Source organism: Glycine max, chromosome 16, assembly GCF_000004515.6.
Source record: "Glycine max cultivar Williams 82 chromosome 16, Glycine_max_v4.0, whole genome shotgun sequence".
Classification (NCBI taxonomy): Eukaryota; Viridiplantae; Streptophyta; class Magnoliopsida; order Fabales; family Fabaceae; genus Glycine; species Glycine max.
The window spans coordinates 11,050,492-11,122,580 of NC_038252.2; the positions used below are offsets into that span (position 1 = coordinate 11,050,492).

Genomic DNA, 72,089 nt, shown 5'->3' on the forward strand with positions numbered 1-72,089 from the left:
GATGATGCTCTTTGGGCGCATAGAACTGCCTACAAAGCACCCATAGGAATGTCTCCTTATCGGGTTGTCTTTGGCAAGGCATGTCATCTTCCTGTAGAGATAGAGCACAAAGCCTACTGGGCTGTAAAGATCTGCAACTTCTCTATGGATCAGGCTGGAGAGGAAAGGAAGTTGCAACTAAGTGAGCTAGATGAAATCTGTTTAGAAGCCTATGAGAATTCCAAATTCTACAAGGAGAAGACCAAGAAGTTCCATGACAGCTTGATAGCTAAGAAGGACTTCGTGGTTGGACAGAAAGTTTTATTGTATAACTCTAGGCTCAGACTCATGAGTGGTAAGTTGAGGTCAAAGTGGATTGGTCCTTTTGTGGTGACTAATGTTTTTCATTATGGTATAGTTGAGATCAAAAGTGAATCCACAGATAAAGGCTTCAAGGTCAATGGACACCGGCTGAAGCCATTCCTCACAAATCCCTCCTTAGTGGATGTAGTGGTGGAGGAGACCTCCTTACTTCACCCTACTTCTCTTCCGCCATGACTTAGGGAGTTTTCTTTTTCTGTCTCCTTCTTTACTTTTATTGCACTTGTCCAAATTTATTGATTACTTTGATTGTTCTTGATCTTATGATTGTGCTACATTGAGGACAATGTGTTGTTTCAGTGTAGGGGGGGGAGAAGATTGTTCTTTAATTTTGTTGGGTATTCTAGTTTAATTTTATTGGGTATTCTAGTTTAATTTTATTAGGTTTTCTAGTTTAATTTTATTAGGTTTTTCTAGGTTAATTTTGTTATTTTGGTTTTATGTTTTGTGTACAACATTGCATGTTTTTCTTTGAATTTTGGGTTATGTACAGGTAATGGGTAATTGTTTTTGAAATAGGAGTTTCTTGGCATTTTGTGAATTGAAACCCTTGTTTTTCTCTACATGTCAAGTTTGTTTTGAAAGTTCAAATTGAAAGTGATAGATTTACCCTTGGTGAGAATTTGAGCCATCATCATCTATTTTATTCGGTGTGTTTTGCCCCATTGATTGCTTGCACAATAGCCTTGGCTTTACTCTTGTTGATACTTCTTGCTTCACATGCATGTTGGGAGATGATTTAGGCATTTTGTTCTTATAAGCCTCTAGCCAAATGAGCCTACCTTGAATTAATTCCTTTGATAGCCCCTTTGAGCCTATGGTCCCCTTCTTTGATTTGAAGCTCAATACAAGCCTTAAGTGAAAAACCATGATTTCACCCTAACCTTAAGGAATTTTGGAGCTTTGGAATTGTTTTGGGAATAAGTGTGAAGGGGGGGGGTATGTTTTATTGGATGATATGTTTTTGTTGGCCATGCTTGATGATGTATTTTGGCCATGCTTGATGTATATACATATATTGCCTAATTGTTGCTTTATTTTTCAAGTGCTTTCAATTGCTATTGTTCACGTTCAAAAAAAATTTAAAAAAATGATGAAATTGAATAGATGAGGTCTTGGTTTGAAGACTTGGATTGGTTGAAGACTTAGTTGATTTTGTTTTGGGCTTACTTTTTAATTTTGGTTTTGGGGTTTACTACTTTTTCTTACTTCCCACTTATTCCCCATTGCTCCTCTATTCCTTTGGGTTTTAGCTACCATCCCATACTTTCATCTACCTTGTCCTTGGCCCCATTACAACCTTAAAAGACCTTTTGATCCTCATGTGCATGTGCTTGTGATGTGGTTGTCAATTTTAGATTCTTGCCAAGTCTATGTGGTGTTTGTTTTTGTAGAAGCAAGCTTCATGATGAATCAAGATTGATTCAAAGAGTTTTGATGATAACAAAGATGATGACAAAAAGCTCAGAAGTCAAGAACACTTCATGATAACAAAGATGATGATCTCAAGAATCAAAGAATGAGTTCAAGATTGAATCAAGTACACTTTAAGGATCAAGAGGAAAGTTGAATTCAAGAATCAAGAATCAAGTTTCAAGATTCAAGTTCCAAGAATCAAGACTCAAGATTCAAGAATCAAGAGAAGACTCAATCAAGAAAAGTATCAAAAAGCTTTTTCAAAAACTCTTTGGTAATCGATTACCAGATTATTGTAATCGATTACCAGTAGCAAAATGGTTTTTAAAAAACTTTCAAATTGAATTTACAGCGTCCCAATTAATTTCAAAATGCTGTAATCGATTACAAGTATTTGGTAATCGATTACCAGTGTGTTTGAACGTTGAAATTCAAATTTAATTGTGAAGAGTCACATCTTTTCACAAAAAAGCTTTGTGTAATCGATTACACTGATTTGGTAATCGATTACCAGTGATAGTTTCCGAACAAAATCAAAAGATGTAACTCTTCCAATAGTTTTCAAGTTTTTCTAAAAGTTATAACTTTTCCAAATGGTTTTAAAGTTTTTTCTAAAGGTTATAACTATTCTAATGGTCTCTTGACTATACTTGAAGAGTCTATAAAAGCAAGACTTTGATTTGCATTCAAAACATTCATTTTTAGACAACAAACTTTTGCCAAACGATTTCTGAATCTCTTTGAACTTCTTCTTCTTCTTCCTTTGCCAAAAGCTTTCTAAAGTTTTCTGGTTTTCCAAACCTTGAAAACAAAACTTGTGCTATTCATCTTTTTCATTCCCTTCTCCCTTTTCCAAAAAGAATTCGTCAAGGACTAACCACCTGAATTCTTTTTGTGTCTCTCTTCTCCCTTTTCCAAAAGAACAAAGGACTAACCGCCTGAATTCTTTTGTGTCTCCCTTCTCCCTTGTCAAAGAATTCAATAAGACACAGTCTGAGAATTCTTTTGATTCTTCCCTTTCCCATATACAAAAGATTTCAAAGGACTAACCGCCTGAGAATTCTTTTGTATCCCCATTCACAAAGTTTCAAAGGTTTAACCGCCTGAGAACTTTGTCTTCACACATTGGAGGGTACATCCTTTGTGGTACAAGTAGAGGGTACATCTACTTGGGTTGTTGACTGAGAACAAGAAATGGTACATCACTTGTGGATCAGTTCTAGTGGAGGGTACATCCACTATGTTGTTCAAAGAGAACAAGGGAGGGTACATCCCTTGTGGATCTTTGCTTGTAAAAGGATTTTTACAAGGTTGAAAAGAAATCTCAAGGACCGCAGGTCGCTTGGGGACTGGATGTACGCACGGGTTGTTGCTGAACCAGTATAAAAACTCTTGTGTGTTTGTCTCCTTCCTTCCTACTCTTTTTATTTTCGCTGTGCATTTTAATTCCGCTTTTACTTTTGGTTAAGTTTCTTTTCTATTCTTCATTTACTTAACAACATAGTAAAAGCCTTAGAAGAGTAAATTTTTAATTAGTAAAGTTTTAGGAATAATTGATTCAACCCCCCCCCCCTCTTAATTATTCTGAGGCCACTTGATCCAACAGTTTTCATGGGTGCCCTGAGAGTAAACAGTAGCCTAGACACTTGAGAAGATAGAGTGCATATCTTGTGAGGCTTTATCACTTTTCATTCTTGAGCTGATTTACTATCTTGCCATGTTTGAGATGCTTGGATGATTTTCATGACGACCTTGACTCTTTAACTCTTTACGTGTTTCATGTTACCCATTCTTTTCATTCCTTGAGATTCATTGAGAAATATGTAATTGTTGTTGTGTCTGTTTGTTTCTCTTTAATGTCTCTGGATTTGTCCCTTGCTTTGTTTCTTTTTATTTTGCCCAGAAGTCAAAATAAACTCACATAAGTTTTTCAAAAAATTCAAAACAATAAATAAGGCAATAAAGTACTAAAATTTAATACAAGGCGATAAATAAACATGATGTGTCATCATTTTCTCATATTTCTTAACCCTTTTTGTCACCATTTTAATTACTGATTAGCCTTAATTGTCAAATTAATTATGCAGTTTTATCATTTGGGCCTATTGAATTAATTTTGTGTTTTTAATTTAATTTCAGGAGAATTATAAGCAATTGGGCTTGAATCCGGAATTGGGCTTGGACTTGAAGAAAGCAGACAATTTTATTCTACCAAATCTTATCTTATCTAGATTTTATCTCATCTAGATATTATTTCATCTAGATTTTATCTTATCATATCTAGATTTTATCTCATCTATATATTATTTTATCTAGATTTTATCTTATCTAGATTTTATTTCATCTAGATTTTGTTTTATCTTATCTTATCTAGATTTTATTTTATTTATGGGTTTGGACTTAAAACAGATTTGTAAGCTTTGGGGCTGAGAACTATATAACAGCACCAAGATTCTAGTTTTAGGCTCTCTCTCCTTTTGGTTGTAGTCACTTTTCGTTTTAGGGAGAAAGAATAATTTTAGGTTTTGCAATTCCAGTTTTTACTATTCACGTAGCAATAAAATTTCATTTTCTGCTTCAATCTACAATTTCGTTTCTACTGATTAATGGAAGGCTAAGTCTCCAGCGTTGTTTTCTCTTGAGGATCAAGCACAGCTCTCAGGTTTTATTATTACTATTGAATTCTGATCAGTTTTTCCTCTTCACCAATTACTCTGTATTTGTTGCTATTAATCCATGCATGCTTAGTGCTTGATTAATTGTCTCTGCGCTTAATTTACATTCATGCTTAATGATCAGTTCATTCATGATTAATTGGTGTATGTGTTGCTTAATCACATAATGAATGCCTTATGTTGAATTTCGCTTAGTAATTTAATTTTGGGTTGGATTAAGTGGTTGAACTAATAAAGGATAAATTCTCATAACCTAGGATAAGAGACTTGCTTGTGAATCAAGGGGAAACGTGTTTTAATTATGATATTTTGTAATTAAATTTTGTTCGTTGTTAGTTTACAAAAACAAACAACCCACCCCCAATTCGTTATTGTTTTATTACTATCTATTATGAACGTTTGGTTAACCATTGCTCATTGGGAGACAACCTAGGATCACTTCCTAGATACTGGATTTTTAATGTTTATTTGATTTGGGTACGGTCTCGATCAAAACATAAAGACAAGTTCACGAATTTGTGAAGATCATGGTTGAGGAGCTCAGTCTCCTTCAATGAATTAATCAATAGGATTTGCCATATCTTCATCCTCTTCCTGAAAAATAGGCTTGTCCCCAGGCCATGCAATGATAGCTCTAACAAAACAAATTAGACATTCAAAAAAATAATTCGTAAATAAAGACTCAAAAGTAAGTTTAAGACATAAGATTAAAGTAACACAAATTAAGACAAAGTTTAAAAACACTGGATTGCCTCCCAAGAAAGCTTATTTAACGTCTTTTAAGCTGGACGTTATTGTTGTGGCAGAGGCTTCACTATTTCATCATCCATAATTCTTTTCTTCTTCATAAGCAAATCCTTCATGAATTTAGCATATGTTGGCATTTGCTCTAACACCTCAGAAAAAGGAATGTTAATATACAATTGTTTAAAAATATCTATAAAATGTTTGTATTGCCTTTCCTTATCTTTCTTTGATGGAGCATGCAGATAAAGAAGATGCTCAATTGGTGGATGGTATACTATAGCTTTACCTTTATTAGTGGTTTGTTCATTTGATTTCTTCTTCTCTTCTTCACTTACCACTTTTTCACTAGTCACCACTTCATCATTTTTCTCGTTTTCTTTTTCAACTCCTTCTTTATTCTTTTTCTCATCATTATCCTTCAAACCAACCACAGCCCCCACCTTGCTCTAATTAAATTACAATGTTCCTTTGGGTTGACCTATATGATTGCTAAGAAAGATCCACTTCCATGTTTAGATAGATGTTTTGCCAATTGTCCAACTTGAACTTCTAGACTTTTAATAGAATCATCAATGTTCTTTCGGTTTGTGATGGATACCTGCATAAACTGTGTTAAAGTATCTTTTGATGTAGCTCCATGTGGAGCTTGTAGGCCTTGGATCTTCTTCATCAATGGAGTCCTTTGCTTCTTGAAGTTCAATGGCAGCAAAAGGTTGAAGGAGGAAAGGTGATTAGAGAAGCCACTTCAAGGAGAAGATGAGTCAAGAATAAGCTCACCACCATAGGAAGCCATGGATAAGAGCTTGAAGGTAGCAAAAAATGAGTGGAGGGAGCAAAGGAGAAGGAGCACGGAATTTTATGCCTCAAATAAGGTCTGAACTTTGAAGTGTAATTCTCAAATGATCAAAGTTGAAAAAATGTACACACAAGGCCTCAATTTATAGCCTAAGTGTCACACAAAATTGGAGGGAAATTTGAATTTCTATTCAAATTTCACTTGAATTTGAAATTGAATTGGTGGAGCCAAATTTGGAGCCAAAATTTCACTAATTATGATTAGTAAAATTTAGCTATGGTTTAGCCCACTAATCCAATATCAAGTCCAAGATTCTCCACTAAGTGTGCTTAGGAGTCATGAGGCATGTAAAGCATGAAAGACATGCACAAAGTGTGACTATATGATGAGACAATGGGATGTAGCAAGCAAATGCTCACCTCTCCCTTAATATGGTCCAAAATTTGATTGGATTGGGCTTCTCTCAATTCAATTAAATTTATCTCCCAACACACACACATCAAATAGTGCACTTAATGCATGTGAAATTACAAAACTATCCCTAATACAAAAACTAGTCTAGGTGCCCTAAAATATAAGAGCTGAAAAATCCTACATTACTAGGGTACTCTCCCTACACTATGGAGCCCTAAATACAAGGCCCAAAAATAATGAAACCTTAATCTAATATGTACAAAGATAAGTGGGCTCATACTTAGCCCATGGGCCCAAATTCTACCCTAAGGCTCATGAGAACCGTAGGGCCTTGTCTTGCATCTCTGGCCCAATCTTCTTGGAGTCTAATATCCAATGCCCTTAGGGAGTAGGATTACATCATTCCCCTCTCCCCCTGAAAAGGATTTGACCTCAAATCCAAAGGTTCTTGAAACTCTGAGCTTCTTCCCTCAACACCTGTAAAAAGAATAAAAACATATATATTAGTGGTGTTTGGTATGTTGGAGTAGGGTAAGGTCTGAAAACCCCTTTCCTGGATATTTTCCCATGAGGGAACATGGTTCCTCAGCAACTCAATGAATGGTGCTATAAGTATAGAAAAATATGGGACAAACCTTTTGTAAAAGTTTGTTAACTCATGGAAGCCCCAAATTTTCCTTATACTTAGTGGAGTGGGCCACTCAGGAATGACCTTTATTCTCTAAGGATCCGTCAAAACCCCTTGATCACTATTTAAAAAAATTAAGGAAAGTAATGCAATAAAACATACCTTTTTCTGTATTTTCATGTTGATTATTCCTACCAAAAAGTACGACAAACCTAAGGTGTCCCATATGAGCACCTAAGTTTGTATTCAAACTAAAAATAAGAACAAACCTACCTAATGAGTCCCTGTATGTGAATCATGAAGATGTTGGATGCATGGGTGATTTTACAAAAGAGGGTTGCACCACTCAACACATTCATCATACCACCTATCATAGGGATGTGGTGTCTCATATTACCTATTTTGGGCACCAACAAAGCACAAGGATTTAAGCTCTTACGAACCAAACTCTCATCCAACAACTCCTTTACTTGAGGAATAACCTCAAGCTCTAGAGGTATGCCAGTGCTAAGGGATGTTTCCCTTGATAGGAGAAGGTAAAAGGATTGTTTAAGAAGGAGTGCTCTTTTGATATCACCTTTTGTTGCAAAATGGTTTTCCTTCGTAACAATCTTCTTGGAGGAATCCTTTTCCTCTTTTTCCTTCCCCTTGGCCTTTGAAGACAAGGCCTTATTATCCTTCTTTTTCTTTTGTTTTTCTAGTTTTTCTTCCTCATCCCTCTTATCTTTCATAGTTAGTTGATCTTTGGCCACCTGTGAAGGTGTTTGAGGATGCAACACAAACTTTATTCCAAGGTGGGTGAGGGTTATCTTATTAGTTAGGCCATTATAGATGATTTTCCTATCATATTGCCATGGCCTACCTAAGAGAAGATGTCCTGCCTCCATAGAAACTACATCATAAATCACTTAATCCTTATATGTTCCAATGGAGACGGGCATTTTCACTTGTTGATTGACTATCATCTCCCCTTGCTCATTGAGCCATTCAAGTTTGTAAGGCTTTAGATGGGGAGTGATAGCAAGGCTCAACTTAGAGAGTAATCTTGTGTTGTAACAATTGAAACATGAACCACTATCTACAATGAGAGAGCATGTGTTGTAAAATTTTTTACACCTTGTGTGAAAAATATTCTTTCTTTGAGATTGGGTCAAGTCACAAGATTGGCCTCCTAGAAGCCTTCTGACCATTAAAAGGTCCCCTTCTTCTTGGGGGTACATTTCTTCACTAGATTCTTTCCCTTTTGCTTCTTTACTTTACTAGAGGAAGGTGAAGTAGTAACCTCATCTTGGCTACTATAAATGTCTTGGCCCTTCAGAATCATGGTTTTCTTAGTGGGGGCATTGAGAAGCAATGTGTCCAATTCCAAGACATTTAAAGCACTTTATAGAGCTAGTCTTTTCTTGCATACTAGCCTTAGGGGGTTGCTTTTCTATTATCTTCCCCGTATCATCTTTGGGCTTAAAAGGTGTAGCCCCTAAGATGCCTTGACCTTGGTCTTTCTTTGAATAAGAGTGAGAGCCATAAGATTTTGAAGTAGGCTTCCTTTTAAGTGGTTGCTCTATCCTTATGCAAAGTTGGACTAGGTCATCTAGGTACCTATATGGAAGGAGCTCAACCTTGACTCTCACTTCCATATTAAGCCCATTAAGGAACCTAGCAATACTTGTTCTTTCCTCCTCCCTAAGCCCAGCTCTCAAAAGGAGTAGTTCCATTTGTTGCCTATACTCTTCAACACTCATACTCCCTTGTCTAAGCTTTTGGAGCTTGTCCATAAGCTCCCTTTCATAGTAGGAGGGGATGTGCCTCTTCCTAAGGGCACTTTTCAAGTCATTCCAATACTCTACTAGAGGATCCCCATGAATCCTTCTTTCCCTAACAAGGGAAGTCCACCAATAGAGTGCATACCCTTGGAAGCTAAGGGTAGCCAAAGGAACCTTTCGTTCCTCACTTGTATGATGGCAAGTAAAGAGTTGCTTAACCTTCATTTCCTAATCTAAATAAGCCTCTACATTGTCCTTCCCATGGAAGTATGGGAGGTTAATGTTAGCCTCTTGAGGTTTTCTTTCCTTTTCTCTCCTATGGGAGTGAGGTCTAGGATGTGACCTATGCCTTCCTCTATAATAGTCACTAAGTTCTTCACTTAGGCTCTTACAAGAGTCATGACTACTATAGGAGACATGTTTTTCTTTTTCCATTTCTTTCATTATTTTTCTTCTTTCTTCCTCTCTTATTTGTTCTCTCTCATCTTGATTTATTTCTACCCCCTCTTTTCCTTTTTATTTTCTTTCTAGCTTTTCTTTCCATAACTTGATGGAACTCAACTCATCTAAGATTCTAGATAGAGGGTCCTTATGACTAGTACCCTCACCATTAACACTAGATGAATGATGAGTCATGTTGGTTCCTAAGTTGTGGTTCTTTCTTGTTGGGGTTTCCAAAAGGTAAAAGCTAGGGTTCAAAAGAACTCAAGATAAGCGTGATAAGCAAGAAGAAAATATTATGTAATTACAAAGTAAAGTAGGCGTGACTAGTAAAGAAAATAAGCTATGAAAGTAAGCAAGAAATTAAAGTGCAAGAAATGTAAACTAGGTGAATCCTAAGAGTGTTTGGATGACCATATTTAAGGTTTCCAACAAAACACTCACTATCCTAAGTGAAAATTTCCTAAAATTATTACACACAAATGGAAGTTTGGTAACCTATTGGAGGCTCCCAACACACTTCCAATGAAAGACCTTTTGTTACAAAATTTAAAAGCAATGAAGGTAAGTAAATTGGAAATTACAAAATTATAAAACAGTCCTCAATTTTGGTGGTTGTGCTTTCTTTGGTGATTAACTCAATTTGGAGTGATTCTTAATCCAATAGCTCTTAAGGTGGTTGACCCCTTGCTTCTTGACTAAATTCTTCAAGGGATGGCACCAATCTTCCTTTCCAATTTTCTATATGCCAACTCACAAACAAGGAAACAAAGAGACAAGCAATAACCAAAGACCAAAAAATGAAATGAAAGCTAAACCAATAGAGTTTGAACAAGACAAATTTTCAAGTATTATTCAACAATTAAAGCAATGAAAAACATAAAAGCAAGCTAGGACTCAAAGAGAAACCTAGAATGGCTCTAGAGTAAAGTAAAAAAAACTTAAAAAAACCCTCAAGAAACCTCTAGTTTTGGCACTTGTTTTCACACTACTTTTCAATTCAAATTTCAGAACTAAGATTGGTATAAAATAGGCACCAATTATAGAACAAGTTTTGAGCCAAACAACAAGCACATTTCTCTTTCACTTTTTTTTTCTGGATATTGATTTTTCCTGCCAACGTGTATGATTTTTCTTATTTTTCCATTTACCCAAATCACTTGGTTCTTTTTTTTCTAATTTTGTTCCAGATGTACATAAAATTCAGTAAAACTTTCAACTCAAAATTCGTAGTGACCAATTCCTAGTATTTTTTACAAGTTCATATGTTCAAGCTACTAGCACCAGCGATTTCAACCTAGAAATCAAGAGTAGTGTTTATGTTGCTTAAGGCTTGGATAGTTACAATTTGTGTTTGATTATGCTCAATTGTCTTGAATAAAACAATTCAAGAGAGCTTAAGACTTATTTTTATTCACAAATTCAGCCACAACTCAGCACCTTAACTCAACTTCTTCATAGGCATCATGTAGGAAACTTAGAAAAAAAAAAGTTCAACAACAAGACTACTTCTAGGAATTGATTTAGAACATGTTATGAACTAAATAACATGCACGAATTAGACTCAAGATTCAAAAGATAGGCTAAGAATGACAAGAATACATGAACAAATGTATCTAGAATTCAATTAACAAAATTAAAATTCAACACAAACTTAGAACATAATGTGACAATTATTATGACTAAACATGACTCTAAGACAACATGGATTAAGTGATTTACACTTAGATTTTTGTTTTTTTTTCTAATCAATATTTTGGAAGAAAATTCAGATCTAAAGGTTCAGCACAAGAAGATTATGACTGAAAAATGATAGAACCTAAAATCAACACAAAAACATGATTCAAGAGTAGATCTATAAAATTTGAACCATAGAAATGCAAGAACAAGTGTAGATCTAAGATTTAATCGGTTTATTTTTTTGAATCTACTCTAAAAACCACCAAACCACAAGACAATGGATGATATACATGGAGAATAAGATGAAGAACAAGGAATTGAAGTGAATTGACCGAACAAAAAGATAAAGGAAGCAAAAGAACATCACCTAGACAAAGATGCTCTTGATACCACATGATGTAGCTCCATGTGGAGCTTATAGGCCTTGGATCTTCTTCATCAATGGAGTCCTTTGATTCTTAAAGTTCAATGGCAGCAGAATGGAGAAGGAGGAAAGGTGATTGGAGAAGCCACTTCAAGGAGAAGATGAGTCAAGAACAAACTCACCACCATAGGAAGCCATGGATAAGAACTTGAAGGTAGGAGAAGATGAGTGGAGGGAGAAGGAGAGAAGGAACACGAAATTTTATGTCTCAAATGAGGTCTGAACTTGAAATGTAATTCTCAAATGATAAAAGTTGAAAAAATGAACACACAAGACCTCTATTTATAGCCTAAGTATCACACAAAATTGGAGGGAAATTTGAATTTCTATTCAAATTTCACTTGAATTTGAATTTGAATTTGAATTGGTGGAGCCAAATTTGGAGCCAAAATTTTACTAATTATGATTAGTGAATTTTAGCTTTGGTTCAGCCCACTAATCCAATATCAAGTCCAAGATTCTCCACTAAATGTGCTTAGGAGTCATAAGGCATGCAAAGCATGAAAGACATGTGCAAAGTGTGACTATATGATGTGGCAATAGGGTGTAGCAAGCAAATACTCATCATCCCCTTAATATGGTGCAAAATTTAATTGGATTGGGCTTCTCTCAATTCAATTAAATTTATCTCCCAACACACACACATCAAATAGTGCACTTAATGCATGTGAAATTACAAAACTACCCCTAATACAAAAACTAGTCTAGGTGCCCTAAAATATAAGGGCTGGAAAATCCTACATTACTAGGGTACCCTCCCTACACTATGGAGCCCTAAATACAAGGCCCAAAAATAATGAAACCTTAATATAATATGTACAAAGATAAGTGGGCTCATACTTAGCCCATGGGCCCAAAATCTACGCTAAGGCTTATGAGAACTCTAGGGCCTTCTCTTGCATCTCTGGCCCAATCTTCTTAGAGTCTTCTATCCAATGCCCTTGGGGGGTAGGATTGCATCATCTTCCATCTTTGGCATTCTACCTGGCTAAACTTATTGTTGTTGTGGACCCCTATTTGAAAAACCTCAATAAGAGTTGTTAGAAGGACCTACAAAAGAAGTGTTAGTGGGACCAGAATTTTATGGTCTCCAGTCATAAGGCTGATTTGAACCTGAGCCACCTCTATAGCCTTGGTAGCTTCCTTGAAAGTTTTGTTGAGGTCTAGCTTGGTTCTGTAGATAATGGGCCTCCTCTTCTTATTGTCCATCACCAAGAGCTGAACATTGGCCATTCTGATGGTTACCACCACAGAAATCACATATCAAAATTTGTTGAACTTGGTGAGCTTGATGTGTTTTTTGTGGTCCACCTTGGTAATATTGTTGAGGAAGTTGGCTATCTGCTTTGTTAAGGCCTCAATTTGTTGCGTCAAGAGTTTGTTTTGAGCTAGAATTGCACTATGAGTGTCTAACTCCATTATACCTTTTCTTTGAGTTGGAGCTCTATCATGATGACTTTGATAATCACTAGCTGTTATGGAGTCAATGATTGCAATAGCTTCCTCCAAACTCTTGGACATCATAGTGCCTCTAGTTGAGGCATCAAGTATCATCTTGGTTTGAGATTTCAAACCACTATAGAAGATATGCAGTTGTGCAACATGATCAAAGTTATGGTTTGGGCACCTCTGCAACAAAGCTTTGAATCTCTCCCACATCTCACATAGAGGTTTGTCAGATCCTTGGGAAAATGTCGTGATGGTGGATTTTGCATTGATAAATCTTGATGGAGGAAAAAACCTCGCTATGAATTTTTCCTCCACCTCTTCCCAAGTGTTAAGGCTTTTATTTGGATGTGATTGGAGCCATGTGATGGAAGCTTGCTTGTGGGGCTTCTATGGAGGCTGGATCTTTGAGCTTCAATGAGGTCCTTTAATGGTGATTTTCCACCATGGAAATGCAACGGAAGACAAAGGAGAAGAGGTGAGAGGAGGCGTCATCCACTAAGGAATAAGCCATGGAAGAAGGAGCTTCACCACCAAGATGAGCCTTGGATAAGAAGCTTGGAGAGGATGTTTCAATGGAGGAAAAGAAAGACGGAGAGAAAGAGAGAGGGGGGAGCACGAAATTGAAGGAAGAAAAAGGGAGAGAAGTTGAACTTTGAGTTGTGTCTCACAAGACTCTCATTCATCAAAGTTACAACAAGTGTTACACATGCTTCTATTTATAGACTAGGTAACTTCCTTGAGAAGCTTTCTTGAGAAAACTTCCTTGAGAAGCTTCTTTGAGAAAACTTCCTTGAGAAGCTAGAGCTTAGCTACACACACCCTTCTCATAACTAAGCTCACCTCCTTGAGAAGCTTCCTTAAGAAGATTCCTAAAGAAGCTTGAGCTTAGCTACACATACCTCTCTAATAGCTAAGCTCACCTCCTTGAGATGAAAAGCTAGAGCTTAGCTACACACCCCCTATAATAGCTAAGCTCACCCCCATGACAAAAAACATGAAAATAAAAAAAAAAAGTCATTACTACAAAGACTACTCAAAATGCCCCGAAATACAAGGCTAAAACCCTATACTACTAGAATGGCCAAAATACAAGGCCCAAACGAAGGAAATACCTATTCTAATATTTACAAAGATAAGCGGGCTCATACTTAGCCCATGGGCTCGAAATCTACCCTAAGGCTCATGAGAACCCTAGGGCCTTCCCTTGGATCTCTGGCCCAATCTACTTGGAGTCTTCTATCCAATGCCCTTGCGGGTAGGATTGCATCACCATGTTTTTGCCTTACCTACTAATGAAAATGGAAAAGCTCTGAGGTAGACAGCTTCAACATCTTCATCAGAAGCTCCCATAGTACTGCATAGTTCCATGAAGGTAGACAAATGTGTGTATGGATCCTCATGATCCATTCCGGCAAAGGGATGCGAGCCAATTAGACTAATCAATGTTGGCTTTAATTCCATGACCTTATTGCTGAAAGGAGGAATGGCTATGTTGTTGTAATGTTTTGGGCCTTGTTGATAAGCATAGTAACCTAGAGTCCTCCTCGGTGGTCTATTTCCTTCTCCTCCTCTTTCAACCATGTTATTTTCTACAAGTGGCTTATCAATTGAAAGATAATCAAAAGAAAAAGACTTACCCGATGTTATAGTGGTTGCTTATTTCTTTTTCTTCCTATTCTTCCTTTTAGTGTTGGTAATTTCCAGATCAAATGGCGATTTATCTGCAAGAAATTTACCTTGCATACAGGAAAAAAGAACACACTACAACAACCCGTAAGCACCAAGGTTAGAGAAAATAAAAGTAAGAGAAAATTTATACAAGATCAAAATGAAAAAAATAAATACAAAAGTAAGAAAAAATAAAAGAGGGAATTTATACAAAATAAAAGAAATAATTACAAAGGAAAATAGCCTATCGAACTGAAAGTTTAAATCCGAAAGAAGTAAGTGGATGACTCAAGTCCCCAGCAATTGTGCTAGAAACTTGTTAAGACTTTTGGCAAGCATACCAATTGTCGTTGTAGGTTTCACATTTATAAAAGAGCTCATCTCCACCGGGACTTGAGTTTACTTACTTCATTCGGATAAAGGTTATCAGTTTAATAGTTATATGCAAATTTAATCGAATGTCATTGGTTTTGGTTTAACTAACTAAAGATAAATGAAAGTAAAAGAATAGTGAAAATAATGGATTTATGGAAATTACAGAATTACAGGAATAACGGAAATAACAGAATTCAGTGCATCGAAAATACGTAAATTACGAAAATAATAATCACAACTTAAATTAATTCAAGAAAACATAGGATTGGATTTCATCGTTCTTACCCTTAGTATTATAATAAGATTAAAATATATAAATCATTTTCTAACATTACTGATGCACACATAGTTATCCCAAGTCGATTCCTCGCACTCGAGACCTAAGAATATTTGCCGAATATCGATCTCTTGCATATGAAGTAAATACCCCAGCATTACAATTATATTCTCGTGCTTTTTGCAATCAAAACGTTATGCTCTATTCCTAGCAACGTAACGTAATGAGTAAAATCATTCAGTTCAAATTCTAAGATTACTTTCGAGTCTCACTTAAAATCCAATTTCATGACACTAGTGATAAAATAGAATCAAGCATTACGAGTAGAGTGAAATTACCAATAATGAGTAGAAAAGATTCATATATATATATATATATAATATCAAAGGGGATACATAAGGATAAAAAAATTAAATCCAATCCTTAAGAAAAACTAACCGATCATTGTGCAGACCACAAGACTAACAAGAGAAATGACGAAGGAAGTGATCCACAGTTACAACTCTACAACGCCTCGGCTCCACTATTCCTTTTCTCCTTCTTCTTCCTCTTTCTCTATGTTTTTCTATGCTTCTGGTTTAGATGGGATTCTTTTTTAACTTCCTAAACATGTCTATTTATAGAAAAGAGCCAAGAGGTGCTAAGATATTCGCCCAGGCGAGTTGTAGCTCACCCAGGCGAATTTGTGACTTAGTGCTGAAGGCCCCAATTCGCCCAGGCGAGTTGGTTGCTTATGGCTGAAGAAATATTATTAGCCCAGGCGAGCTGGATGCTAGCCTGGGCGAGTGGATGTCTGAAATCTTTGAAAAATGACCATTATGCCCTTCCTTTTGACTTTGTTTCTGGATCTAACAAACAACCATCAAAACCTACAAAATAATGGATGGATCTTTCATATTTAAACAAAAACATTAATAAATGTACAATATATATAAGACGACTAGATTTAAGGGTAGCTTATAAGAAAACTATTACAATCGAAAGATAAATGCTAACATTTTAATCCCAAAAATAACTGAAATATGGCACTTATCACGTGACATCACTTATTCACATAGTCACAGTTAACACTAATGCTGCCATCTTAAAATTATGTGTTTTTCCCTTTCGTATTACATATTCAAGATACATTTGAGGAAAAATTGAGCAAAGAACTTTGAGTGTAAGTTGCCAATACCATATCCTCCATCACTTCTATAACAACAGTGGAGCATAAACAAATCCAAAGCCAAAAACCAATCCCAATTCAACACTAGTAAAATTCCAATCAATTCTACCAAGTAGCCTTTCATATTCATTTTAATATTTATGTTTGGTTTGTGGCCGCAACTTTGGCTTTGTATCATCCAGGTATTCAGTCAACGGAGAACTATATATCCCATTATTTCATTCTAAGGAAGAATTAAGAAATGAATGAATTTGGGTGCCTATTAGGATCTTCCCCACCAAACGGTTGGAGGATAGATTTAAATGTGAAATGAATGACAAACTTGCAAGTTGCGTAGGAATTTTCCACTTCAAGAGTTTTGTGAGAGGTCCAAGCTCTCTTGTTCTCTTATGTTACCTATCGATGGTGGAATTTCACTAGACAAAGCATTGTTTGACAAGTTGACTATATAGGGTGCTTTGAAATCTATTAAGTCCCCTAGTATAGGTCCTTTAAAATGGTTAGAGGAGAAATCAATGGATGTAAAGATTGTCAAAATTTCAAACAACTCCATTTATATGCCTTTGCTAATAATTGTCCCACAATCTTGATAATATGCTTGACCTTCAAATTGAAGAAACTGAAATTGAATGTGTTTTACCTTGGATTCAACTTGGTTTTCACTAGACATCATTGCTTCCCACCTTGTGAAGTTCTTGTCGTGTATCTTGCCACTGAAGTTGTAATGGCTAGATCAACTATTTGAAGCATGTGTCAAGTTTCATTGGTATTTGGACATCCAATGTGACCATATAATTTATTTTTTCACAACACTAAGACCCAGAGTGTAGATATTCTCTTTAATAAGCACAAAAAGACAATAGTAATCTCATTTTCTCCAAGGTTTAACACTTGTAACATTGTACAATTAGCAAGAGATTTCAGAATCTGTCCATGTAATTTATTGAGATGGAGATCTAGAGTCCTTAGAGCACAAGAAGCTGAAAACATATTTGGAATTAGGCCTTTGATTTTATTATTTCTCAAATTCAATATGCGAAAGGTCTCACTCATATTTATTAAACATGAGGGAATTGTTCTAGAAATTTTTTTAATGGAAAGATCTAGAACTTCAAGGTATGAAGCAATGCAAAGGGAATCAGGTATACTACTATGCAAAGTATTGTTTGAAAGAGAGAGGAAAATTGTGAATGACAAGTAATTACCAGTATCTCCTGGGATCAATGAGTTAAATTTGTTGCTTAAGTAATCCAAATAGATAGCATTTTCAAAAAAAACAGGTATTGGACCTTGAAATTTATTGTGATGAAGGTCAATGACATACAAGTTTAAAGTAAGATTTTGTAGAGGTGTTTCCAAATGAGTCAACAAATTGTGAGAAATATTAGGGCTTTGAAGATTTTGCAGTTTCCAAATCCATTTGGGCACTATTCATTGAATTTGGTTATCTGAAAGATCAAGAAAGGCTAATTAATTTGAATTGATTTCTCAACAAATTAGGGAAAGTTTTCATAGAAGACATACTTTTGAATCCATCTAGTTGACTAAACTGATTGTTGGGAAGTTGAATGCTTTGCAACAGTAGGATTGCAAAAAGTGATGAAGGAATTGCACCACTTAAAGTATTATGAGAAAGGTCTAGGTGGATAAGTTTTTTGTCCATATCAAAAGATGACATTTGACCTATGAAGTTGTTAAATTACAAGTCCAAGTAGTGAGTTCTGTGAGGTTTGACAATGAATTGGGAAGTGGTTCATTAAATCTACAATATGAAAAATCCAATTCAGATAAGTAACTCGTGTTTTTTTAAAGGCAAATTATTATTGGTTAAAGGAAAAATTTACAAAAATTACACAAGTTGTACAATATAAGGATTGGTTGAAGAAACCAATCCATAACTATCTACAGCCTATCCAAAAGACTAACCCAAATCTCCAAAAAAACATGTTGAAATATTGTAAGAATAGAGTAACTATAAGATGTACTCCCAGATTCATGCACCAATTAGAGTAGAATAGACCAAGCTTGTTCAGACCCTATTTTGCATTAACCAAATGCACCAACATGTTGCATGCCAAAACATGTATCTCATTCTCTTCAATTTTATCCTTCTAAAACAAAGCCCCGTCTATTCATATAATTGTGTAATAAATTGTAAAAGGACCAAGGTGAATCCTATACATGCTAGCATTGCTTGCCACAATTGGAACGACATAAGGCATAGAAGAAACAAGTGATTAGAATCTTCTTGAGATTGCCCACAAAAAAACATAGATTTGTTGTACTTAAACTCCTCTTCACTGAAGTTGAACACAAGTAGGAAGACTATTTTGCAATAGCTTTTATGAAAAAATTAAAAAATTTGATGGGGCAATGTCATGCCAGAAATTTTTAAGGTCTAGTATGACAACTTTCACACTTTGACCAACTTGAAAAAAGGATGAGAGAACTTTATAAACTTTAGCTATTGAAAACTTCCCCAAGTTATGATTTCCCCACCTCCAACTATCAGTCTAATTTTCTTTAATAGTAACACCCTGCAAAAGAAATTCCAAATTATTCAACAAATCCATCTCCCAGGAGAAAATTCGTCTCTTCCATGACCAAATGCCATTCCTCTAGCTTCCAGCCTTAGTAATTCGACCATCCTTTTTCACAACTACTTGAAACAACCTGGGGATAGCCTCCTATAAGGGACAAGAACCCACTCAATGCTAATTCCAAAACTGTGTTTCTACCATCTCCAACCTTTCTAGAGATAAGACTAGGAAACAAAAATTCCAGATATCCAACAATTGAATCCAAATTAACAATATCTCACCACCACAAGGAAGATAAGTGAGAAGAAGCTAAGCTAAGATTCGCTGAATTAATGTCACCATACCTAGATACCAAAATATGTTGCCAAATTTATTCTTTACCGACAAGGAATCTCCATCTCCAAATTGAAAGAAGACTGATATTGAAGAGTTCCAGATTTTTTACCCTAATACCTCCTTTTGATTTTGGAAGGTAGACTTTGTTCCAGTTTACCCAATTGATCTTCTAAGTATCTTCAGCACCACTCCATAGAAACTTGTGTTGAATTCCAGCCAGCAAGTTTAAAACCTTCCTGGGAGCCTTATAGAAGGAAAAAAATATCTAGGTAAGTTATTCAGCACAACATTAATTAAAACCAACCTTCCACCAATAGATAGATTACACCCTTTCCAAGCTATTAAACAATTTTTGAACAATTGGATTACCAGGTCCTAAGTAGAAGCTCTCTTCAAGTTAGCACTGATGGTAGACCAAGTAATTTAAACGGTAAAAAGAAATCTTACAGTACAAGGATGATGTTATTTGCAAAAAATTATGCTCCACACCGAGGCCATAGATACAACTTTTTAGGTCATAAACTAATTCGAAGCCCCTCAATATTGCCTTAAGTGTCCAGATATTTTCCATAGAGGCCTAGTCTGATATGATCTAATCATCAGCATATTGTGAGATTGAGATTACTTTTTCTCCCCTATTTAGACCCCTTTAAACAAAGTGTGCTTATCAGCCTTCTTGAACAACCCTGACAAGCCTTATGCTACTGCCCCGAAAAGCCTTCTACAACCACTAGGAAGAGGAACAGAGCTAAGGGATCCCTCTATTTTAAGCCTCTCTATGTATGAAATTCTTGTGACGGACACCCGAGATTGATGATGAGCAAGTGTAAGCTTTAACCCAAGAAATGCATCTCTTCGAGAACCCCAACCTTATCAATATATACTCCAAGAAGGACCAACTGACTGAGTCGTAGGTCTTCTTGAAGTCAGCCTTAAAAATTAATCATGTGTATTGGCTCCTTTTTGTCCAATCCACCAGTTGATTCAATAACACTCCATGATACAGGTGCAACCAGCCCGTCTAATGATCCTTTACATGGGATTGGAGGTCCTATGACGAGGTCTAAGACTAAGAGGATGAAGCAAGCTTTGGTAAACAAGTTTTGAGAAAAATCCATGTGCTACTCAGTTTTTGAAAAAACTTTTTCATACTTATCTTGATTAATTCTTCTCTTGATTCTTGAATCTTGTGTCTTGAATCTTGATCTTGATTCTTGGAAGCTTGAACCTTGAATCTTGATTCTTGATTCTTGAAATCAAATTTCCTCTTGAACCTTGAAGTGTTCTTGATTCAATCTTGAACATCTTGAACTCATTCCTTGATTCTTGAGATCATCATCTTTGTTATCATGAAGTGTTCTTAACCTTTGAGCTTTTTGTCATCACCTTTGTTATCATCAAAACTTCTTTGAATCAATCTTGATTCATTATGAAGCTTGTTTCTATAATCTCCCTCTTTTTGATGATGACAACTTCTGAAATCAAGAAACACACACACACACTTTTTCCTAGTCGATCACTCACATAAATTTCCATTCTCCCCCTTTGTTTTTGAATTTATGCTTCTCTTAAAATTAAGTTGATTACTCATGTGAGTTCTTGATTTAATCCCTATTTCTCTCCCCCTTTGGCATCAACAAAAAGCCAAAGTGCGTAACAAGTTTGAAGCATGCCAATACAACTAAGCATCCATACAACATTCATGGAAAAATATAAACCAAATTATGAAGCACGAACCATGAAGCAAGAACCATGAATAGATCAAATATAAAATCCACATAGTCAAATAACATAACTAATATTTGTTCAAGCATACCATGCAAATAAAGAAATAGTAAATTGTTCAAATATCATAATAATATAGCCAAATACAAGGCTGGAAATCAAAGTACTAGTAATATAAAACAATATAAAACTAAGATGATGGTGGCGGCGGTGGTGGTAGATCAAAGCTTGAACGAATGTAAGACACATCTTATTCAACCTTGGTGATTCTTGACTCCATCTCATTGAAGCGCATATCCACTTGTAATTTCAAAGTGTCAAACCTTTCACCAACAAAGGTTTGAAGACCATTAAACCTATCCAAAATCTTTGAAAGAAGAGATGAATCTTCTCCATCATGTCCTTCTTCACCAACATGTCGAGCACCCTTCTTCACCCAAGAGCCATCATGCTTTTTTTGATAACCAAAGGATGCTATGACTGAAGCGCCTGTAAGGAAGGATCTCTTGATTGGAACATAGGGTTCATAATCAAGAGGGATGTTGAAGTGTTGAAGGAAAAGGGTAACAAGATGAGGATAAGGCAATGGAGCATTCAATCGCAATGCCTTGTGCATGCGATATCTAACAAGATGTGCCCAATCAATTTGTAGACCTTTATGAAAGGCCCACATAACAATGAGATCTTCTTCAGAAACCTGTGCAAGGTTTGAAGATCTCGGAAGCAAGATGCGAACAATTAGGTAATGAAGGATGCGGCTTTCAAAAGCCAATGAACTGGCAAGAAGCCTTCCGGTCATATCCACTTGGTTGGTGCAAACCAACCGGTGGGCATCATGCACAGAAAAATCAAATTTCCAATCGTCAATCAATGCACCTTCAAATGGTACACCTTCACTAGGCAATTGGGTTAAATCATAGAATAGGGACTGGTCAATGACTATCTTAATCCCATAAACCTCATGCATTAGGGTGCCTTCTTGGATTTCTAAGTTTGAGTAGAAGGCTTTGACAAGATCAGAATAAACAGGCAATTTTAGAGACATGAATGGAATAAGATTGGAGTTTTCAAATGCTTGAAAACATTCAAAACTCTCATTTGAAAAGAAATCCATATCTATGAATTTTGGGTCAATAATGGAACGATAAGAAAAAAGGTTTGTGTACCGTATCCATTGCTCCTCTGATGAAAATAATGATCCAAAGGAAATGGAGGAAGGAATTGGCGTTTCCTGTGACCCGGAATGCCGTTGACTCCGACTCGAAGTGCCTTTTCGCTTCTTTGATGGTTCCATCATTTGAAGAGATTTTTCGAAATTTCAATCGGTTCAAATGAAAGTGGATGAAAAAAGATGAATTTTGGACTTTGTGGGGAGTGATTTGGACAAGAAATGAGTGAGATATTGCTGGAGAAAAATTTGGGGGCGAGCGTTTTCAAGAGAGAGAAGAGTTGCAGGTTTCAGAATTTGAAATTTGAATATATAGGTGCAGGGACGTGTTGTAATCGATTACACAAATATGGTAATCGATTACCAGAGAGCAACATAGCAAGAAATAACTGCTTGTAATCGATTATACTATTTTGGTAATCGATTACCAGAGGTTATTTTAGCCAGAAAACAAAAGCTAATAGACTTTTTAGGAGAGAAGGAATTTTGAGTGTTTATCAAAATACTTTTTAAAGAAAAATATATTAAAAAATACTTTATGAGTAATTCTCAATCATGTAATTCACATATCATAACATGAAAAAACATTAAAACATGTAGATAAACAATTATATCAAAGCAATCAAACACAAGTATTGGAGAATAATGATTATAGGTATTATAAAAATATTTTAATGAAAGTTTCATGCAAAGAAGATGAACTCAATCAAGAACACATATTCATAATTTCAAACATTCAAAACAAACAAAAAAAATTGTTAGTCATCATAATCAAACTGATTGAAGAAAAAATTTCAACTTAAGAAAAATTTTAATAAGAGAATGGTTTTGATATTACCTTTTTCATGATTAAAGTGTCTAGATCTTCAAAGATGAGGATCATACTTTTTCTCCTTGTTTTTCATTCTTGAGAGATGTTTTCATCACTTTCATAATCCATGGTTAGAAGATTTATCTCCTTTTCTGAACCATCGGATGAATCATTGTCATCCCATGCAATGTAGGCTTTCTTAGTTCTTCTTTCATCAAACCTTTTCTTTTCGCTTTTCTCAGGCCACTCTTCATTTGAAGGACAATTGGCCTTGATGTGACCAATTTGGTTGCATTTGTAACACCTAAGGACTTGAGAATCTTCTTGTGATTTTCTTCCATTGTTGATGTTCTGACGCCTGTCAATTCTTCTTTTCTTGATAAATTTCTGAAATTTCTTCACAAAGAATGAAAAATCTTCTTCATCATCTGAATCTTCTTCTTCGTTTTCTTCTTGCATTGATGATGAGGCTTTAAGGGCTATACTTCTCTTCTTTTTGTCATTTTCTTCATTTTGATTAAGGCGTTGTAGTTCCATCTCATGTTCCTGCAATTTTCCAAATAGAGTAGCAAGAGACATGGAAGATAGATCTTTACTTTCAGAAATAGCAGTTACCTTGGGCTGCCATTCCCTACTTAAACATCTTAAAACTTTGTAAATTAAATCTTCATTAGGAAAGATTTTTCCTAGAGAGGCAAGGTGATTTACTATATGTGTAAATCTTTTCTGCAAACTATGGATATTTTCATTAGGGTTCATCCTAAATAATTCATATTCATGGGTAAGGGTATTGATTCTAGACCTTTTCACATCAGTGGTTCCTTCATCGGTTAATTGGAGAGTATCCCACATCTCTTTGGCGTTTGTACAATTTGACACCCTAAAATACTCATTTATTCCTAGGGCTGATGTAATAATGTTTTTGGCTTTGAGATCATACTGGATTCTTCTCCTATCTTCTTTTGTCCACTTATCTCTAGGTTTTTGGGTTGTAGTGCTTGTGCTTACATCTACTACAGTGGGTATGCGTGGTCCTATTTCTATTTCTTCCCAAATATTTAGATCTATGGCTTCAATAAAAATCTGCATACGGGTTTTCCAATAATGGTAACCCTCACCATTGAAAATGGGTGGTCTATGTATGGAATTTCCTTCAGGAAACAAAGGGTTTGAAGAGGCCATGAATCTTGAAGTGGTTAGACTTTCTACAAGATACCTGTTATGATACCACTTGTTGGATCGAGTGGCCTCAGAATAATTAAGAAGGGGGGTTGAATTAATTATTACTAGACCATTACTAATTAAAAAATTACCCTTCTTAGGCTTTTACTATGTTGTTAAGAAAATAAAGAATAGAAAAGAAACTTTAACTAAAAGTAAAAGCAGGAATTAATGTGCACAACGGAAATTAAAAGAGTAGGGAAGAAGGAGACAAACACACAAGAGTTTTATACTAGTTCGGCAACAACCCGTGCCTACATCCAGTCCCCAAGCGACCTGCGGTCCTTGAGATTTCTTTTCAACCTTGTAAAAATCCTTTTACAAGCAAAGATCCACAAGGGATGTACCCTCCCTTGTTCTCTTTGAACAACCTAGTGGATGTACCCTCCACTAGAACTGATCCACAAGAGATGTACCCTCTCTTGTTCTCAGTCAAACCCAAGTAGATGTACCCTCTACTTGTACCACAAAGGATGTACCCTCCAATGTGTTAAGACAAAGATCTTAGGCGGTTAAACCTTTGAAACTTTATGAATGGGGATACAAAAGAATTCTCAGGCGGTTAATCCCTTGAAATCTTGTGTATATGGGAAAGGGAAGAATCAAAAGAATTCTCAGACTGTGTCGTTTTGAATTCATTGACAAGGGAGAAGGGAGACACAAAAGAATTCAGGCGGTTAGTCCTTTGTTCTTTTGGAAAAGGGAGAAGAGAGACACAAAAAGAATTCAGGCGGTTAGTCCATGGCGAATTCTTTTTGGCAAAGGGAGAAGAGATGAAAAGAATGAAGAGCACAAGTTTTCAAGGTTTAGAAAACCAAAAAACTTTGGAAAGCTTTTGGCACAAGGAAGAAGAAGAAGAAGAATAAGTTCAAAGAGACTCAGAAATCAATGTGTAAAAATTGCTTGTATAAAAAATGAATTAGAAAAGATAGATGTATATAATGATTGATAGATTGAATGAAATGCAAAACAAAGCCTTGCTTTTATAGACTCTTCATGTCTGGTCAAGAGAACCATTAGAAGAGTTATGACTTTTAGAAAAACTTAAAACCAATTTGAAAAAGTCAAAAACCATTTGAAGAGTTACATCTTTTGATTTGTTCAGAAACTATTACTAGTAATCAATTACCAAATCAGTGTAATCGATTACACAAAGCTTTTTTGTGAAAGAATGTGACTCTTCACATTTGAATTTGAATTTCAACTTTCAAGTACACTGGTAATCGATTACCACAACATTGTAATCGATTACAGCTTTTTGAAATCAATTGGAACGTTGTAAATTCAGTTAAAAACTTTTTCAAAAACATTTTGCTACTGGTAATCGATTACAACAATCTGGTAATCGATTACCAGAGAGTAAAAACTCTTTGGTAAACAAGTTTTGAGAAAAATCCATGTGCTACTCAGTTTTTGAAAAAACTTTTTCATACTTATCTTGATTAATTCTTCTCTTGATTCTTGAATCTTGAGTCTTGAATCTTGATCTTGATTCTTGGAAGCTTGAACCTTGAATCTTGATTCTTGATTCTTGAAATCAAATTTCCTCTTGAACCTTGAAGTGTTCTTGATTCAATCTTGAACATCTTGAACTCATTCCTTGATTCTTGAGATCATCATCTTTGTTATCATGAAGTGTTCTTAACCTTTGAGCTTTTTTTCATCACCTTTGTTATCATAAAAAATTCTTTGAATCAATCTTGATTCATTATGAAGCTTGCTTCTATAGAAACCTCCAAAAATCTGCCAATAAGACACTTTTGTCATTATTATCGACCTCTTTCCCTGCTATCAATTTGGCATCCAAATCATTCAAATCCCTCTCTATTGTCTCAATTTGAGAATCCACCTTTTGAAACTCTTGTTTACACCATGCCTTCAAGGAAAGCTTAAGAGCTTTTAGCTTTTCCTTGAAAGCATAGAGTTTCCATTGCACCCCACATGGTTGAGACCAACTTTCCAAATCTACTTTCTTTAAGCTCGGATGTTGAGACCAGAAGTTGAAGAACTTAAACGGTTTGGCCCCCCATTTATACTCTCCATATCACAAAATAACCAGACAGTGGTCTGAGATGTCCTGATCACCCACCCATTGAACAGAAATATTCTAAAGAGAAATGAATTATTGAGATAGCAAAAATCTATATAATCTTCTCATGGAGAGACTGTCTGCAGTAAACCATGTATACCTTTTACAAAACACAAGTACCTCTAACAGGTCCATATATTAGACAAAGCTTTAGAAATTTTCCATATCCCCTTTGTTAAAACCAACAGGTTTACCCCTTTTTTTTTGCCCTTTCCAACACTATTTTGAAGCCTCCTCCAATCCACCAACAATTTCTTCCAAAGTACCTCTTTGGCATAAAAAGGTCATTCCCCAAGTTTTCTTTACCTACTACAAACAAGGGGAGTATATGTTCACAAACACGCACTCTCTTCATAAGGTTCTGCTCTCCCCACAAATACCAATGAAACTAGTACTTTAAGACAATAAGATCCTCTCTTCAAATGATCAACATACCTCCTGACATACCAATTGATGGAGCTGCTACCCAGTGGTAACCCTTTTTGCCCCAGATTTCCCTCACCACCATTTCCTTCATAACTCCGACCTTGGTTTCCTGGATCATGCACATGTCGACTTTATTGGACACAAGAAAGGATCTCAGCCTCGATCTCTTAAGCCATCCTGCAACCCTCTGACATTGAAAATAATAATCTTTACATTCCATTGATATCACCCCCAATATTCTCCTGAGCCTCCTTATCCCTAACTTCCATTGTGAGAAGCTAATTGGTATGTGCAACCACCCCAGCCTGCACCAAGTCCAAATTTTCTTTGTAATATTGCTCTCTATACACACTCGTAAACAATTGTTGCATCTCCTGATATCTGAGCCCGAGATATGCAATCTCAGCTGACTGCTTCTAGAATGATGCATAGGGGCCAAAGTCTTCCTCCTACACCATCCAAAAACCATGGAGGAAGAGGACCTAAGGATATCCCCAACCCCCATCTTGGACAAAACCATGCGTTTCGGGTTGCTCATAATGTCATTGGGTCCTCTAGGCATAAAAGCACTGAAAGCCTTTAACCCAATCCACCAAACCTTGCGAAAATAAGCTCCTAACGTGAAGAAGGCCCAACAGAAGCCTTCATTCTATGAAGCAAGAAGGGATCCCTTGAGATTTCTATCTTATCGGTCTCTAAGTGGTCTAAATGGGCTTGGCCCAAATCTCCACTTCCTTGGGTCATAATTAGTGCAATAGCCACTACCCCCACCCGTCAATAGCAACTCCCTCCATACTCGTATACGCTAAGTGGGCCTAACCCAAATCCCTACAGTCATCAACCAAAACTAAGTCCTTGACCATAGGTCCCAACCCCGACCCTTCAATAACTTCCCTTTCCTTTTTCAAGCTTACCAGATGGTTTGGACTTGAATTTAGACAATTTGAATTCAAATTCAAACCCTTGGAGCTCACCAAAATTTCTTCAGCATCTTCCGTCTTCAACTCATGATTGCCACCAAGATCTTCCCGATCCTCATTCGATGATTCTTTTGAACTTCCCTGCAAACCACTTCTTTTATTCTTGCAATTATGACAGTTCGCGCAATCTTTATTAGCTTTTTCCACCAATCTAATAGCAAATACACCCCCATTAGTGTTCTCCATAATTATAGTATTTATTACATCTAGAGAGGTCGTGCATATCACAAAATGTGACACATCCAACTGCTCCTTATTGGATGTAGGCTTGTCTGTGTACATATACTCTCCAAACAGGGAATGTAAGACTTTAAAGAAATTCTTTGTCCAAGCATGCATAGGAATCCCATAGCACTTTATCCACACCAATCTCTTTGAATCCATGAGTTTAGGCATTCATGGAATGATCTCCTTAAACCATTCCTTAACCCATTCCTCACCAATTCTCACGTAATCACTAACTCCTTGACATTTGCATTCTCTAGCAGAACCAAGGAAGAGCCCAAGGGAGTAGCTCTCATGCCAAACAAACCTTCAAGATGGAATTTTTGTCGTGTCAAATAGGAGTCACCCTTGTTCTTCACCTTACCTACATATGCTCTTAGACATTTTTCTTCTATATCTTTAGTGATTGTAAACTCAACCATGGCAGAGTTATCATGCTTATCCCCTCCTCCCCTAGTGTTTGCCTTCTTACCCTGTTAAAAGTGTCATTGCACCACACTAGCATAGGATTTATCTAGACTAACCTAAACTTTCTTCCCTTTGCGCCCATTCTCCCCCTTACACTCATGCCCACATCCTCCATAGCCAAGGACTTCCTTTTCCACTGGTTTACTCTTCTCCCATCTTGCCCTCGAAAACCTAGGAATGTTAACCATGAGTTTGCGATTCCCAAAGAATATTTTGTCCAACTTTAGAGCTAACATTTGATCACCATGAATGTCTTTAAAGCACGCAAATCCGAATCTAGCAGCTCTCTTATATCACTTGCTTGAAATGAAAACCTTTGTTATCTTGACATATTTCCTAAAGACTTCAAACATATCCTTGGAGCCATAATCATCAGGCAAATTGATAAAAAGCAGGGACACTTGCCCATCCCCATCCTTTGGACCCACTTTTCTTTGACCCCATACATTTGTGTTGTGATGGAAAGAAGGATGATGACCAACCTCTATGACTCTTCTCCCTCTCCTCCAAACCTCTCTCCACTATCCTTTCTCTTGCTCAATCTCTCCCTCTTTTATGAAGGAGAACTAAAACCTCATGTTGACAATATAGTGTAGAAATGGTCTAGAAAAGCTTGTGCTACTTGCTCTCAAGGTCTAAAGATGTTGAAGACTTTGTGTTACTTGAATCATCAAATCCACCAGTGATGAATTCTCCACTCAGGTCAAGGCCAATGACATGTCCCTCATGGTCACAGGTCACGCCACTCCAATTACAACAATAAATACTTTGATTCCTCATCTTTAATTTGTTGGAATATTTTTCAGGCTTGAATGTGAGGTTGTTCTTTAGTTGAAGCAACAATGATTGTTGATCCTGGAGACATTTGCCAGAGGTACAAAGTAGATACTAAGATCCAACAATAGCTTAGAAAGAAAAAAAAAATGAAAATAATGTAATTCTTGTCGGTATCTACTCTGAGTGACAACACAACACTGAAAAAGTGAAGGAACAAATGGTGTCTTATATAAAGTTTTAATATAGAATGCGAAAACTAGATTGGTCATACGTACCACCTTAGACCTATTGCGCTGTTCAAAGTAAACCATGTCATAAGTCATAAATGGACTTTGTAGCATTTTGTTTTGCCAGAAAGGAAGAAATACAAGGCTATGTTAGTTGAAGACCATCGTTATTTTTATTGCATCCTACACGTTTCGATGTCTGCCCTTCTAATTATGTACTAATGACATTGACTTTTACAGAATCAGACTGCTAGGAGTACAATATTTTCTATAAAAATGTCTTTTAAACAACTAATAGTATTATTAATTCGTTCACCAGTCAAATGGTTTGGGAAGAAAGTGGGTGCATTTTTTTACTATGAATTATATGTATTCACTCCTCAGTCCTTGCATTAATTTCCATTTATTTGTCGTTTGATGACCGTGGGAGATTCAAATCTTCATATGACTATCCACTTGTATAATTTTCTATTAAGATGGCACGTAACAAGGTTTCCCGAGTTTGAATAATTGTATTGTTAACTCCTTCCCTAAGTAGTGCATTATTTGACTATCAAATAACCTGTTATATAACAAACACAAGTGATAATACTTATATATACTTATATTCCTTAGTCAAGTGATTAAGGCATACGTATAAAAAGAATACCCACGTTGTATGCCAATAATCAGCAGAAAAAAAAAAATAAAGCCGTCAATGGTACTACATCAGTTAACTATCTAATATATTCAAGTGCGATTATTGGAATTCTTGTTCGTTACTAATTCATAAGGGCAATTCCAACGGCCTGGTTCAATGGATCGTATACTCGAAATTCTAACATCTTTTTCCTACTAGAATAAAAACCAGTCGCAGGTGTGAAAATAAATAAGTCTTGAAATGTACAAACCATTTTAAGACATGCAAGAGAAGCGCTAAAGATCTGTCGAACATCATTTAGAAAATCTTAACGTGTAAGTTAGAATTCTCTTTTTGTTGCTCAACAATGCACATTCTGAACTGGTTGCCAAGTCACTTTAAAGTTCAGTAGATTTTAAACGAAATTTTGTTGTCGCGATCATGCCGAAACAATAAACTCCACACAAAAATATAGGAAAAAGAACAACGTCACAAATGTTTAATTTTGCCGGGATTTCCACGTTCTTGGAACTAGCGAAACAAAATTTGTCTCCATCCACATGCATAATCCATCAAAATTTCTAAATGTCCACGAATAATAAAAAGAAAGCAGACTCTCGAAATTAGATGAATTTCCATGGTGTTTATGATTTGCTGTCTATATTTATGGGCTGAGCATCCTTCGACGCTGGTTTCTGCATGTTGAACAAAACACAGCACATTAAAAACACAGCCCAAACAAAAGTCAAAAGTAAAATTAATGGTAATGTTAAAAACACAGCGTTACAACTATTAGATATATAGTAATGTTTTATAATTCCGATAGTTAATTTTATTAGCTTTGTCAACAAGTGACTAAGTAAAGAAAGCATATTTGGTTTTGATAAAATTAATGGTGTTCTACTTCTTCTTTCGTTCCATAGAACTAGGAACCACCAATCCTTGAGATACAAAATTGAATTTTCCTAACATACCCTGAAGTGTTAATTTATAGAATGAAATTTATTAATTAAAATATTATTTTCACCCTACCTAGTACCTACTCTTCCTTATAAATAATTTTAAATACCATGTAAATTATAAATTTTTAAAATTACTGATGTAACTTGAAATATGTAAAGATTATATATAATACAGAGTTGTGAATATAACCATTCCAAAAATTGTGAACAACAAAAAAACAAGAAATATATGGAGTATTTCATTCAAAATATTGTACCCATGTTAATTTTCTGTCACAGATAGAACATTTTTAGCACTTAATAACAATATTTCGTCAATTAAAATATTGTACACATGAGAAAATTTTAAACTTCTTCATTTCGAATGGGGAATATTCATGCTTGAGATCAAAATTTGACTATTTCGCATTGACTTCTGGTATGAGCAATTATAGAGACGGAATACTCACACTATTGTCAAGAGAATCTAGCTTGTGCAGTTTGTTGAACATATTTCCATAAAATTTTGCCTCTTTCTTGTTGTACTCCTTCATCTTTTCCTTCAGAGTCACGTACTCAAGCTTGACATCCCTGGTTTATATATTGAAAGCAAATGTATCGGTAATAAATATCACGAGACACAAATAATAAATCATCTAAAATTCAAATAAATAATACTTGAAGTTTTAAACCAGATTAAGAAACTACCCTTCTATGAAAGCCGTCAAGGAGTAATTCTTAAAATAGGTTTAAGTTTAATACGCTATAATTATAAAGATTTTTACACTATTATCTATTATAAATCAAATTAGAATAATTTTTAGAGTATTCTATGGTAATTAGGTAATTATAACAAAAGTTGCAATTTGTAATTATATGACAAATTGACAATCAGTGTATATCAATTGAACTTGTCAAACTATTTACCTGTTGTTAGGTTCAAGCTCAAGAGCTTTCTTAATATCAAATTCAGCCAAATCTAAATCAGCCAACTGGATATATGCCTGGGTCCGTCTATAAAGAGCCTTCACGTTAGTACTCTCAAGGTCCAGTACCTGCTTGTCCACATTAAGAATCAGTTTTCGCTTGTAAACACATGAAGTGCTTTTTTCTATAACCATAAGATGGGATACATCAGCCATACCTTTGTGCACAATTTCTCTGCTTGTTTGTAATCTTTTAATTTTAACTTGCATGCTGCATTGTTTAAATTACAGGCAACCTTCAAGGATTTGGAGCTCTTCTTCTCCTCTTCACTAAAGGCAGTATCGTACTCTATGAACTTTACAGCCTATGATAAGATTTTGGTAACAAAAATGCCTCAGGAATGCATTGAAATGGAAGAGAATGAATAAATATTCAATTTATTTTTTATTACCTTCTCATATCTTTTAGAAGCTCTTGCATATTTACCAGCTTTAAATAATGCATTTCCTTCTTCTTTCTTCTTACCAGCAGCTTCAATCTTCTCTGGTGTGTCCATGTCCCAGGACTCCTTCTCCTAAAAGAGGCAAAAATTATTAATTATTTATAGGTAGAGGAATTCAATGAACTTTTGGAACTCAAAAATTGATTCGGCAGGGTGATGATTCAGTTAAATACAAGAAACAGGATGCAATTAAAGTATAGGAATAAAAACAGGCACAACAATAAAGAAGACATAAAATTGAAACTTGCAAGCATAAAGAAAGAGAGCACATTCATAATGCTTTTGTTTCTACATCAAGCCCTTAACCTAGTGAGTTGTGTTTAATTACAACTGCATGGTGATTAGCATTCCTTTCCAATAACAATTTCTTTCATCAAAATTAAAACATACGAAATCAATGCAGAATTGCAAATATTTGCTCAGTTATTAACTTACCTTCTCAAATGAGTTTTGTTTAATTAAAACTGCATGGTGATTAGCATTCCTTTCCAATAACAATTTCTTTCACCAAAATTGAAACATACAAAATCAATGCAGAATTGCAAATATTAGCTCAGTTATTAACTTACCTTCTCAAATGATACTAGCTCAATCTCGTAATATAATGTGGAGTTAGGTGGAACTACTGCAAGTTCCTGTTGAGACTCTGATGAACCAAAAGCATATTCAGGTGCTATAGTCAACAATGCTACCTCACCCTTCTTCATAGTCAACACAGCTCTGTCAAGCCCATCAATTACTTGCTCTGCTCAAGCCATCAAGCACTCACCTTAGTTAGCATAAACATAAATTAATGGGGACTGGGAAGAAACATAGAGACAGTTCAAGTTACCCTCATCAGTTTTGAATTCAAACAGCCCTCCTTCATCATCATGACCCTTTTTCAAAAATAAAGTACCATCTTGCAGTTTACCAATTACTTTCACTACAAGAATGAAAAAAAAAGGAAGAAGACATCAGAAACCATGTCCTAAATCCATAAAAAAGAAAAGGCCATCATTCACATTAATAAGTATTAGCTAGCATTTACATTTCACAATGGCTCCCTCATTTGGATGCTCATATCCTTCCCCTTCCTTGAGGATCTTCTTAATGACCTTCTTGTCATCAGTTACTTCAGACACAGTCTTCCAAGAAACTAGCTCAAGAGTAATCTGCAAAGTTGCATTTGGTGGAACTGCACCTTCATCACCATGCGCTGGCTTACCCTTCTCACCAAATCCATCTATAAAAATATATAAAAAAATGCATAAAAAATTGAACAAAAGAAGTATATTTAAGATTACTAGTCATATCCTTCTCAGTAAAAAAAGGAACAAAAAAACAAAGTTATACCATCAGGATCCAAATTCTGTAGAATACTTACATTGTGGCTTCACTGTCAAAAGCACTTTCTCTCCCTTCTTCATGGTTTTAACAGCCTTGGAAAAAGCAGGACAAAAATGACCTGTAATACAGTAAACATTAATGTTAGATCACACAATAAAAAAAAAACTAATATAAAGAGAGCAACAAAATCAGTAGGCACTGACCATCGTTGACTGTGAACTCCACTCCATCAGATTTAGCCACAAGAGTTCCATCCTCAAGATGTGCTTCATACTTCACTGCAACACCATGAGTGCATTTAATAGTCAAGACTAAGTTTAATAATACAATAATCAAACAGAAAATGAAATATTTAACAAATATGTATACCTAAAACTTCATCAGGATCCTTGGGGTTTTCCCATTTCTCTCCCTCGGTAAGTATCTTCTTAAATAAGCCTCCATCCTTACATATGTCCTTCACACTAGTCCAAGACAACAGCTCCACATCAAATTGAAGAGTTGCATTGGGGGGGATTGTTGGAGGAGAACCAGATTCACCATAAGCTAGCTCAGCTGGGATGGTGAAAAGGGCATTTTCACCTTTCTTCATTGTTATAATACCTTGATCCCATCCTTTAATAACTTGCCCTGCATTTCCAGGGCACCACTTACGTCAAAACATAGTATGTTCCAAAATTTCAATCAAAACGTAATACCTTGTTCCACAAACAAAGGAGTAAACAAACATTTAGAGATTCATTCAGCTCTTCATTTATACGCTCAAATCATGATTATCCATTGAACCATAATTTCACAAATTGACCATCACAAGCACAACCTCATTTAAACACTTACGCACACTGAAATGCTAATAGTTAAATCCACTTGATTACCAACCAAACACTCACTATCAGTCACAACACCAACAGTTCTCAAAAATAAAATAAGGCACCCACCTTGTCCAAGCGTGAAACTGAAAGGAGTTCCCCTATCTCTGCTAGAGTCAAACTTCGTGCCATCAAGCAACGTCCCAGTATAGTGAACTGAAAAAAGAAAATAAAAAATTAAATAAACCATTGAATAAATAAAGCTAAACAAAACAAACAAGAGATTAGAACAAGCTAAGCTAAAAGATTGCCAAGTAACACTCTCTAACACAATCTTTTAAATAATTAAGAATTCTCTACTTCCATCAGACCCAATTTTCATTAGTTACATTTTCATTTCAATGTCTGTTACAACTCTATGACCGAGTTGAGATGCTAGCAAGTAGCAACACTCACTCTTTTAATCCCCTCCTTGTTTAGTCCTCAATAAAAAAATAAAAAAAAAAAAATACAAGCAAACATTTGAGATACTAAAAACATAATTAAGCCTTTGAATTATTTATTTCAAATTGCCTGAAATTTACGACATTTAATGAATTTCACTTTTAATTTTGTGATTTTTAGTATGTAAATAAAAAGATTGTGTTATAGTGTGTGACACGTGCAACTTTTCTAGGTAGGTTTGTTTTAATCTCTTATTTTTTGTATAAAAAAGAAGTAATCGTTATGAGCAGTAGAGTTGTCTCATCTCCGAGGACTTAACACAACTGCATTCATACTAGGACTCAAACTGTTCTAATTTTTTTAATTTCATTTTTCATTTACATTTATTCCAAAGAACAATCCCAATAAGAAAATGCAGCACATAGAGTACCTTGAACTTCGTCACCAGCTTCAGGGGTGTCCCATCCTTCACCTTCTTTCAGGAGCTTCTTCTTCAAACCCTCTTTCCCAATCTCCTTCTCCTCGCCGACCTTCAGGACGGGGTTGCTGCCGCTGCCGGCGAAGTCGAAGTCCTCGCCCATGGGCTCCGCCGCCGCCATGTCGAAATCCTCGTCCATGTTGTGGAAATGTGAGAATACGGAGAGGAAATAAAGTTTGTAGTTTTGAGTGAAAAGAGAGATGTGAAGAAGCGAATCGGGTTAGGGTGGAGGGGGAAGAAAAGAGGGTTTTAAAAGGGGAAAGGGTTCCAGAGAGTTCCACGGCAATGGGATCAGAGTGAGTATAAGTGAGTAGTTTGGAGAATCGAGGATTAGGATGGTTCAATTACCGGGTTTTTTTTTTCTTTCTTTCTTTCTTTGCTTTTGGATATTATATTTTCAAACATATCAAATTATTAGATCTGACGTGATATTATCATAGTTTTGTTTTCTTTATAAATTTAAAAATTTAATTGATTTTTTTCTAATTTATAAAGTTATATTATCATACTTAATAATTATGGTGATTAAGCGATAAAAATAAGTATATATTCTGGTGTAAATAATTAATTAAAATAATAATGATAGTATTGATTAATTAAAATAATAATAACAATAGTAATAATAACAAATAATACAGTTTAAAAATTATTTACATAAATAATATAAATTATCGTGTATGGTGAAAAATCAATCATCTCAAATAGATTTTACACTTTTCTTTTTTTCATCTTATGAAATCATTTACTAAGAATCGATTTCATAATGTACTATTTTTTTACATTGACCTTACTAGATTGGTTCTCCAAGAATCCATTTGGTAAGTTTTTTTTTTAAATAAAACAGCTTAGAATGTGATTTTTTTTGTTTTTTTTTTATCTTTTTGTTATAATTTTTTAAAAAAATTAACTTTTTTTGTTTTAATTTGTTCAATATATATTAATTTATAAAAATATAAATTATCTAGCATAGTATTTAAGAAAAATGCATATATTTAAATACTCAATATAAATATAATTTAATTAAATATTTATGAAAATGCATATATTTAAGTGATCTAATTATTTTACCTAAAAAAATTAAATAAATAAAAATGTTCAATTTGCATTGATAATTGATGAAAAACTCTAAGGACTTAAATATGAATTAATGTACAATAGTATTTAAAAAAAATAATTAATCCTTAAATGAAATCAGACAATTTTATTGATGTGTCATCCCTCTCAATATTTATTTTCTCAAATCCTTAGTAATCTCTTTTTATAATATAATTAGTTAATTATTAGTTAATATATCATATTAAATAGTAAAACTTAATGTGAACTAGAATTACTACTATTATTAAAAAGACATTGTGATTGAACTTAAACGATAATCCATAAAATAAAACAAGATTACACATAAAATTCCTAAAACATACATAATCAGCATCATAAAAAACAAACATACAATAAAGTCATTGTTGAAACACACTTCATGACATATTGCACACCCCAAATACATATTTGTTGACAAGAGGTTAATTCTCCTTCGGAAACACTTGTGTCAAATATTAACAACATAAGGGCATACAATGCAAATTTGTGAATACCAAAATTATCCGTAACCTAAAATGTGAAAGCATTACCTTGACAAAATTGTATAGTGCAATATTCAAATAACATTTGGAGTGAGAAGAAAAAGGACAAAACACAATTGTTTGTACAGTATACCATTAAGTTCAATAAAAAATAAACTCTATACGACACAAAAAATAAAAAATTAACAACAAGAGTAAGAAACTTACCTCTTTCATAACTAAGATGGAACCAATGTGAATGTTCATCATATACAAGCTAAAATTTTGACCTTCTATGATAGTCTGTTTCATAGTGGCATCAATAGTCCCTGTAGGATCCTGAAATTAAAACTATCATGAATGAATATCCAAAAAATAGCAATGTAATCATTAGAGACCAAATTAAACTTGACTACCTTGAGCGTAACTCTCATGTCACCAAAATCGTTGGGGTTGCAAGCAAGGTTATCAAACTCGAGAGTTTACGTAAACTCGTGAGAGTTTCATAGATTCGACTCATGGACTTGTAAGAGTCCACTTCATATAAAAATAATAATAAAATATCTATAAATAACATACCAATTAAACATTTCAACAATATTATAAAGCAAAATAGTAAATTATAAATTTCACAATACTTAAATAATCAAGTCTAGTATTGCAGTACTACTGATAATAACTTGCAAATGTTATAGTAGTGATAAATCAGTCCCATTGAGGGTTTGATGTTATTAGAGAACAAGGGTTTGATGTTATTAAATGAAGGTATGTTGAACACTAAACAAATAGAAAATTCATATCTATTTAATAATGTTACTTTTGCATTATTATTTCTTGTGCTTCATATTATTGTTTGTGGTTTGATCACCCATTTGCATGGTAAATTTTAGGGGTAGCGTTGGGAAATGTTATTTTCTAATAGAATTAGGAAAAAGTATCTAAATAAAGTCATCACTAGGGATATGTTGATTTTGTTTAGCCTATTATACATCTCTATTCTTAATGCAATATACTATTTCATTTCTAGAAAGGGATTTGGGAGAGAAGATAGATAAGTTAGGTTCTTTCACATGAGGAATCTTGCTTAGAGTATATTAGTAGATGTAGGTGTAAATTGAAATAATTATAAATAGAGAAAAATCATTAATATTACATCAAGAGTAGCTCTGATAGGCTAAATTCCCAACATTCTCATCTTTTGAATTTACTTATATAATAATATTTAGTTCTCTAATCTTTCTATTTTAATTAATTAATTTACTTTTATAATTGTTTTTTCTCTTATTTATTTTAATTCTTTGCCAATTTAATTTACTGCTTTTCTACAACCTTTTTCAAATCTTTTTCTTAATTAAATATTCATCTACCTAAGTACAAACAAAGTCCTTGTGGATTTGACACTCAGACTTCCGTTTTAACTTTATTACTTGGGATGAATTGGTGCACTTGTCAAACCGTTCAACATGGTGTGTCATCAAATTTACTAATCCTACAATTATATGAATTCAATAATCAATTGAATGTTTACTTGTATCAAATACAATAAATGTTTTACGATAATTGACCTTGTGATTGAACGATATCTAAAGTATAAAATCATGGATTCCTGTTAAATTCATGTTGAGTACTTAGTAGGCGTGCATTATGAATTCTTGAGTTGAGAGTGACTCCCTAGATTGTTGATTTATCAAGGCAGCTTGTACGACCCCTGCAAGACTAGGAATAAGTGTTGTTGAATTGGGGGATGACAAATTTGGTTTAGAAGGGTGAATAAAGGATGTGAGCTAGGTCTGAGTCATCAATGTCGAGAAACTCCCATGGATTATTGTTTATGATGAATGAGACTTTGTGAAAGAAATAAATGGTTTGAAGATGTCGAGAAACTTCCATAGTTCATTTCACTATGGTCTTTATGCCTTATTCTAGGGAACAACAAGGTAAGACATAATTAGCATTTGAGGAACCTTCAACATAAAAAAGGTGATTATTTTGCCTAAGACCCTTGTTGCTGCAAGTGGTTGTTCAGAGGAAGGTTTGATGTTTGACAAAGACTGGGAGAAGGATATAACCCAGGAAACGATGGATGTCATGCTATATGGAAAGCCATGCCCAAATACTACTAACAGGAAGGCCTTTGTTAGCCTCTTGAGGACTACGAACCTCATGTATATATGCAGACTCATCCATAGCTTTCTGTTCAACATAGTAATGCCTAGACTAGGATCAAGAGACTATGTATGTGATAGGGACAAATTGTGCATGTATAAGGTGATGGTGAGTGAGAAAGTGAATCTTCCTGAAGTCATATTTTTCTATTGGCTTCAAACATTCAAGGACAAATTCTAAGCAAAGGACAAGAACAACCATGTTCCTTATGGGATACTTTTCATTTAGATCATAAGGAACGATAGGGTGGATGTGTTTGTGTTAGAACCACCTGTAGATATCACACAGCTAAAGGGTGTTACCTTTGTTAAGATGGGGATAGCCAACAACTTCCCAGAATATGCTCAAAAGTATATCAAAAGAAAAGGTCAAGAAGGAGCCTAAGAAGGAACCATAGTCGTGGCTAGACAAATGAAGGGGCTCAGCAGCAACCAATGGATCTGGAGTTTGGAGCATCGTCTCAGCAGACTTAGAGAGAGTAAGCTTAAGCTAAGCCAAAACCCTCTACTTAGTCTAAACCTAGACAACCCAGACTCAAACTGCCTACCAAAAGAAAAAGACCCACCTCCAACATTATCTAATCCTAAACCTTCAGACCAAACCAAGAAACAACCACCATTTGACCCCAAACCTACAAACTTTAAAATAGCCCAAAAAAGGAAGGAATCAAACTTTAAATTTGAACCTAATCTTAACCATCACCAAAGAGACCAACCATAACAATCAAACACCCTCAACCTCAATCTCAACCTGCATCTGTCTCACCACTGAAACCAGCCTCACTATCCAACACCCAAGAATTTGATGTTGAGATTCTTGATACCCCAACACCTCAATCCCCACCCTCTTTAACACTTCAACCATAGACTTCGCAACATTCACCTAAACCATCTTTTTTCCCTTATGAGCAAGAAAGAAGATGTTGCATTTGCTAAGGCAAAGAAGAAGTCCTTGGCAGAGTCTAGGAAGAAGGACAAGATAGGCAAAACTCTTGAGATGAAGGATGCTATAGAAGAAGAAGATGGCATCATTACCTTTGTGGAAGCTCTGTCTATCAAAGAGCATAAGAAGAAGTTGGTTAAAGATGCAAGGTTAGCTTCCTTGGAAGGAAAGGTTTCTAAAGAAATTCCACAAGATGTCATTCTAGAGTCTCTGAAGACCTTGTCTATTGAAGAGGCCTAGAGGATAGTAACAGAAGAGGCTACCATGGTTGATGTTGATGGTGATCCAGTGCCTGTAGAAGTGATTGTTGAATCAATCCAGACACAATTTAAACTCAAAGTTAAGGAAGCTGAAAGGGAAGAGCTTGAGAGAATTCAGTCTGCTATTGAGCATTGAGCTAAATTGATTTTTACAAATGATGTTGCAAGGTAGACAAAGGTTGAAGTGGCTATCATTCCTGAAGACTTGGACCCAAAAGAGAAAGAAGCTCTTGAAAAAGCTATGGTCCAATCTATTTTAGAAGTTTCTCTCAATGAATATGAGGATAACATTATTGAGACAGACCCTGGTGCTGCAGCTATTGTAACGACCTGCCTCATCGCTACGATATCACTACTCTAAATTGCATAATTTTCAATTTTTGAATGAAAATTCCGTTAATTTGCTTATAAAAAATGAGAGTAAATTTTTAGTGATATACATTCACTAAACAATGCATAATTACTTATATATATATATATATATATATATATATATATATATATATATATATATATATATATATATATTAACTCGATCACATCATTCACATAACGAAAAGTAAATTAGTTCATACATATAATTAAATTTGTGATTTACATCCTCATTTCGAAAAGAATTATAGAACCAGCTACAGAGGAATTGATTAACAAAACACAACTCTCTCCCAAAATAATCTCAATGTCATTACGTCGACTTGGCGGCTCCACAAAAGAATCCTACTTCACGTACTTTACTGCTATCCGTCTGCTCCCACGAACGAAGGTTCGCGATTATCACAGGTACCAACCACACGGTACAAAAATTACAAGGGTGAGTTTATTATAAAAGAAATCAACACAAAAATTAAATGGCCATGATTAGTAAGAAAACGTTAACAAATATCATAATCATACACAAACATCCATTAGTCCAATATACACTCAACAAGTAGTCATCAACCTTTCACAATTCCAATCAATCATGCTCAATACAATGCTTGTGCTTGACCTCAACTCTCAAATGCAATATGGTACCATTCATCGGGAAATACCCTAAGCGTGTCCACACGACACTCTCACTTAGGAAAACTAGGCAACAAATGTCGAGGTCACCTTGTTGTGCATAGGTAATTCCCTCCATGGTGATCAGACTGAGTCTCAAGGGAGTTCAAAACCGAGTGACATGCCCCCATGCACAAGTATTCTCCCTCATGGGAAACTACAAGTACTTATTGACAAAGTTTATACTATTCAATTTTGCATACCAACAATCGTAGGTGTAACACAAATCAAGATCGACATCATCAACCTCTGATTGTCCTTCTCTAATAAGACCATCATCATTTCCAAACTGACACAATAAAAAACCAGCTTCATATTAACATTCTAATTTAAAGGTTAAAAATAATAATTACAACGTTCATGAATAAAATAGATCAACAAAATTACATAAAGCTTACATGGCAGTCAATTTGTCTAATACCATTTAAAACCACCTTTTCTTTGACTGTTTCACTATTCTCCATAACTGCAGAAAACCAATACACAGTTCATTGTTATATAATCTTCAACAGAAAAATTAAAAAATTTAAGGACAAGCTTTAGTTCACCACAAAATATCAAAAACCAATCAAAATGTCAGTACAAACTACATTTCACAAATTCAATTCATCCCCTACACCAACTTTCAGAAATTCAATTCACCCTCTACATAAAGCTTTTTTTTAAAGTCAAATATTATTGAAAAATTGGCACACAAGCCGTGTTCCAATTACCAAAGCAGAGAGTACACCATATATGACAATAAGACCCCCTTGATACAAAGCCTCCCAAGAACAATTGCATGGAACATCTCTATAGAATCAAACTATCGAGCAAGTAGATAAAACATAAAACAACCAAGTAGCTAAAATCCTTCAACCTTATTATATGTAATTATTAAAACAAAATTAAATATAACATGATCAATCCATATTCCAAAAAGCCTTGTCACCTTTCTTACACAAACAAAGGACTCACCTTATTATATGTAATTATTAGAACATAATTAAATATATCAGGGACCGAGAAAACAAGGAAAAAAATGCAAAAACTCTACTTCTAGAAGAGTTAATATATTCTCATCTGAAAAATATGAAAGCATAAAGATGGAAAACAAAGCTATTAGAAAATGAACCGCAGATGAAGAAGAATAAGAAAATGTAAATAGATATTATTATCATCAAGAAAACATGAAAGCATAAAGAAAGAAGACCGACTGTGATACCAATAGAACCTAGATGAAGAATGATAAAAGAGTAGATGAAGAAGAATAAAAAAATAGAACCCACAATCTGCTATAACACCCTCTCCTACACAAACCTTATAACAGCATAAAAAAAACCCAAATTAGAAAGCATGGAACAAGAACAACAAATAACAAAAAGGAAACAACAACAGTGGCGGACAATAAACAAGAATCCTTCCAAAATTTTCAACTTGATCCACTAATAAGCAAAACAACAATTCAACCTTATCGTACAAACACGAAAAATAGCCATCGGAAAACTCAAACGAACCTGCAGATGTGTTGATGACAACCCAGTGATGCCCTTTGCAGCAACCACGACAAAATAGCCACCAGAAATCTCAAACTTGATCGGCGAACTCCTTCTCCGAGGTACCCAGTTGCAAAAGACTCCAATGATCTCTAAATACTCATAAATATCTTTTTTTTAATAGATAGATTAGGCTTATTAATTAATATTATATTTATTATTATGCTTGTTTTAATTTATGTTTATTTTTATATTTTTTAAATTTTTATTGTAATATTATATTTATAATGAATAAAAAAAGAAAAATAAATAAATATTAAATTATATTTTAGGTTATAAATTTATTCATCAAGTAAATTCTTTTATTAATAATAACTTATGAAAATTAACGGATATATGAATTTGTCACATTTTTTCATTTTTGGAAATTTAAATTTAAATTTTCATTCGATGAAAAATTTGTAAGCCTTCTATACATTTAGAAACAAAAATAATTATTTACAAAGTTTTATTTTAAAAGGGTTTTGATAGAAAATTAAATATGCAATGAAAAAAATATATAAATTTAACCGGAACAACCTACTATTATGGGTTTTTACAACATGGTCCAAAATGAGCCATTAGTAACTGACCCATGGAAGCAATGCCCTAGGTTATAATACCATTTTCTTTGGCTTGTTTTGGAAGTGTCTTCTAACTCCATAACCTACTTTCCTACTATATCCAGTCCAAAATTCCCATACCTCTATATTTTCAAACTCTAAACCAACTCTCAGCTTCCAATCAACATTTTCGGATGTCATATTTAGTATCCTAATTCAAAATAAAAAATAAACTCAGCATGATCATAATAATAATCAATAAAATTGATGGTTTCTATTAAAATACACTAACTTACAATACCTTAAATTGCGCTGCGCTTTACAGAATTGATTTTAGCGTGGAAATCCCCATCCTTTGTGTGGCCAACTGCAACTTAATCATCAAAGAGAGGTTGAAGAAGAAGAATTCATCCAGTGTCATCCATAGGGGGAGGAAGGAAAAACCTATCTCACAAGTCACAGCCCATGTACGCTTGCTATTGCAGTCCGCTCATTGAGTTCACGGGAAAAAATGCTAAGGTTCGGCAGGGAGAAAAAGAAGAAGAACGTTTGAGAGAGGGCTTTAGAGAAAAGATGAGTTTAGGAAGAGTTTAAGTGAATACATCTCAACCACACATTGTTATTTTTTTTTTCCTCTCTCTTCAACATTAAATTTTCAAATTCTCTCTCGTCTTCCATCTTTCACCAGGATTAAATTTCCAATATAAACATTAAATTATTTTACAAAATAATTTCATAGATGATTAGACTATTTTAAGGAGCTATTACTATTTGTAACTATTTTTTTTATAATTGCAACTGTACTTATTATTCTCAAATTTCAATGTATCATAGGCTTGATACAATGCAGCCCTAATATATATGTCATAGTGCATAATTTGCTTATTGATCGGTGCCTCACAAGTCACTCTACTGGTGGTGTTTGATTAATGTCCTCATGTTCTTCAACCTCAAACGTTAGCTGGGTAGTTGGAATTCAGTTTATTCATCTTTTGTAATTTGCTTCGCTATTTGTTTTTTCTTTCTAAAGCATAAAAAAAGATAATTATGGTGAGAGATGAGAGTGGAGAAAGATATTAGAAATTTAATGCGGTTGAAAGAGAAGAGATGAATGAGAATTTGAAATTTTAAGATGAGAGAGGAAAGAGAAATAATTTTTTGAATTTACTAGAATATTCTTAAATTACATTTACCACAACAAAGGAGTTCATTGATTTTTTATCCAAAATCTATGATGTTGGTTTTTATTGTACTCGTATTAGAAAAAAGCTGTGGGTTCATTAGTAAACCCTTCATGTCTCATCATGTAAACAATGATAATTTTAATAAATAGATGATAATAATATATTTTAAATTTTAACTTCACATTGTGTATAATGAATTAAAAAAATGCTATGTGTTTAAAATTTCAAACAAGTATAATTATGTTTTTAAATATGTTGAATTTTATTAAAGTATAAATATTAAATGTATAGGTTTGTAAATTATGAAATTATTTATATTGTTTTTAAAAGATAGACTAAATCATGCAGTAGGCATGACAATAAAAACCAAAGTACATGCTTAGATATATATTTTTTTGTAATTATTAATAATATAACTATAAGTCTATCTATAATTATTTTTGTATATATTTACATGTAATTTTTAATTATATAATTATCTAATTATTTTTATATTTTACTTTTTTTATAATCATAAAGATATAGAATAATTATTTTAATAGTTAAATAAATAATATTATAATCATAATACTAATTATAACAAAATTAAAATTTATACATTTAACTAAATATATAAGTTATTTATTATTCATTATGAAAATATACATTACATACATAGAATTAAACTATAATTAATAACTTAATTTATAATTTATTTAAAGTATATGAATAAATAATTAAAAAAAACATTAGATGAATTTCCACAAATTTAATATGGATGAAATTGAATTTTATTTTTTCACTCCCATTTTTCATAATCCAAACCCATTCATCTTACATTTTGTGGTTTTAGAGGGACCAGGGATGACTAAATATGATGTAGCTCCATTAAAGCTTGTAGGCCTTAGATCTTCTTCATTAATAAAATCCTTTACTTCTTGAATTTTAATAGGAACAGAATGGAGAAGAAGAAGAGTTAAGAGGAGACATTACTTCAAGGAGAAGATGAGTCAAGAAGAAGTTCATCACCATATGAAGTCATGGATAAGAACTTTAAGGTAACAGAAGATGAGTAGAGGGAGAAGGAACACGAAATTTTGTGTCTCAAAAGAGATATGAACTTTGAAGTGTAATTCTAAACGATCAAAGTTAAAAAAATGCACACATAGTCTCTATTTATAACCTAATTGTCACATAAAATTGGAGGAAAATTTAAATTTCTATTTCAAATTTCATTTGAATTTGAAATTGAATTTGTAGAGCCAAATTGTGAAACTAAAATTTCACTAATTATGATTAGTGAATTTTAGTTATGATTCAGCCCACTAATCCAAGATCAAGTCCAAGATTTTTCACTAAATGTGCTTGCTTAGGTAGCATGAGACATGTAAACATAAAGGACACAACGTGTGAATATATGATATCACGATAGGGTGTAACAAACAAATGTTCACCTCCCCCTCTAAAATTTAATATTTAATTAGATTAAACTTCTTTCAATTCAATTAAATTTATTTTCCAACACATATATCAAATATTCACTTAATGCATGTCAAATTACAAAATTACCCTTAATACAAAAACTAATCTAGACGCCCTAAAATACAAGGGCTAAAAAATTTTACATTTCTAGGATACTCTACCTACATTATAGAACCCTAAATACAAAACCCAAAAATAATGAAACTTTAATCTAATGTGTACAAAAATAAATAAACTCATACTTAGTTCATGGGTCCAAAATCTACCCTACATATGAGAATCCTAGGACTTTCTCTTGCATCTCTAAGTCAATCTTCTTTAAGTCTTCTATCCAATGTCCTTGAAAGATAGAATTGCATCAAAATAACCCAATATCTCAACCAAGTTGATGGCATATCCTAGTCGGATAACAAATTATACCACATTGAAGGAAGGGGAAATGCCATCGAGATTTCAAGTTTTATTACAAGATTGCCCGTTAGTTTTTTGCATTTTTAGTTATCTTGCTTCTAAAAACACGTTTTCAGAACTAGTTTTAAAAGCTTTAATTTTTTATACGTGTTATCAAAAGTTATTTTTAATTTTTGAAAACCAAAACTATTTTGAAAGAGAGTATTCAAACAGGTCCTTAATAGCTACTAAATACTAGGTAGAGATGAATTCAGATGATAGGGGTACACCAGATAAATCTTTCTAAATTAGCCTCATAGTAAAACAGTTAAACCTTGGGTCATAAAAGCATATTATTGAGGAACAAAAATAAGCTAAGATAGCAAAAGCTCGACTATCCATTTGTTTTGATTTGTCTACAGTTCGTTGTTTCCTTTTCCTTCGCCTAAACTTTTGTCGTTCACTCCCACAAGCTCAGCGTCAAATATGAGTGTAGCACCACCTGTAAGTTAAAAGTCATATACGAGCATATATATTTGTTCGCTATATAAAAAATATGAAAAACGTAATATACTAAAATTGAGTATTTATGGAAACGCCATTAATGTAACATGGTTTACTACTTTACTCACCATTTTTTAAGTAAGTTCTTTTCCGTATAAACTCATAATACAATGCATTTTAAAATTCATCTAATTAATATGATTTAAAATACTAAAACAGACACGTTGCACTCTTCATCTAAGCTTTAAAGTGTAGACGCGTTGCACTCTTCATCTAAGCTTTAAAGTGGCATATCTTAAAGGTAATCAGAACTGCTACACGGGAGACTAATCTGGTGGTTCATGAAAACATAAATTTTACTAACTAGAATGAATGCTGGGTAGAGCATTACTACCATTATCAACATAATAAATTACCTGGAATAGTGGGTGGGGAACCCTGCTCTCCATAGCCAAGTTTTGATGGTATTTTCAGCTTACGCTTCTCACCAAGACACATTCCCAATAATCCCTGGTCCCAACCTGCAAAGAGAGGAAGTGATCATGGAATATTCTATCTTGAAAGATTTCCCATCAATCATAAACCAGTAATTTGTAATAAAACTAGATTATACAATACACACATGCATGCATGTGAGCATAAATTATAGCCCATATATTTGGTGGCTATGTACATTAAATAATATGAAACACATATATTCTAATGTGTGTCAATATAAATTATAGCTCAACAGTTGCATTTTTTTTAATTGTAATGCTAACAGAAGATAAGATACTAGAAAGAGCATGGGAGGACATGAAGAGAACAAATGTAAACTAAAAGGTGGCATTTAGATATTACAAGCTACGTAAACATCACACTCCAGTACTATACAATCAATCATCCACGATTGCTTGTACTGTGATTCTCCTTTGTTTCCAACTTCCACAACTCTTTCCATTGTGCTACTGAGATCTAGCATACAATTTTTATTTACAGTTTGCAGCATATTTTCTCTCTTCAATTTTATCTACTTACTTTCATTTTCAATAAATAAGTAAACAAGCACAGCAGCTAGTCACTTTTATAGGTAATGAAACCAGAAGTTGTTTATGCACAACATACCTTTGATCACTTGACCAGTACCAAGCTCAAATTCAATTGGATTATTTCTTTCAAAGCTAGAATCGAAAACAGTTCCATCAGTGAGTTTTCCCTGCAAACACGAGTGAATATATAATATGCAAGAACATGATCAACAAAACTAAGTGAGTAGATGATTCCTCATCACATGAACAAATAAAATGAGATTTGAAAATAATAATAATTCCTTGAAATAATCTAATTTTCACAACTGTCCCAAACACAACTAATGGATTGTGTCAGATTATTGCCCAGATTAGCAGGCAGGTGCAGGTCAGATTATGAAATATCAAAATAAACCATCAAGATAGACTAAGAAGAAAATACATAGCTTAGTAATGTTATTTCTAGAAAGTAACACAAATTTCTCAAAACAGGATAGGAAATTAACCATATGATGAAACTATCCATCTCACTAAAACCAGAATAGGGCATGAGTGGCATGGTCATCCACAGCAGAGAGAAATTGCAATTGCATAACAGTTATTATTAGTACTTTGCATTGTTCAATAGATATGAATATATAATTAATTCAAATAGGGTTAATTTTATTGACAAATGGTGAGTGAATATTATGCATCAAATACCACACAATTACTTCTGTTTGCTCTATCTCATGAAACACTAGGTTTTCAAGAGGATTGTTGCACTTCAGATTTATATGTCACTTCAACAAAGATTCTAAGCATTGTCCCTTTCAAAAGCTTTTTACTTCAAAAAAGGTTCTGCTAAACTCTATTGTCCTTGGGTCGCAAGACAAACTTGAGAAATTACTCACCCTATAGTGTACTTTGACTCTGTCACCTTTGTGTGCCTGAACTTCACATGATACTGGTTTATGCTGCAAAGAGACAGAGCATCGATAGTAAGCAAAAACGGGGGCATAAAACTCAGTTTCACCATATTATTGTTAATGCACATTGACAAGCAAAAACTTCAGTATTGCTGGAAACAAACAATGTTGCACCATTCACTGGGGAAAACAATAATTTTTCCCTGTTTTAAACCTCCACAACAAATTACGACATTTTCATTACCAAAGCTATCTATCACCATGGACTTGTGACCTTGCAGCAGATAGCATATATGAGCAAAGCCCATAAGCATACCTTGATTTCCTTCTCTGAAAGGACACTACCTTTCAACATCACACTATACCATTAGCTGTATCATTCAAAGCTATAGTCAGACTCCAATCATGTGTATATACTTTGTTTGAAACACAAACTGCAGAACATACTACCACAATTTTTTTCTTATGATCGACAACAGTACCCATTTTATCTAATATAGTAATATAGACTAAAAGATCAACTATTTTAGCCATTCCAAGGCTTTTCATTGCACTTTTACACAAGTCAACTTACACGAAACAATACATAAATAACTAAGCAACAGCGATGCCATAAGACTTGTATGCAATTATTTTATACAAAAATATTAAAACACCCATTGTTTTGCAGCCGAGCCAAGAAAACCACACTTGAACAGTTACATTTCCAAACAAATTTTCAGACTGTTCAATGTGATCACACTCACCAACCAATATACCCATTACATCAATCAGGGATTCGGGATCCAGCACCAACTTAAAATATGCCAAGACAACGAATTTTAATTTGTAATTAAAAAAAAAAAAAAACTTTATGTAAACTTCTTTTCCGTACAAATTATTCGAAACCTTTAACCTAAACTATAAAAGATGCCATGGATCTTAATTAAAGCAACAAGTTAGAGGTTTACCTTCACGCCAATTTGCAGCTCCGTCACATCACCAGTTTTCTTCGCAGAAACTGAAACACGGAACAGAAACAAAAAAGTTAGAACGCAAAAAAAAAAAAAACATAAATGACGAAGAGGAACCATAAAAATTGATGGATTGAAGCGGAAAATTGACGAGATCTGAAGCAATTGCGGATCGAGCATGCAGCTAAGAATGAAGAGCCATAAAAAGAAAGAGGTGTTGAAAATTTGCAGGTGGAATTGGAAACAAGAGGAAGGGACAAACAATACCTAATGCAGAAACGAAGAGGAAGAAGAGGAGAATGGGAAGAGCGTTCATGATGGAATGACGGAAACTCATTTTTGTTTTTCTTTCTCGAAAAGTCAGTCACTGGTTTCTCTCACACTCGGACTCACACAGTCGGTGGGCGGTGTTATTTAATAGGACAAGGACGATCCAATTCCAGACCCTCCGAGAGTGTGAACTGTAAAGAATTGTCAAAAGGTGGGGTCACTGAAATTAACCCGCATGACACGGACTCGGGTGAACTCAATGAGGAAACTTACTTTTTTCGGTTCACAAGTTTATTTAAACTTAAAAATATACTTTTTTTAATATAAGTATTTTTAGAAAAAACAAATAAGTAGGGGAGAGTTTATTAAAATTTAAAACAAAAATAACTTTACAATAAATTTTTTTATATAAGTATATTTAAAAAAACAGATAAGATTTACTTCTTAAAATAAGTAGAAAGTTATTTTTTAAGCATAAAACGTTTAAATAAATATATTAAAAAAATAGAAATGTGCTTATTTATTAAAATAAATATTTACTTCAACAAATAAGTTTAAAAAAATAAATCCAGGATTTATTTCTGAAAAATAAGTAGAAAACTATTTTTAAGCAAAAACATATTAAACAAACACACTAAAAAAATAAAATAAAAATATTTTATTAAGATAAACACTTATTTCAATAAATAAGTTTTACTCAAACTAGCCCATAGGCTAAAGCATCTACAATACATGATTATTTAAATGAGTTGTTTGTCTTAAATATGTGAGTTCTACAATGCCACATAGATTTAAAAACTCTATATAAACATATAATCCAATGCTAAAGTTTCTAGTGTGAGTGAATGATAAAAACTTTTTCAAGCTATATGACATTTTTTTTAGTTATCTTGTACACAGTTTGATGAGATGATGAACAATACAAATAAAATAAGGCTTAATTACTAATTTGGTCCCTAAATTATTTAAAATGACTCCATTTGGTTCCTAAATTTTCAAACACACCAATCAAGCCTTTTAATTTTCAAAAATGCCTAAAACAACTCATTTTTGTCCAATTAAATTAACATTGTTATCCTTTACATGGCACTTAAAATAGCCACTACATTTATTATCTTTTTTCGTTTTTCTTTTTCTCCACCTTTGTGTATTTACTCCATGTTCTTCTCCTTTCTCCACTCCATGGTTTTGTGTCATTTTTCTCCTCTATTGCCTTCGTGAACCAAACCCCTTCAACACCATCGTCATTCTGTTGTCCACATCCACAACAACATGGGTTGCAGTTGTGACGACCCACGATGCCCACCGCCAAGCCGATCACAATGCGGAGACGACTCCTCAACCTAGCCTTACAAACTCTACAACACTTCATTCTCTTTTAGAAAACTTAGTATTAAATTAAAACTCTTTATTAATTTGACTATGAAAATATGAGTATTTTTTCTTTAAAAGATGAGGAGCATTACCAACATCTCAAGTAAATAAAGATGAGGTAAACACAACATATATAACATAACATAATGTGAGATTGAGGCAACATAATCACAAGTACATAGGTAATACAGTCATGCAAAAGGAAATAGTCACTAGGCCATTATTAAGCCACAAAAGATAACAACAAAAGATAACCACTATTAAGGTGTGCACATAGGCATACCCATCATCCTGATATAATACAACCAAAATGGGGAGATGGATATAAGAACTCACACCCTAAGAAATAACCACCGACTCTAACACTAGTACACTATTACTAGTCATTGATCCCCTAAAGACAATAAGGTGAAGTGGATGTCATATCTTCATCATCGTAGTCCTCGTAATATCCTCACTTGTGTACATGTCTACGCCCACGAGTTGTAGAACGGAACATCCTACTATATGCCCTAACATTACCCACACGTTGAGACGACAAAAGGTGACCTTGAGAAGCAACACACAAGGGTTCGACAAACTCGACATACTAGATATGCATTGTAACTAGAACTGTGAATACAATGATACATCGGGATAAAAACTTAATCACTATAAGTCTATCATAACGCACTTTGTCGACCTTTTGGTCCAACATTCATCCAGTAATGCCACTCCCTTGGGTGGTAGGGAGGAGCTCAATGCTAAACATCTTGTAAAATATCAATGTGTCCATCTACTCCCACAAATGTGTTGTTCGAGATCATCACAAGCACAAACCACATGTGCAACAATGCAAGGATAAGCTATAAAAAACAAGGCATATATACACATATATTGTGGGAATGTAGCTAATCATATGACATATAACATAGTAGACAAATAATATAGCAAAGGATATATCAATCATTCATGCACATTTATTATCAACTAAACATAAGAGATAAATCCAACATATACATCACATCGTATATGAAATGTCATGCAACGCCAGACAAACTCATGCAACACAACAATGACTTTCACAAAGTGACATCAGGACCTTTCTTGTTCACAATGCAATGACTACTCCATGGAGATTCATATGGTCGAGTGATTAGGCTAGATAATCCCTTAATCATAGTAAAATCAACAACACCCCAATCGGGCAACAACACTAGCATGTGCCAAAAACTATTTGAGCCATCCCGAATGACTAATCTGTGGAGCAATATAGTGGTCCAGTCAGGATCAAAGCACGTGGGCAGTGGCTTACTGCAACACAAGATCTGCAACAATCTTGGCCTAAGATGCAGAGTCACCTGTCCATCCATCCCAAAGGAAATACATCCTCCATTAACCTCTCCTACACTAGGTACAGGATCCCACCAAGCAACCCCAAACTTACATGTGTACCTGCCAACAAAACTAAGACTATTAGAGTACGGCTCATACTGTAACAACATGGTTGAAGTCCCTGACTCATGCATGTATGCCTCAACATATCACCATCAACAACACCAAGAGTCACAATGGAAATAACTCTTATTAAGTCAACAAGGTACAACACTTATCCTTATTCCATCAACAACTACAATAAGATCCTATCCAGGGCGATCCTAGATTGAGCATAAGCAGAGGTTCTCCCAAAGCAACCCCTCAACACAATGTTCTCATCGAGCAACTTTGCCAACAACAAATTGAGCCACCACTTAATTAATAAATAATTTCCCTTAATCATATTACATTAGTTAATATTTTGAAAATAGTTTAAATATAGTTCAAAATCAAGGAAATTGCCAATAAGTCTAAGAGTCAACTTCTACTTAATCAGGAAAAGATTTCAACTTATTTTCATAAATATAATATCTTAATAATTATAAAAACATAGAATCTTGCTTATTTATCTTTGAAGATTATATTTAAACTCACTAATTTTATTTAGCAAATCACCAAAGTCCATTATCAAAAGTTATAGAAACCACTCAATTAATTTCTTTAAGGTAGCTTGAAAAACTTAAGGTTTTGTTGTTTTGTTTTCAAGGTCCAAAAGAGATAATCATTTGAGTGACCAAAACATTTTAGTTTCGTACATGCCATATATCATTTTAAAGTTTATTGTCTATTTTTCAAAATAGTAACTCATCTATCAATTAAAAATTTACAAAAAAATTAAATAAAATAAAGAAGACTGAGATGTCATACTATCCCTACAAGAGGACCAATCCACTCGTCTCTTAGTTTTAACTCACAAAAGTACTTATTATTGAGAAACTCTTTTTACCAAATTTTAGAGGATTCTTTCTTATTTATAAAAAGTCCAACCTTCTAAAAATCCAATGTGTAGATCTTTTGTAATGGTTCTAGTACTAAACAAGTCCTAAAGCACTTTTTTGCCAAAATTTGATACACAAGTTTCAAATCTCAAAAATCATAGAAAATCGGGTTCTCAATGGAATTTAACATGTGATACGTACTTTCCAATCTTGAGAAGTCTACCTCTTTTTAGGGTTTAAACTCATAAATCATAAGGTTCAAGGATAGTTATAGATTTGGAAAGAGGTTTGTATTGCCCGACAACATTTTCCAAAAAGCATAGATCAACTTCTAGGAAGTTTATCTCCTTTGTTTCTAAATCTTTTTGGGTGCTTCGGGTGTCCATTTGGTAGTGTTTTAAGTCTTCTTTCATTTGAAAAGTGGAATAAACTCAAAAAAATAACCATAACTCAGTATATAACAAAAACAAGTCACAATGTACATCATGCTATTTCACATGCTTTCATCAAATAATCTTCAAAAAAACCATTTAACACGAAATAAACACCATAGATAGCAACAAAACAACATAACAAAGCACGCATAATACACACAAGGTAGCTTTCCTTACGGGTTTCTCCTTAGCCAACTCAAACTAGCAATAAGTAAATGGTGGAAATGGCCTCCTTTTGGCTTCTCCTTCACTTAACCTTAACTAACCATGAGAGAATGGAAACGTGGAATTTTAGAAAAAAAGAATAAAGAGTTTCTTGATGTGTTAACATGAAAAGGAAATAGTAGTGTCATACCCTAATTTCATCTGGGGACCATTGTTTGATGGAATGAAACCTTCGCTTGACCGCTTCGAGGAACTTGACACCCATCGTTAAGCAATTCGTGAAGTTCCGCGACATGTAAAGAGTCGAAAGGAAACATTATTGCGCAATCCGTAAAGTTCCGTAACATTCCAGAAGTCGAAGAGGGAATGGTTGCGTAATCTGTAAAGTTCGTGACATTACGGAAAGAAAACGAGTATCGTTACGTAATTCGTGAGGTTTTAGAACATTATGGAAAAAGAATCAGCAAAAAAGAGGCAAAGGGGGGTGTATTTAGTAAAATGGGGGGTGCAAATAGTAGTTTTCAAATCTAGGCCCTTCTAGAGATTTCTGGGCATTTTCTTGCTTAAGGTGGAAGCAACCTAGCTCACCTGGGTGAGCTAGGTGGCAACCACCTCCCCCGTTTTATTAAAAAATGGGCTTCCGGGACACCCGTAATGCTTCCGTAAAATTCCCATAACCCTAAATAAGCATATTTAACTTAATATGGGTGAGAAGGAAGAGAAAAAAAAGAAGAAAATCAAGTCCTATAGGCTTCCGTAACTTTTCCATAAATTATGAAAGAAGGGGTGAACTTATCAAAATGGGTGGGGGTGCAAATAGAAATTTTGAAATTTTGAATTGGGCCTTCCAGACTGTTTCTCGGAGCTGGGCGGCAACCTCCTCCCCCTTTTTCCTATAAAAAGGCAAAAGAGGGCTGTTCTAAGGGTCCCTGATCCCCCTGACTATGCATTTCAGCTGTTTTGGGTGAAAAAATTATTTCCGTGAAGAAAATCCAAGCCGAGGTGCTTCCGTAACGCTTCCGAGATGTTTCCATAAGCAAATCCGTGAAGGTTTTCCTCCGTTCTTCACCATTCTTCGTTCTTCAACGGGTAAGTTTCCAAATCCGAGACTTTTAATTCATTTCTTATTTTTTGGCTTTCATCTTTATTTCGTTCAATTTCGGTTTCTTTTCTTTCGTTTTTAATGAGCTTTAACTGATCGTTTAAGCCATTTTCTCGCCTAATAAATGATGAAATGAATTTCAACCGATCATTTGCGTTGTAATCTCGTTTAATCGTTGTTAAAACAAATCTAACCGATCGTTCACGCTGTAACCTCGGTTAAACCAAAAAAAGGCAAAATAATAATAAAATAACCAAAATATCTTTAAATAAAATAATTAAAAAAAAATCGATCGGATGTTTTTCTTTGGAAGTTTCCTTGAATGAATTGACTAATAACCAAAGTGAAACTAAGGCTAAAATCAACTCACAAATCATGCTTTGTCCGCAAAAATCACTGAAAACCGTTTTAAGGTCCAACGCCTTAAACGGTCCTCTTTGCTTTTATCGGTTAACACAAACCGTTCAAAAGCATAAAAATCAACACATCACTTTACTGCCTTCGCGAGAACTACGTAGGTCTGATTTCCTCTTCGATGGTGGATACGTAGGAGCAAAAGCCCCGCTTTTGTCGACCTCGTGAGATGGTTAGAGGTCCAACGCCTTAGCTTTCTCACCAAGTAAAATGGGTCATTTTAAGGTCCAACGCCTTAAATGACCCCCTTCAAAGTAAAAAGAATCACTTGATTCGTCCATTTTGAAAGAACTACGTAGGTCTAATTTCCTTATCACAATTGAGGAATACGTAGGAGCAAGGGAAACACCCTTGTCGACCACAAAAAGATAAAAAATATAAAAAGCATAAAAACACAAAAAGACGTAAAAAAGGGAAAACATTTTGAAGTCATATTTGCACACTTGATTAAAGGCTGCCGTCCCTTGTGACGGACGCGTGGGGTGCTAATACCTTCCCCGTGCGTAAAAACAACTCCCGAACCTTTCACACTTAAAGTTCGTAGACCACATCTTTTCCGGTTTTTCCAACGTTTTCCTCGAATAAATGTTAGTGGCGACTCCGCGCATTTTTCTTTCTTGGAAGACGCACCCACGAGCCCCGTGTCGCCCTCTCGCCGAAGGGTAGGTTGCGACAAGTAGAAATCAAGAGGAAATAGAAAGATTCAAGAGAAAATGGAAGCTAGATCTAGGGTTTTCTACTTACCCTTCTTCCTTCTCTTCTTCTCTCCGCTCTTTGAGTTTGGAAATGATATGAAATGGAGAGAGAGAGAGAGAGAGTGTTCTCAGACCACAAGTGAATATAAGGGGAGAATAAGTCTATTTTTTGTCAAAATGAACTTGGGTAAAAAAACATAAGTGAGAGTAATTTAGGAAAAACTTAAATATGTTTTTGGTCCTTGATATATACCCGTTTTTGGCATCTAGTCCCTAATAAACTTTTGCTTTGTGATGGGTCTCTAATATTTGAAAACTTTTGTCCGAGGTCCCTATTTTTAGTCAGAATCCGTTATCTGCTTACGTGGTCGTTAACCAGACACGTTGGCATGCCATGTGTGATGCCACGTGCTTACATGGAAAAAGTTTTTTCTTTTTTTAAAAAAAAGTAATACGACGTCGTTTGGATTTTGGTTAAAAAAAAAAAACTAACCTCAAACCGAAAGAATCAACCTTCTCTCCTTCCATTTCTCACTTCCAGTGGTCACTCACTCGACCAATGGGCTTCTTTTTCTTCTTCATCATCCATCTTCTTCTTCTTCCTTTTTTTTCTCCCCTCAAAAACCCAAACCCTAAAAAACCCAAACCCCTAAAGGTGAAGTACAAAACAAATTTGTTAGTCTATTTCTTTCTTCATCATTTATGTTGTGCCCTCTAAAAATTGTTCATATATTTCTTACTTGTTCATATATTTCTTAGTTAAAATTGTGTCATGCCAGATTTTTAAAAACACAACAATTAATTAAAATAAAATATAAAGACATTTTTAAACCTTTCAAGAAAATTTAGAGGCATACCCAAATATATATATATATATATATATATATATATATATATATATATATATATATATATATATATATATATATATATATATATATAATGTGAGTGTGTTTTTCGAGAAAATTTTCTCCTAGGGCAGATTAAGATTAAGAGAGCAAGAAAATAAATTAATGAAAAATGATAAATGATTTGTGTAACAGCCGTAACTTTTAATAAATAAATAAGAAATTAATAAATTAATAAATAAATAAATAAGTAAAAAAAATATAATTAGGTTATAAATTTCCACTATATAAATCAAATGTTAACCTAGAGCAACTTTTACAAAATACTTCTGTCTATTTCTCTTCTTCTGATGCACAAGAACCCTAACAGAGCAACCGGAGGAGGAGCTCTAGAGAGCACCAGAGACACCATAATTGCTAACGGAGAACGATTGAGGGACTACGTCGAGGTAAGGGATGAGTTATTCACGCTTGGGGATTAGAATGAACATGTATAGGGATGCCTAGAGGATCAATTTTTGGATATTTTGGGTTGTTTCTTTTAGTTTAAACTCTGTTTTTCCTACATTTTTGTTTGTCATTGTGATTTAAATTCATTTGTGCAAAGATTAATTTATTTACATATGCTGCAAGTTTTAGTTTCATGTGAATTGTTTGCCCATTGCAAAGTTTGATTTAAAATTGAATTATATAATAATAGCAATCATATGTATATAACTGGAAGTGGGCTCCAATTTGAGTTGTGTGGAGTGGATTAATTTTAACAATAAACCTAGGGTCCGTTGATGTTATCTTTTATGTTTTTCATGAGAAAAAAAAACAAGATATTCTATTGAGGTTAATGGTTTTCTTGGAGTGAATTTGTAAAAAAATGCTGATACTTAGATGCTTCCCTTGAAGGTGTAATATATGTGTTTAATTCGTTGATAATCCTGCATATTTAATTGGTAAATGAATGGTAGTTGAAAAAAAATAATTCTTTTCAAGGTGCAATAATATATGTTTAATATGATGATCATTAAAAATATTATAATTGTGAATGCAGCACCGACGATACTGATACGCGTAGTTCTTACTTTTATTTGTATTTATATTCATTCTAGATCCTGGAAGTTGACTCCTGTACGTATATGCTTGTGAATTACAAAGAAAAAAAATATTAAACCAATTTAATTAACTCATTGTATATGTGCTTGTGGTCCATGTCCTTGCTTTTCAATTTTATATAAATAAAATAACATTACAGAAATGATTTGTTTTTCAAAAACATTAAATATTGTTGTGAAATTATTATTTTATTTATTTTCTGTTATATACGTTAATAATTGAAAATAGTTATTGTTACATATGTTTCAAAATTAAATAATAAAATAGTAGTTACATTTTAAACATTGTTACTTATATTTCACGTTTAAATAATTGCAAATGTTATATATATATATATATATATATATATATATATATATATATATATATATATATATATATATATATTAATAATCAAATATTTGTACAACAGTTTTAAATACTTTTACATATATTTCAGTTATGTTAGTTACGTCTTCCACTTTAAGTATTGCTGTAAATAAATTTTTTTCATTGGTTTCCGCTTTAAATACTGTCGTAAATTACATATTATGTTTTATATATGTAACTGATACGTTATGTTTTATATGTGTTAATTTTGCGTTATATTTAATATGTTAATCATTAAAGATATTATACTGGTAAGTGCAACTATAATAATATTGATACGTATGCTTTTTTTTTCTTTTTCAATTATATATATATATATATATATATATATATATATATATATAATAAATTAAACAGTGTTGTAAATTTATTGCGTGATAATAATTATTTTATTTTATTGAATTAATATATTTTGAACATTAAGAAATATTGGAAGTATAAAAAAAATGATGATTCGGTATTCTATTTATTTTTGTCTTAGTATATTCTAAGTATGACAATACTAATAATAGTAAGAATAAATAAAATAAGGTTGTTATAGAAATTATGGTTTTATAGTGATTATTTTTGTTACTTTATAAATTAATTGTTGAAAAAGTTTTTATTTTATTTTATTTTGTTAAATTAATATATTTAATTTAATTTATATTTTGTTATGTAAAGTAAATGTTACTATTGAATAATATGTGTAGGGTGCATGAGATGCGATAAATTATTTTATTATGAAAATGTGATTGAGATGATGTGATAATCATTTGATACGTAATGGATGGTGAATTATATGACTCTTGAGATGTTGTATATTTTGAGTTGTGAGCCATGAATTATGTAATCACACAACTATAAGACCCTTTAAGAGCGACGAGTTAATGCGCGATGAGTTGTGATTGGATCCACTGTGGGGTCCCGACGAGTTAATCACTTGAGGCGCACTGAGTTAAAATATATATTTTTTTAAAAAAATATATACAATCGAGATTTTGAAAACAATTGAGTAGTTGTGTGCATGACATAATTCATAGGTAGAGTTTGTGTGTTCAAATGTTGTTTTTTTTTTGTTGGACCTGAATCAGGAGGGAGAGGCCCTGATGGACTCTTCGGAGTGTAGGCCTTGGGGGTCATCCGATTTGAGTGCTTCTGTAAGTCTGTGCTGATCCCACATGGTTGGAGCATTCTCGCAAAACAGCGTGACCCTGACTGGTCTCCCTATGATTTCACTTAGTGAGAGTGACCTGACTTAACCTTTGTGAGGCATGTCCTGTCATGTACTCCTAGGCGCCCGACGAGGTTTTTCACTGAAAAATGGTACCACATTGCATGTAGGCTTGAGTCTAGAGTATCTGTTGCATAATGCATGTGTTTGACTTTCATTGGGTTAATAATTGTGGTTTGATGTTATTTTCTGGTGTGGATGAACTTGAATGGATGTGCATAATATGTGTGATTTTGTGAAATGGTGTTAATTATATAAATTCAGTTGTAAGTATTATATGTTACATGCTCTAATATTTTATTATACATGAATGTGATAACTCATTTCCTGTGTGTGTTTGTGTTTGGGCTGATTGTCATTTGTTCAGGTGAGTCATCAAATGATGAATTCCATGTTAGAGCCGGAGAGACTTAATCTGTGATAGAGACATGCTCTGATAAGTGTGACATTGGGGCATAGGAATTACTTCGCATGCTATATTTTCCGTAACCAATATAGTTGTGTTATGTTTTATGTTTTAGTTTTTTTTTATTATTCATTCAGTATGGACGACCTTGTTTTGAGCCGGAATAACTTTGTTGTTTTTATTCGAACAATTTCTACTATGTTTTCATTAAGTGAATGTGAACCCTTTATCTTTTGAAATCAATTTAAAGTCAATATGTTTAAAATATATATAAAAAAATTTCGCATGATTTTATTTCCTTGTATTTGTTATTTGTGAGGGTAGAGGGTGTCACAATTTCGAAATGAGTTGGAAAATTTTCCAGTAATTGCAAAGGCTTGATTACAGTAGAAAACTGTCTTATTTAACAAAGAAAATGCACAAAAATATTTAAATAAAATTCAACATCGCTGCAGCCACATGAGAGAAAATAAATAAAAACTGAGATTGAGAGTAGATTTATGAAAAATGATACCACAAAAGACCATGTGCAACACATATACATGGAGAGAAACATTTGAAGGTCAAGAACACCACGAGCAAGACAAGAATTCCACTCAACCACAACCTCCTTCTTGTACATTGTTAGCTCCTCTTAAAACTCCTTGCCGGCCTCTCTCTCCTTATCCGCCTGCAACTCAGACTCTTTTAGCCTAGACTTTGACTTCCACCTTGCCAATCAAATCCTTTTTCTCTTCTTGCAAGCCCTTACAATGGACAGTTCATCATCGTCCAACCTTATGCGCAACAACTTGGCCAAGACAATGCCAACTTTGAAAGACAGTTGGTGGTTCGACCTCATAACTTCAGCGAAGGCAACAGTGGCATTAGCTACCTTGGGGTGCTCCTGTCTCCAAACTGTGTGAGTAATAGCTTTCCACTTGGTGACCTCTACCTCCAAGGATGCCACCTTGTGTAGAGTCTCTTGGTATTGTTGTCCGTTCTCCTCCAGAATCGCCAAACTTCTTTAAATGAAGACTTTGGCGGAGTCCGTAGCATTTTTCAACCTAGTTGAACGAATAAGGTTTCTATCAAAGACACAAAGCTAGTCGGGGTCTTTTGCACCGGTTTGTAATACGCAACCCACAATGAATCAACATCATTGGAAGCGTACAGTTGATTCAAAGAAACATGGGGACGAGAAAAACAGGAAGGTGATGCCGCCACCAACACAGTAGAAGGAGGAACTGGTGGAGTTGTAGTAAGGGGCGACGACATCACGAGAGCACTAGTGGTCACCACATTGACACTCAACAACAGTATGACAACGGTGGACAAAAATGCTGCAATAGAACCAGCTAAAGTAGCCGACGCATCAACTTTAGCAGCAGGAGTAACCTCCTGAACAACTACGGCAAAAGGAGGTAGAGGAGTAGAAGTAGCAACAATAACAATATCGAGAGCAAGAGCCTCGATAGCTGACAGAGTCGGAGACAAATCTTACAAACTTGAAGGGCGACCGAACCAGCTGTCAACCCTGCAACTTGCCTCAATGCACAAAGGCTTATAGAGGCCCTCAAATTCTTGTGGCCCGACACCCTAACGTTGTCATCTTGCCTCCTCTTAGCCTAAATAGAGGAAGGGGCACTAGGGGCAACCTCAATAACAATAGCAACAGGGCCAACCTCACCAGCAGGTTGACCTACTTCTCCAGCAATAGGGGGGATAGCAGATGGTCGCATGGTCCCACCAGTAGGATCGACCTGCTTCACCAGTGGCCCCCAATGGAAGTCACCCATAATTCCTATAAAGCAAGAAACAATAGCGCAATAGATGTCAATTTAGGTCACAATGTAGTTCCGACACAAAGAAGTAAGACAAGACAAGATAAAATGTTTAGCGTCGAAGGAAGCAAAAGGATCACTCGTCGAGGGAAGAGACATGATGGCCCGCGCGTCTAGCGAGGCCGGAAGTTGTTCCAAAATAGATCTGTTGACCCTCTTCACAAGAGTCAATAGATCCTCATCAAATGACTTGAACCTGGTGGGGTCAGATTGTCAGTAGAACAGGAAGCAGGGCTCCCCATCCCTGTTGAACATAAGTGGCAAACCATTAGCCACGACATCAGTAGCTAGGACCCTAACGAAATAGTCCTTGAAGCGGCGAAAGATGTTTGAGTCAAACTTAAACAACTTATTGGACACACTATTCAAGGAGGCCCAACCAATCTTGCCATTTAGCTTCATTTGGAGGAAAAATAGGAAGACCGACACATTAGGCCGAATGTTCAAGAAGGGGCACAAAATTTTAAAGGCCCTCGGCATGGCCCAACTATTCGGGTGGAGTTGGGAAGGGGCCACATTCAAGTGCTCGAGAAGAGCACACTGAAAAGCGGTCAAGAGAAGAATGAGACCCAAGACCTCAAACAAACATTTATACATGAAGAAGAAGGGCAGACTACCCAACGTAACCCTCAAGAAAGGGAAGTCATCACTCCTGCAAGCATGGATGACCATCTTACAAGAGTCCTCAAGGTTCACTAGTTTCACCTGGCGTTGCAAAGTAACAACACTCACCGCAAAGGTGATGGCAACCCAACACTATGGTTACATCGCCCACGGGGAGACACCCTAACGTCCCCACCGCATCTCCTTGCTCCCCCAAAAGCAGAAGGGAGGAGAACCACCGTGACTGGGATAGGTTCCTTGGTTGGGGAAGCGGTTGAAGGTCACACCCTCCCACAAAGGCGAGAGGTGCCTCCACCAGTACAACACGAAGCCACCTTTCTGAGGAAGAGGATTCACTGTTAGAGGCCCCATGATGAGTATTCTCCGAGGAGGAACCGCCAATGGAAATAACCTCCTAGTCCATCTAGGGTTTTTGAATCGAACCCCTAGAATCATTGCCACCCATGCCGATGGTGGAGTCAGACAAAAATGAAGACATGATTAGAAAGAGAATACCTCAAAGGATCAAAGAAGGTGAATGAAAAAGAAAAGGAATCGTAATCATAAAAGCAAAGAAGATTAAGGAGGAAGGAAATCAAAGTGACTCTGACACGAAATCAAATGTCCATTCCATTTAAAGAGAAGACGGACTCTTCGGTAACTGGTGGGAGCTGAAGTGGTGCCTTAAAATTTTGCACCATGACGTAGCCCCACTCACCTACACACCACAACTCTAGTATGTCCCCACTCCACGAGTGACATGTATGCAAGAGTACTATGCATGCGCCGCACACGCCTACAACAATAGACAAAATGTAACGTCTGTCTTCAATTCACCCTCCAACGGTCAGAAAATGGAAGAGTTGTCAAATATGTAGGCTTCCCTCACCTGACACGTCATACCTCGCCTGTAAAACCAAAAACGTGTCCACCCCTGCCAACTTGATAGAAGCAACATGGACTTTGTCTAGGCTCGGGGGCTTAATAAGCTTCACAGACCTGCAACTCTCACACTTGTCAAGGTTATCGCTCTCAACACCGGACAACACTTGTTCATACTTGGGGGCTTGACAAAGTCGTCACCCTCCTACTTGTCAAGGCTATTACTCCAGGCATTAAACAAACTCCCTTGACATAGGATAACCTTCTTCAACACTGGACAACCTCTTTCGCTCGCAAGCCGGCTCAGAGCTTAGGGGGCTTATGTATTGTCCAACAAAATACATGTGTTATTTTACGTGACACTTTGAGACACACATCAACCCTCCATGTTAGCCCTAGCACAAGAGCATGGACTCCCAACCCTTAGTAGTCACGCTCCATAACCGACAAGTCATCTCTAACCTTCTATTATTCGAATATACTGTCATCTTTTATCTCTTGACAACTACTCAATTATCTACAAAGCAACACATTATCTATAAGGTACAAATTATCTACTAGTTTTTATCTTTAACTTTATTTATAAGCTACCGACTATTATTTACAAGTTGATAATTATCTGCAAGAACTATAACAACCCCTACAAATAGGGACCCGCAACTCCATTTCTTTTCTATAAGTAACAAGTTCCTTTGAACCCTTAACACATCTCTAACACACATGCACACCCATTTTCATACTCGTGTACTCATACTCTATTATTTTCCTAACTCATAAACTTACTTGAGCGTTGAAGTCCTTAATTTTGCAGGTCCCCCTTTTGTCCTCCTAACAAAGGTCACTCTTAGTCGATGTGCGAAGTTCAGAAGTCCACCTTAGCCACGTTCACCCTTATGTGTGCTAGCTTCGGATTTTGGTAAGTACAATATTCAAGCTAAAAATTATTAGATCCACAAGGAGGGCCAAGGCCAGAACAACCTAGCTAGCTTAGGTAAAATAGCCATCCTCGAGGATGCATAATCCTGGCTTAATTAGGTAATTAATCAAAGTACAATGAGATTAAAATAAAACATAGATTGATCCTAATTTTCTTTCTTTTGTGTGTCAACAAGCACCAACCATGGTGATAAGAGAAGAGACCTTATAACCAGCAAAAAACACGGAGAAAAAGATTGCAATAAGCAGTGGCAGCGCTGCCCCAAGGGCATACGCAAAAGAATCAATTGAAATTCTAAAGGCCATCCTGTTGGAAGCCCTAGTCATGAAGCTTGCAACCCCAATTTGTATCATGCTCGCAAGTTCCTTTGTTGGACCTCCAACTCGTGAGGGTTGTTGTGTAGACCAACCCTTCCTTTGCTACCAAAACAGCTCCTCTAAACCACAGTGCTTTCTTCTCTATCTCTCCTTCCACGCCTGAGTTTGACATTTGCGAGCTGCAGCAAGAGCAAGTAAGAACTAAGGAGGATAAAAATATTCATAGATTGTATAATAAAGAGCGTGCCATTTAAGCCTCCATTAATTAATGTTAAATCAAAGAGAAACTCTTGAATAAACACAAACCCTGCATATTATTTGTAGGCACGACTAATAAAATAAAATAAATAAAAAACTAAGTTCTTAACTAAGATAAAAGTTCAATATATTCAGTCAAAAAGAATAGTTCAATATTCTTTCAGTTGTTTTGATTATCTTCTACCTATTATTATTTTTTTGCTAAACTGCAATATAGCGTTATCTTTTTCTTGAGTCTTAGATCCTAAGTTCTGTTAATCAAACATACAATAGCTAAATAACACATCAAACATGTTTTTGAGGGACTTACTGTAGATTCAAGTATATTTTTTACGAATGACGAAAATGATTTCCCAAAAGAAAAGGATTTCCAAATTTGTATGTCTTGCCTAATAAGTTCCCACTGTGAAACAAAGCATTTTCAAATGAAGAATATCATTTAATTTCATGGCTTTAAAAAACTCCCAAATTCGAGAATATTCAAAGTGGTGGTAGAAGTTGTCATTAGAGAGAACTCTTGTAACTCTTGTGAAGGCCCGTGCTTTATTCTGATTTTTGTAGTTTTTGATTATAATGCTAGAAGATGTAGATATCTTTCCTTAAAATATGTGCTGAAAAGGCCCATGCTTTATTAAGCAAACTTCTTTGTTAGTATTATTTTATCATAATTACGAATAATAATTTTGATAAGTGTAATAATATGTAACACCAATTTTGCGTGATCACAATAAAGCTCAAAGTAGAGAAGTGAGTCTCATAGAAAAACATTGAATTTTATATTGGTGTACTGTACAGATTTATTTGTATTATATACTTTTTTATTTGTATTTATTTATAAATATTTTAGTCTCTTATTTTATTTAAGTAGTTTCTGTTTTTTTATTACTCTTTCTATTTTAGTGGTTTAGTTATCGTTATCTCTTTATATTTTTTGTAAGATTTTTTTTTCTAGTTTACTTATAATTATCTTTTTTGGTAAACTATAATTATAATAATCTTTTTTTTATAAAATGTCCCTCTCACTCATGACTTCATGGTTTACAAATATGATCTTAAATCATAAAGATGTAGGTTTGAGAATAACATTAAATCCAAAAATAGTATCGATCTTTTTTGATAAACAGATGTTATTGTTTTTCACATAAATGATGTTATTACGTAAGTGCTAAAAATTAAATTATTCACATTAATTATTATGTAATTTTTATATTTTTTTTTGTGGTAATTAAAGTATTAACCCAATTGCCCTTCTCATTAGGTTGAGGACTTGCCATTGACAAGGGGAAATCTTGGAGTTGCTATTGAAGATAAAAAAAAATAGTCAGTCTCTGATTACCCAGAAATCACCACGACTACTTTAGCCTCTTGCCATCAACAATGCAATGTTCTAGAATGGCTGGTCGAGCGCTATGTGCAATGAGTCGTGTCAAATTTTTGATATCAAGGTTTCCCTTTGTTTTGAAGTTGCATTAACATCCCCTCTTTATCAGATCTCAGGTTTTCTCCTTTGTTTTTTTTGTCAAGACCAAGACCTTGTCAAATCAAAATTAGATCTTAGGTTTTCTGATATGCATAATTCTATTAATAGGGGTAAATGGGACAATTCTTTGTAGTTAGAGTCCATTAGAACAATTGTGGTATGTTTTATATATACCCTTATTGTTAATAACATAAGCATCAAACTTGTTGGCTTAATTCCATCTATCTCTTTTCTCAATTCTTCTATGCTATCTTCTCTCTATTCTTCCCCAATTATCCCCTGGTACCATCAGTGTTATTAGAGTTGATGCAATCCTACCCTCCAAGGGTATTGGATATAAGATTCTAAAAAGATTGGGCTAGAGATGTAGGAGAAGGCCCTAGGATTCTCATGAGTCTTAGGGTAAATTTTGGGCCCATGGGCTAAGTATGAACCAACTTATCTTTGTGCATATTAGATTAGGATTTCATTATTTTTAGGCCTTGTAGTTAGGGTTCCATTATGTAGGACTTTTCAGCACTTGTATTTTAGGGCACCTAGACTAGTTTTTGTATTAGAAGTAGTTTTGTAATTTCACATGATGTGTGTGTTGAAAATAAATTTAATTGAATTGGGAGAAGCCCAATTCAATTAAATTTTAGAGGGGGAGGTGAGCACTTGCTTGCTACACTCCATTGCCACATCATATAGTCACACTTTGTGCATGTTCTTCATGCTTTACATGCCTCATGACACCTAGCACACTTAGTGGAGAATCTTGGACTTGATCTTGGATTAGTGAACTGAACCATAACTAAAATTCACTAATCATAATTAGTGAAATTTTGACTCCAAAATTTGGCTCCACAAATTCAATTTAAATTCAAGTGAAATTTGAATAGAAATTCAAATTTCCCTTCAATTTTGTGTCACACTTAGGCTATAAATAGAGACCATGTCTGTGCATTTTTTTCAACTTTGATCATTTGAGAATTACACTTCAAATTTCATACTTCATTTGAAGCACAAAATTTCGTGCTCCTTCTCTCCATCTCCCTTCATTCATTTTCTCTTTCCTTCAAGCTCTTATTCATGACTTCCTATGGTGGTGAGCTTTTTCTTGACTCATCTTCTCCTTGAAGTGGTGTCTCCAATCATCTTTCTTCCTTCTCCATTCTGCTGCCAATTAACTTCAAGAAGCAAATGACTTCATTGATGAAGAAGATCCAAGGCCTACAAGCTCCGCATGGAATTACATCAAGAGCTCCTGATCTGGGAGCGAAAATGGCAGACGTGGCTCTTACAATGGCAATGGCCAAGGAAGTGGAGGAGCGATTACGTGCTTCTATTAATCAACAAAGAACCTGTTACAACATTTCATTAGGACGCTTAAATAATTTTTGTTGTAACTTTGTTTTACTTTATTATTTTTACCCTTTTGCAATTTCTTTTCCTTTTCCTTAAAATGTATTGTGCGGTGCTGGTACTAATTAGTAGGCAACAGTTTTGTTACCTCACCCTTCCTATGGGTTTTGTAAATAATCGAGTATATAGCACAATTGTGCAAAGGAAGGAGCAACAAAATATTCAATCAACCTTCTTATCTAAAATTTCTCTATACATTTCTATATTTTATCCCTTGCTCATAAGGAATTATTCATACATTGAATCCCCTGTACTTGGATCAGCGAATTCCTGGAGAATCTATCTCCCTGAAATCCAAAAGTTCCATCTCAATTGGTATCAGAGCCTCATCCTGAGGCTTTCACCATGGTTGATGCAAATAGATCACGGCTCAACATTCAAGAGGTGGAACAAACCCTTACCCGAATGATCAATGACTCCAACACTGAGATGCAGCTGAAACTTGATCAGGTCACTGCATCCTTAGTTGAGCTCAAGAGTTTGTTCACTCAACAGCCACTCAACCAACCTGGGAGCTCTATGATCAACAACATAGAGAGGACCCAATATGGTAGCAGACTCAATACCCAAGTGTTTGTTGGAATTCCTCAGACACAATCGTTCCCATCACAAACCCATTACTCTACGAGGTTTTCTAAGGTTGAGTTCCTTAGGTTTGATGGAATGAAAGTTAAGGAGTGGCTTTATAAATGCAAACAATTTTTTGCACTAGACAACACCCCACCTAAATCGAAGGTCCGATTGGCTTCCAATCATTTGGACGATAGTGCGTTGCAGTGGCACTTGAATTACATGAGAGCAAATTTCAATATATACCCAAGCTGGCCCCAGTACATATCTGACATCACCTGACACTTTGGTACTGCTTATGATGACCTACTTTCTCTCTAATACAATTGAAGCAGACTAGGCGAGTACAAGAGTACTTGAATGAGTTTGAGCTGATGTTAATCCAGGTAACCCTTCCTCTTGAACACTCTTTGATCATTTTCCTAGCTGGCTTAGAACATAATACCCAAATGCATGTGAGAATGTTTGCTTCCACAAGCATTGCCCATGCTACCAAGCTAGCCAAACTACATAAAGCTGCTAATCCCAATTCCACACCCACCTAGCCTAGTACCGAATACACCTCAAGCTATATCAGTAAACACAACAATGGTTCAAATCAAACCTACCTAAACCTGAAAACTAAATCGATACTCAGAAAAACCCCCCAGGACCTGTAATGCAGCAGAAAAGGCAGAGAGGAGAGCTAAAGGACTCTATCATTCTCTTTACACCTGGTCATCAATTGAAACATAAGAGATCCCAACTCCTAGTGATAGAAATAGAGGATGATGAGCTAGTAGATGAGGGAATAGAGGTGATCAAAGAGAATGGGGTGGTCACTATGACATCTAATCAAGGGGATAGACCTTAGTTATCAATAAATGCTCTCTCAGGTGCTTCGGCGTATCTAACCATAAGGGTGAGTGGATTGCATAATGATGCAATCCTACCCCCCAAGGGCATTGGATAGAAGACTTCAAGAAGATTGAGCCAGAGAGGCAAGAGAAGGCCCTAGGGTTCTCATGAGCCTTAGGATAGATTTTGGGCCCATGGGTTAAGTATGAGCCCACTTATCTTTGTACATATTAGATTAGGATTTCATTATTTTTGGGCCTTGTATTTAGGACTCCATAATGTAGGTAGGGTACTCTAGTAATGTAGGACTTTTCAACCCTTGTATGGGCACCTAGACTAGTTTTTGTATTAGGGTAGTTTTATAATTTCACATGCATTAAGTGAATATTTGATGTGTGTGTTGGAAGATAAATTTAATTAAATTGGGAGAAGCCAAATCCAATTAAATTTTAGAGGGGAAAGTGAACATTTGCTTGCTACACCCTATTACCACATCATATAGTCACACTTTGTGTATGTCCTTTCTGTTTTACATGCCTCATGACACCTAAACACACTTAGTGGAGAATCTTAGACTTGATCTTGGATTAGTGGGCTGAACCATAGCTAAAATTCACTAATCATAATAAGTGAAATTTTGGCTCCAAATTTGGCTCCACAAATTCAAATTCAAGTGAAATTTGAATAGAAATTCAAATTTCCCTCCAATTTTGTGTGACACTTAAGCTATAAATAGAGACCTTGTGTGTGCATTTTTTGAACTTTGATCATTTGAGAATTACACTTCAAAGTTCAGACCTCATTTGAGGCACAAAATTTCGTGCTCCTTCTCTCTTTCTCCCTCCACTCATCTTCTCCTACTTTCAAGCTCTTATCCATGGCTTCCTATAGTGGTGAACTTGTTCTTGACTCATCTTCTCCTTGCAGTGGCGTCTCCAATCATCTTTCTTCCTTCTCTATTTCGCTGCCATTGAACTTCAAGAAGCAAAGGACTCCATTGATGAAGAAGATCTAAGGCCTACAAGCTCCACATGGAGCTACATCACATAACTAGAGGTTGCTACAAATTTTGATTCACAATGGTAGCACACACAATTTTTTAGATTTGCAGCTAGCCAAGAAGTTGGGGTGTAAGCTAGAATCCATAACCCCACTCCCTGTCAGTGTGGCAAATGGTACTCGATTAGAAACATTGTATGTCCGCATGTAATATTCGTGGCAATTACAACAAACTCAGTTCATATTCGATGTAACAGTGTTACCCCTCGGCTGTTGTGATTTGGTGTTAAGGGTGGAGTGGTTATCAACTCTCAACCTAATTGTGTGGGATTTTGCTAAGCTACATATGGAGTTTTCTATGGAAGGTAGGAGGTTTGTTCTCAGAGGTGCTAAACCCTATAACATCAAGCTGATTAATAACAAAACCTTATCCCAGGCGATTTAATGAGGAGCACAATTATGTTTCCTGCATATAGGTAACCCAGACAACTGCTTGGAAGTTCCATCTTGCACAATCTCATTAGTGTAAGCTACAACTCATGTATTATAAGACCTAATTGCTACTTTCATTCAGGAATTGCAGGATATCTTTTAGGAAACTACTCAACTTCCCTCAAGGAGAATTGGTTTTGATAATAGGATTCCTCTAAAGAAGGGGTTTACTCTCTTTAGCACGCGACCTTATAGGTATTCTATCATTCAAAAGGATACAATTGATAAATTGGTGAAAGAAATGCTCATCTGAGATATCATCATGTATAATAACAACCTTTATGCATCCTCCATGGTGTTGGTTAAGAAAAAAGATGGCTCCTGGTGTCTTTGTGTAGGCTCAACCAACAAAGAGTCAAAGATAAGTTCCCCATTCCACTTATTGAAGATGTGATGGATGAGTTGGGGGGTTCCTCTATCTACTCCAAGTTAGATTTGTGCTCTGGTTATCACCAAGTGAGAATAGAGGAAGGAGAGGAGATGAGTAAAAAACAACATTCAAAACACATGCAAGGAATTTTGAGTATTTGGTGATGCCCTTTGGCCTCACTAATGCATAAACATCATTTCAATCCTTAATGAATCACATGTTCCACTCTTTCCTATGGAGATTTGTTATCATCTTCTTCAATGACATACTCATTTCCAGTCCAACATTGGAAGCCCATGTGATACATCTTGGATTAGTTTTTCAGATCCTCAGAGCAGAAAGGCTTTTCCTCAAGCAGAGCAAGTGCACTTTTGTCACCTCAAGGGTGAAGTACTTGGGCCATTTTATTTCCCAAGAAGGGGTGTCCATTGACCCTTCTAAGGTCTAGGAAGTTGCGGATTGGCCACTTCCCAACAATATAAAACAATTTAGAGGGTTTTGGGGGTTGGCTGGTTATTATAGGAGATTTGTGCAAAATTTTGGCAGCATTGCCAAACCTCTCACTGACATGCTTAAAAAGGATTGTTTCTAACGATCGATAGAATCTAGGGATGCATTTCACTCTTTGTAGTAGGATTTAATATCTGCACCCAT

General features: G+C 34.9%; 3 protein-coding genes and 1 long non-coding RNA gene across 5 annotated transcripts; all 4 read right to left on the reverse strand.

Moving 5' to 3' along the window:
• Nucleotides 1-12,607: 12,607 nt before the first annotated feature.
• On the reverse strand, nucleotides 12,608-13,003 carry LOC102662976 (uncharacterized). Its single transcript, XM_006599769.1, has one exon. It carries the CDS (start codon nucleotides 13,001-13,003, stop codon nucleotides 12,608-12,610), a length of 396 nt encoding a protein of 131 aa, XP_006599832.1.
• Nucleotides 13,004-30,365: 17,362 nt separating this feature from the next.
• LOC100803189 (peptidyl-prolyl cis-trans isomerase FKBP62) lies at nucleotides 30,366-35,753 on the reverse strand. The gene is made up of 13 exons (XM_003547732.5): nucleotides 35,276-35,753; nucleotides 34,531-34,617; nucleotides 33,962-34,222; nucleotides 33,796-33,870; nucleotides 33,630-33,710; nucleotides 33,294-33,488; nucleotides 33,096-33,188; nucleotides 32,833-33,008; nucleotides 32,213-32,335; nucleotides 31,979-32,125; nucleotides 31,762-31,889; nucleotides 31,305-31,425; nucleotides 30,366-30,588 (listed from the first exon to the last, which is right to left on the reverse strand). The coding sequence occupies exons 1-13, from the start codon at nucleotides 35,460-35,462 to the stop codon at nucleotides 30,538-30,540; spliced, it is 1,725 nt and encodes a 574-aa protein (XP_003547780.1). The 5' UTR covers nucleotides 35,463-35,753; the 3' UTR covers nucleotides 30,366-30,537.
• A 5,044-nt stretch (nucleotides 35,754-40,797) lies between these two features.
• Nucleotides 40,798-43,978, reverse strand: LOC102660431 (uncharacterized). 2 transcript variants are annotated; one of them, XR_418765.4, is made up of 6 exons: nucleotides 43,667-43,963; nucleotides 43,507-43,576; nucleotides 42,785-42,915; nucleotides 41,687-41,754; nucleotides 41,188-41,577; nucleotides 40,798-40,992 (listed from the first exon to the last, which is right to left on the reverse strand). It is a non-coding gene; the product is annotated as an uncharacterized lncRNA (long non-coding RNA). The 2 variants fall into 2 exon arrangements; XR_005889021.1 differs by having other exon boundaries at nucleotides 40,798-41,577; nucleotides 43,667-43,978.
• Nucleotides 43,979-46,625: 2,647 nt separating this feature from the next.
• LOC100499966 (peptidyl-prolyl cis-trans isomerase FKBP2 precursor) lies at nucleotides 46,626-50,227 on the reverse strand. Its single transcript, NM_001251795.3, has 6 exons — nucleotides 50,040-50,227; nucleotides 49,770-49,819; nucleotides 48,805-48,867; nucleotides 48,009-48,099; nucleotides 47,321-47,425; nucleotides 46,626-46,902 (listed from the first exon to the last, which is right to left on the reverse strand). The coding sequence occupies exons 1-6, from the start codon at nucleotides 50,107-50,109 to the stop codon at nucleotides 46,817-46,819; spliced, it is 465 nt and encodes a 154-aa protein (NP_001238724.2). The 5' UTR covers nucleotides 50,110-50,227; the 3' UTR covers nucleotides 46,626-46,816.
• Nucleotides 50,228-72,089: the final 21,862 nt, after the last annotated feature.

What these genes read in the sequence shown, in the direction of transcription:
- LOC102662976 (XM_006599769.1), bottom strand. Translation starts at nt 13,003, where the DNA reads ATGTGGGAGAGATTCAAAGCTTTGTTGCAGAGGTGCCCAAACCATAAC.
- LOC100803189 (XM_003547732.5), bottom strand. Translation starts at nt 35,462, where the DNA reads ATGGACGAGGATTTCGACATGGCGGCGGCGGAGCCCATGGGCGAGGAC. An exon ending in TGAATTCAAAACTGATGAGG is followed by an intron (nt 33,009 to 33,095) that starts GTAACTTGAACT and finishes TGGCTTGAGCAG; the next exon opens with AGCAAGTAATTGATGGGCTT. An exon ending in GAGCTTGAACCTAACAACAG is followed by an intron (nt 31,426 to 31,761) that starts GTAAATAGTTTG and finishes TATATAAACCAG; the next exon opens with GGATGTCAAGCTTGAGTACG.
- LOC100499966 (NM_001251795.3), bottom strand. Translation starts at nt 50,109, where the DNA reads ATGAGTTTCCGTCATTCCATCATGAACGCTCTTCCCATTCTCCTCTTC. An exon ending in CCTCTTCGTTTCTGCATTAG is followed by an intron (nt 49,820 to 50,039) that starts GTATTGTTTGTC and finishes TCCGTGTTTCAG; the next exon opens with TTTCTGCGAAGAAAACTGGT. An exon ending in GAGTCAAAGTACACTATAGG is followed by an intron (nt 48,100 to 48,804) that starts GTGAGTAATTTC and finishes TCGTGTTTGCAG; the next exon opens with GGAAAACTCACTGATGGAAC.